Consider the following 72089-nt stretch of genomic DNA (forward strand, 5'->3'; position numbering starts at 1 on the left):
ATATTGAAGTTACCTAAATATTGACAAAATGATCTCAAAAAATGGTTGTATCAATTTACACTTCTGCCAGCAGTGTATGAGAGTTCTAGCTTCTTTGTGCCTCTCCAGCAATAGTGTGACCTGTCTTTTTAATCTCTATTAGGACTGTCACTGAGTTTGGGCACCTTTTCATTTCATAATTGAGCTTTTGGATTTCCACTTCTGTGAATTACTGCTTGACCACTTTCCTAATGGATTATTTGCCTATTTCTCACTGATTAGTAATTCTTATACGTTGGAAACTAATGCTAAGTGGTTGTGCTTGGCTTTTGTTTATGACATCTTATTTTTTTACAGAGATATTTATATTAAATGTAACAACAGTGTATCAACCTTTTCCTTTTAGTTGGTGCTTTATCACATCTTGTTTAAGAAATCTTTCCCTACTCTTTACTCCAACTGGGAATTATATAAGGTATCAATCTGATTTTATCTACTTTCCACTTTGATAACTATTTATTCAGAACATTTTACGACTTAATTCTTTATATGATTGATTTGTACATAACCTCCATCATATGTCAAATATACATACATGTGAATCTGTTTTTGATCTCTCTAGTATATTCCATTGGTCTACTTTTATATCCTTGTACTGTACCACAATCTTAATTACTATGTAGTAAAAGAAAATGTTGATACTGAATAGCTCCAAGTCCTTGTTCTTGGCCTCTTGGTCTCTATATACATAGTAGAATTAGCTTGTATGTTTCCACAAAAATTCTACCTATGATTTCATTCAGAATCGTATTCATTTATTAACTAATTTTGGGAGAATTGACAATGTTAATAATATTTATTTATACAATCCCAAAATATAATATTTATTTAGATCTTCTTTCAACTTCTTCAATAATGTTTTGTGACTTTTTTCCCAGAGAGGTCTTTTGTTAGGCTGATTCATAGGTTACTTGCAGTTTTGTGCTTTTGTGAATTGGAGTATTTTGTAATATTTTCTAGTTGCTTGTTACTGATATAAAGGCATTGATTTTTTTATCAAGAAACTTTACCTAACTCTTATTTTAGTTCTAATAATTTATCTATAGATTATTTCAGATTATCCTTGGAGGAAACCATTGCCTGCAGAAAGGAAATGTTTATATCCTTCCAATATTTATATCACTTACTTATTTTTTATTGCGTTTTCTTATTCATTGGTTCAGACCTCCTGGATAAGGTTGAAAGGGGAAAAAAGATAATAAGCATCCTTTCCTTGCTTTTTATTTTAATGAGACTGTGTCCATAATCCTAACAGTTAACATTATATACACTGTAGAATTTGGCATTTTTGCCTCATCAAGTTAAAGGACTTTCCCTTACACATCTGCTTTGCAGAGTATATTTACCAAAATATATTTACCAAAAGTAAATGTTTAATTTTATTGAATATTTGTATGCATCTATTGAAACATCAATTGATTTTTTCATCTATTCCAATAACAGGCTGTATCTCATAAGTTATAATTTGTGGAGATTTTTCTATATTTTATTGTGAAATATTTCAAATATACAGAAAAAAAATAGAAAACAATATGATAACCATCAGTGTACTCGCTTCCTAATCTTATAAAATCTTAAAGTTATGCTTTATTTGTTTTTAAACTGTTTTAAATTCGCAGCCTCGTCTGATGTTCCTGTACAAACTTTCCAATGTCATTTTCCTCCCTTGTTTCTCACTGCTAAACAATTTGCATACCTGGGAAAAATCCCTATTTAGTTATGTTGTAGTCATTTTAATAAACTGCTGAGACAAATTTTCTAATTATTTTAGAATTCTTGAATCTATCTTTATAAGTAAAATTTGGCTATAATTTATCTTCTTGAACTCTCCTTGTCCATTTTATTTTTTTATGGATTTGTTTTGTTTTGGAAGACAGTTTGAGTAAACTTTTTTGAAATATAACATGCATACAGAAAAGTTGACAAGTGATAAGTGCATAGCTCTTTGAGTGTTCACAAAGAGAACACACCCATGCAACCAGCACTCAAATAAGGAAACAGATTATTAACAGCACCCTAGATGTCTCCTTCAAGCCATTTGAGCACAGAGGCATTAACTACACAATTTCAAAGGCTATAGACTGATTTTACCTGATTTTCAATTTTATAGAAACGGAGTCACTTAGTGCATATTCTTTGTGCCTGGCTTCCTTTACAAATTATAAGGTGTGTGAAATGACCAGTGATATAGTACGTGATGGGAGTTCATTCATTGTCATTGTTGCGGAGAATTCTGTTTTGTGACTATACTACAATATATTTATCCATTTTACTGTTATGGACATTAGATTGTTTCTAGTTTGGGACTATGAACATACTAGTTCATACATTTTCACGGACATACATAAACAGTTTTGTTGGTCATTCAACCTAAGAGACAATTTCTTTTGGTGACTTGAGCTAACATCTGTGCCAATCTTCCTCTATTTTGTATGTGGGACACTACCACAGCACGGCTTGATGAGCAGTGTGTAGGTCCACACCTAGGATCTGAACCCATGAACCCTGGGCCACCAAAGAGGAGCTCACAAACTTAACCACTACACCACCAGGCAGGCCCCTAGGAGAGAATTTCTGAGTCATAGTTATCTATGTTCACATTCAAACTTAGGATACCACCAAATGGTTATTCATAGTGGTTGTACCAATTTCACACTCCCATCAGCAGTGTGTGAGAGTTTCAATTGCCCCACATCCTTGACAGCACTTCATGTTGTCTGTCTTTTTCATTTTAACCAAGCCACTCTGGTGGTAACATATGGCAAACATGAAAATAAAAATAAAAATTGTGGTTTTAATTTGTATTTCCCTACAATTAACAAACTTGAATAATTTGTGTGTTGTCCTCTTGGATATCCTCTTTTTAAGTATCTGTTCAAGTATTTTCCCATTTATCTATTATTGTTTTATTACATTTTGGATATAATAAATACATGTATATTGCCAATATATTCTCCTACTCTACAGCTTGCCATTTGATGTTCATAAGGAAGCCATTGATGAACAGATTTTCTTATTTTGCTGTAAGCCAATTTATCAATTGTTTCCTTTCTGGATAGAATTTTTTGCACCCTATTTAAAAAACTGTTTCCTACATCAAAGTCATGAAGATATTCTCCATGTTCTCTTATAAAAAGCTTTGTTGTTTGACTTTTCATGTATAGATCTTCAATTTATCTAGAATCAATTTTTATGCGTACTATAAGACAGGAAGCCAATATTTATTTTTCTCAGGTGAATATATTTGTATAAATTTGTTTTTGGTCTATCTCCTTTTTGCAGGGGAGAGGAGTCTATCCTAATGGCAACAGTTCACTGCCATAGTTTCTAAAACTTTGTACTTGATTTCTGGTAAGGTAAATCCTCCAGCTTCCTTCTTCAAAACTCCTTTGACTATTTTTGAAACTTTGAATTTCCATATACATTTTAGAGTTAGCTTATCAAATTACACAAGAAAATTTGTTAGGTCTGGGATTGTAACAAAACTATAGATCCATTTGGAGAGGAATGACATCTTTACACTATTGAATTTCCGTGTCAATGAACATGAATATCCCTCCAGTTATGTAGATCATGTTTAATATTTCTAAGTATTGGTTTGGTTTTCAGTATAGAGACTTTTCACGTTTTTTGTTAGATGCATGTGTTGTTTGTGTTTTCACTCTGCTGAATAGCATCATTTTAAAAATTCAGGGGCCAGCTCCGTGGCCGAGTGGTTAAGTTCGCGTGCTCTGCTGCGGTGGCCCAGGGTTTGGATCCTGGGCGCAGACATGGCACCACTCGTCAGGCCACGTTGAAGCGGTGTCCCACATCCAACAACTAGAAGGACCTGCAACTAAGAAATACTATGTATGGCGGGGGGGGGTTGAGGAGATAAAGCAGAAAAAAAAAGAAGATTGGCAACAGTTGTTAGCTCAGGTGCCAATCCTTAAGAAAAAAAATCTAAAAAAAATTGATTTTTTCTCTTTATTGATATTTTATAGAAGTACAATATATTTGTGTACAATGAACTTCTAAATTCACTTATATAATAGATTATTTTATTTTCTACATACAAAATTATATATCAAACAATAATATTTTTGTCTCTTTATAATGATTATATCATTTGCTTGCTTTTTGCTTACACTGGTTAGCCCATGAGTACAATGCAGAATATCAGTGTTCTATTGAGCATCTAAATCTTGTTCCTGATCTCTACGAAAATACTTTTAATAGTTCATCGTTAATATGCTGTTTGCCAAGAATTTTTTTGTGAATTCTCTGTATTAGATTAAAGTTCCCTTCTGTTTCTAGGGAAATATTTCTGTTTTTGAGAGGCTATTTTTTGTCCTGTCATGAATAAATAATAAATATTTCAAATGTTTTTTTCTGTATCCAGTAAGAAAATCATACGATTTTTCTAGTTTGTATGGTTAATGGGTTAAATTGATTTTTCAAGATTAACCTAGTGGTGCATTTCTAGAACAAACCCCACTTTCTTTTAGTAATGTATGCTTTCTATGTGTTTTGTTAATATATGTTAAGAAGTTCTGCATCTGTGTACACAACAGGGATTATTCCGCTAATTTTCCACGTCTACAAAGTCCTTTTAAATTTATGATATTAAAGATATGCTAGCCTCATAAAATGAGTATGGAATTATTTTTTTCAATTACCTGGAATAATTTGTGTAAAATAAGTGTTATTTCTCTTGTAAATATTATAAGAATTCACTGTGGAAATTTTCTGGCCTAGAGTTGTCATTGTGGCAAGTCTTCTAAAAATGGATTCAATTTATTTAATTGGCATAAGACTATTTCTTACTTATTGTGTTATACTTGATAAGCTATGTTTTTAAAAAAGATATATAAATTATGTATTTCATATAAATTGTAAAATATATTGGCAAAAACATTTTAATGATAACCAAAAATTGCCTTCTGAAAAATAGACTTGATGTTTTAGAGCAGTGTTAAGTCAAAGCAAATTTGAGCAGAAAATACAGAGAATTCCCATATATCCCTACACACTCATACTGCTTCCCCAACTATCAACATCCAACGCCAGGGTAGTACATTTGTTACAACTGAGGAAGCTACACTAACATGTCATTATCACCGAAAGTCCACAGTTTACAATAGGGTTCACTCTTGGTGATGTATATTATATTGGTTTGGACAAATATATAATGATATGTCTCCACCACTATAGTATAAAACAGAATAGTTTCACTGCCCTAAAAATCCTCTGTTCTCTTCCTATTCATCCCTTCCTCCTTTCTAACCACTGGCATCCACTGACCTTTTTACTGTCTCCACAGTTTTGCCTTTCCTGGAATGTCATTTACTTGGAATCGTACAGTATGTATCCATTTCAAACTGGCTTCTCTCTCTTAGTAATACACAACTTTCCTCTATGTCCTTAAGTTTCCTCTATGTCCTTTCATGGATTGATAGCCCATTTCCTTTTAGTGCTGAGTAATATTCCATTCTCTGGATGTACTATAGTTTATTTATCCACTCACCTACTGAAGGGCATCTTGATTATTATCAAGTTTTGGCAATTATGCATAAAATTTCTTTAAACATCCTTGTGCAGGTTTTTGTGTGGACATGTTTTCAACTGTGTTGGGTAAATAACAAGGAGCAAAATTGCTGGATTGCATAGTAAGAGTATGTTTACTTTTATACGAAACTGCCAAACTGTCTTCCAAAGTGGCTGTTCCATTTTGCATGCCCCCCAGCAATAAATGAGAGTTTCTGCTGCTCCATATCCTCACTAGCATTTGGTATTGTCAGTGTTTTGAACTTTGGCAGTTTCTAATAGGTGTGTATTGGTGTTTAATTGTTGTTTTAATTTGCAATTCCCTAATGACATATGATACTGAGTATCTTTTCATATGCTTATATTCCATCTGCATATATTCTTTGGTGAGGTGTCTGTCTTTTGGTTCTGGCCTTTTCACTACTTTCTAATCAATTTGTTCATTTTCTTATTTTTGAGTTTCAAGAGATCTTTGTATATTTTGGGTGACAGCCCTTTATTTTATATTTTTTTGAAAATATTTTCTCCCAATAAGTGGCTTGTCTTCTTATTCTCTTGGCAGTGTCTTTTACAGAGGAGAAAGTTTTTCATTTTAATGAAGTCCAGCTTATCAATTATTTATCTCACAGATGATGCCTTTGGTGTTGTATCTAAAAGTCATCACTAAACTCAAGATCATCTAGATTTCCTCCTATGTTATCTTCTAGGAATTTTATAGTTTTGCACTTTACTTGTAGGTCTATGTTCTGTTTTGAGTTAATTTTTGTGAAGTGTGTAAGGTCTGTGCCTAGATTCATCTTTTTTGCATGTGGATGTTCAGTTGTTTCAGCATTTTTTGAAAAGATTATCTTTGAATGAATTGTATTGCCTTTGCTTCTTTGTCAAAGATTAGATGTCTATATTTACGTGGTCTATTTCTAGGGTTTCTTTTCTGTTCGATTACCTATTTGTCTATTCTTTCACCAATACCACACTGTCTTGATTACTCTAGCTATTTTTTTTTAAATATTGGCACCTGAGATAACAACTGTTGCCAATCTTCCTTTTTTTTTCTTCTGCTTTTTTCTCCCCAAATCCCCCCCCCCCCCCAGTATATAGTTGTATATTTTAGTTATGGGTCCCTCTAGTTGTAATACGTGTGACGCTGCCTCAACGTGGCCTGATGAGTAGTGCCATGTCCGTGTCCAGGATCCAAGCCAGAGAAACCCTGGGCCACCATAGTGGAGTGCGCAAACTTAACCACTTGGCCATGGGGCCGGCCCCCTGCTCTAGCTTTATAATAAGTCAGTCCTCTGACGTTTTTCTTCTCCTTAAATATTGTATTGGCTATTTTGCATCATTTGTATCCCCATATAAATTTTACAATCAGTGTGATGACATGTCCCAAAAAACATCCTGCAATTTCAGTTGAGATTGTATAGAATCTATAGATCAAGCCAGTAAGAACTAAACTTTTAACACTATTGAGTCTTCCTATCCATAAACATGGAATAGTTCTCCGTTTATTTAGTTCTTTGATTTCTTTCATCTAAGGTTTGTAGTTTTCCTTATATAGATCTTGTTCATATTTTGCTGGATTTCTACATAAATACTTCATTTTGGGGATGCTGATATAAATAATATTATGTTTGCAATTTCAAATTCCACTTGTTTATGGCTCGTAGATAGAAAAGTGATTGATTTTTGTATATTAACCTTATATCCTGCAACCTTGCTGTAATTACTTATTAGTTCCAGTTTTTGCTCACTTTTTTTTGATTTTTTATGTAGATAACCATGTCATCTGCTAACAAAGACAGTTTTATTTCCTTCTTACACCTTTTATTTATTTTTATCTCTTATTGCCTTATCTAGCACGTCCAGTACAATAATTGTGAAGGAGTGATCACAGGAGACATTCTTGCCTTGTTCCTGAAAGCTTTTAGTTTCTCACTATTAAGTATGATGTTAGCTTTAGGTTTTTTCTCGATGTTCTTTTTGAAGTTGAGGGAGAGTCCCTCTATTCCTAGATTGCTGACAGTTTTTATCACGAATGGGAGTTGGATTTCGTCAAATGTTTTTTCTGCATCTATTGATATGATTATGTGTTTTTTCTTTTTTTAGTGTTAATGTGATGGATTACATTAATTATGTTTGAATGTGGAGCCAGGATTTGCAAACCTGGGATAAATACCAATTGGTCATGGTGTGTAATTCATTTTATACATAATTGGATATGATTTGCTAATATTTTGTTGAGGATTTTTGCATTCATGTCCATGAAGGATATCTGTCTTTAGTTTTCTTTTCTTGTAACGTCTTTGTCTAGTTTTGGTGCTAAGGTAATGTTGGCCTCATAGAATGAATAAGGAAGAATTCCTTCTGCTTCATCCTCTGAAAGAGATTGTAGAAAGTGGGTATAATTTCTTCCTTAAATGTTTAGTAGAATTCACCAGTGAACCCATCTGGGCTTGATGCTTTCGATTTTGGAATGATATTAATTATTGATAAAGCCCTAATTCAGATTGTCTATTTCTTTTTTAGTGAGTTTTGCCAGTTTGTACATTCAAGGAATCAATCCACTTCGCCGAGGTTATAAAATTTGTAAGCATAGAGTTGTTAATAGTGTTCCTTCTATCATTGTCTTAAATGTCATGGAATTTATAGTGATGTCCCCTCATTCATTTCTGATATTAGTAATTTGTGTTCTCTCTCTTTCTTTCTTAGTTAGCCTGGGTAAAAGTTTATCAATTTTATTAATCTTTTCAAAGAACAAATTTTTGGTTTTGTTCATTTTCTCTATTGATTTATTTTTAATTTCACTGATTTCTGATCCACTTCTTTTTTTTTTCCTTTTACTAACTTTGGTTTTGATTTGTTCTTCTTTTTCTAGCTTCCTAAAATGGAAACTTAGAGGATTATTATTCTGACAACAGTGGAAGCAAACTACTGGAGGAGGTGGGGGAGGTTTGTGTGGCTTCCCAAGTTCTGAATTCAAGAGAATTTCTTCTTTTATTTTTTGGTACATTTTCTGTGTGAGGTTTAGTTGTTTCTGGCTCTTTGATCCTATCTTGTTTCAAAAGGACATTTATCTTTAGCTACTTTCTTCTTTCTCTTCATATCCCAGACTCCATGTGGCTTATCCAACATCCTAGGTGCCTGCATTTTAACCAATAAAGGTGACTTTTGGGGCCTCTAGTCCCAATAAATGTACAAGCAACTTTCTTTGCTTTTTTTAGTATCCAGCCCTGTTACCTGTCAGATATCAGATATTTTCTTACTGTCATCTACTCAGAAGTAGCTACTTACCTTCCAATGGGGAACCCTAGCTGCTGTCATCTGTGTTCCACCAAGAGGATTGATTGCTGAGGAAGAACACCGAGCATCATGAACAATATTTTTCACCACTGGTTTAGTAAGTTGCAATATGATCTAAAAAAGTAATTAAAAAAATAATTACCAAAATTTAAACACTCATATGTAAGTGTATCCACTGAATGACTCCAAGTTCACCAGAATCGATGTAACCCATTCTAGACCTGACACAAGGCTTTTCGTAATTGAGGAGAAAAAAATTGAAGGAAAACATTTACAAAATGAGTTTATAATCTACTTCATGTGGCAATCAGAGATCAGAAATCAACATTTTCCCTCATTTGGTATATTTCCTCCTTTTGACTCTTATACAATCCTTTCAATTTCTGCTCAAAGGGATCTAAGAACTCAAACCTGAGTGGTAGAGCTCTTTCTTACCAGCCTAGTAATAAATTCAGTTTTTCGTTAGACTACTCCTTGGTGCATTTTGTTATTTCCTTCTCACAAGATCACAGCAGGCTTCAGCTCCCACATCAACTGTATAGTAAGGAGGTCCCTTTATGACCTTCAGAAGAATTTACACTTTTGCTTGTTAGAGAGCCATTGGTTGTATTTCTGCCACAGAAAAGCCGATGGCTCAAGAAGGATTAGATATTTGAAATACATATCTCTGACATGGGGTTAGTATCCAGAATATATAAAGAACTTCTGTATATAAGTATGAGAAAGAAAGGTTGCCTAGTAGAAGAATGGGCAAAACACATTAACCAGGTACATCATAAAGAGAGTATCCAAATGGTCAATAAACATATGAAAAGGTACCCAACCTCATTTGTCATGAAGAAATTGAAGTTAGTTCAAAAATGCTGGACAATGCAGTGGGAAATAGACTCGACATGAAAAATTACGGAACAAAGACTTGATTTATTACTACCTGCATTACTTAAGCTACCCCTAAATGCTCAGAACAATTTTAGGGCCATTAGACATATCATATCCCTAAAAGTCACACATGCATGCTCTCTTGTGTGTGCACTCTCTCTCTCACTCCCAATCTTTTTCTCTAAATATTGGTTCCATGTAGATACCTAGCCATTAAATTATCAGGGCCCACAAGAGAATGCACAAGAATCATGAATCATGTCAGTCTTATGACAGACAACTATGAATAGTCCAGTTGTAATTATAAAAATTGGAATCCACTTGGGACTGTGTACACAAGTATAAATGTTTTCCCACCTGAAGGTATCATGGAAAGGAGAGACTGTGATACTGTAGTATTTGTGATTGAAAGATTTATTTGTAGATAATTGAACATAGTCCCGTTTGGGGCAATTAAAACTTTTCCTAAAGACTGTGAACTCTGGAAACCATAAATGACATGAAATAATTATTTATCTAAATCAGTGTTTACCTCACTTATCAGCTTGATTAGGTACCTACCTCCGTGATCTGAAAAATGACTTCATGAAGAAGAAAGCGTTCTGATCCTCTGTCTTCCGGGCCTGGGATTTCAAAGGCAAGTCTGTTATTATTGTTGACGGGACTTTCACCTGAATAATTGTTTTTCTTTTCTTTAAAGTGAAAGGATGGTTCACCTCCCTTTATTCTACCAGATATACAGATATATTTCAGCTTGAGATTACAGACCAGAGGCTAACTTCCCGGAGACCTGGGTAGTCTGTATCCTGCCCAAGGGCCAAGTATTCAAGGAATAATATATCATGCTCCCTGCGCTGAAACGTATGTTCCTGACACCTTCCTGAAGGGAAAGGCATAGAAGGTCAATATGAAACCTGGGGTACATATAGAAGTGGAAGTTCCCCTTCTGCCTGTCCGGCCTTAGTGAGGGTAGCAATTGTGCTTTTATGGGCAGATGGTACCTATGTAGCATATGCTTATGGTCTATACCTCCTCTCAGAGGCTATTTCCTGTCACTTGCCTTCCCTGTGCCCTCTACATCAGTATATCTCCTGAGGTGTGGACCTGGGCCTAAAGGACAGGCTTCCCTGATGTGCAGAATGGGTGATGGCATTTTGTTACACTCAGCCCAGGATTTCATGATTAGGTACCTCTCTGGAATGCTTATTGACACTGAGGATTCCTTCTTCCAACTTCAGATTTACAGAATGAGAACTTCGGTGTGTGGCCCACTTTTAGCAGGTGCCTTGAGGGATTTTTCAGCACACTGACATTTCAGAATCTCTTGCTGCAACAGCACTGACACCTGGGAGTGTTGTGTACTCAGTCTTTGGATGTGTTCCTTATCCTCTCAGCCCCTTTCCACAGTGCACAGTTCCTTCAAGGTGGAGTATGAGGACCCCACTAGCCCAGGATGCTGCATCTAGGGAGTCTTTACTTCTGGAGCTTCTTTTCACAAATCTCCTTTATATCTATGCCAAACTTTGAGTCTGGTGCATTATGTTGTAGACAGGTCAGCAAGCAAAAGATTAGTGGATATTTTCCTACCATGTGAACCTGCTTTATTACTGGGTAGATCTTGGCCCCAAATCTATGCTTGGTCTTCAATGTTAGCAATGTATGCTAAATCTTTCTCTTTCTAATCTCTTTCTGCTACTTCGCTATTAGTGTATCGAAACTCAACCAATTTTTGTACGTTGATTTTGTATCCCACACCTTGACTGTATTTCTTTATTGTTTCTAAAAGTTTTTTAGTGGGATCTTTAGTGTTTTCTAGATATAAAACCATGTCATCTGCAAAGGGTTGCAGTTTCACTTCTTCTTTTCCAATTTGGATTCCTTTTATTTCTTTTTCTTGCCTGATTGCTCTGGCTAGAACTTCCAATACTACGTTAAATAAGAGTGGTGACAGTAGGCATCCTTCCCTGGTTCCTGTTCTTAGAGGGATAGGTTTCAGTTTTTCTGCCTTGAGAATGCTATTTGCTGTTGGTTTGTCATATATGGACTTTATAATGTTGAGGTATTTTCCTTCTATACCCATTTTATTTAGAGTTTTTATCATAAATGGATGCTGTAATTTGTTAAATGCTTTCTCTGCATCTATTGAGATGATCATGTGATTTTTATTCTTCATTTTGTTAATATGGTGTATCATGTTGATAGATTTGCGGATGTTGAACCATCCCTGCATCCCTGGAATGAAACCCGCTTAATCATGATGTATGATCTTTTTAATATATTGTTGTATTCGATTTGCTAGTATTTTGTTGAGGATTTTTGCCTCGACGTTCATCAGTGATATTGGCCTATAATTTTCTTTTTTTATGTTGTCCTAGTCTGGTTTCAGCATCAGGATAATGTTGGCTTCATAGAATGAGTTAGGAAGTCTCCCCTCCTCTTCAATTTTTTGGAAGAGTTTAGAAGGATAGGTATTAAGTCTTCTTTGAATGTTTGGTAGACTTCACCAGGGAAGCCATCTGGTCCTGGGCTTTTATTTTTTGGGAGGTTTTTGATTGCTATTTCGATCCCTTTACTGGTGATTGGTCTATTCAACTTCTTCTTGGTCTGGCTTTGGAAGATTGTGTTTCTAAGAATTTATCCATTTCTTCTAGCTTATCCAATTTGTTGGCGTATAGCTTTTCATAGTATTCTCTTATTATCTTTTGTATTTCTGAGGTGTCCATTGTAATGTCTCCTCTTTCATTTCTGAATTTATTTATTTGAGACTTCTCTCTTTTTTTCATGGTTAGTCTAGCTATGGGTTTGTCAATTTTGTTTATCTTTTCAAACAACAAGCTCTTAGTTTCATTAAGTTTTCCTATTTTTTTTAGTCTCTATTTCATTTATGTCTGTTCTGATTTTTATTATTTCCTTCCTTCTGCTGATTTTGGGCTTTCTTTCTTGTTCTTTTTCCAGTACCTTTAGATGCACTTTTAGATTGTCTATTTGGGATTTTTCTTCTTTGTTGAGGTAGGCCTGAATTGCTATAAACTTCCCTCGTAGAACGGCTTTTGCTGTATCCCACAGATTTTGGCATGTCGTGTTTTCATTTTCATTTGTCTCAAGGAATTTTTTGATTTCTTCATTGACCCAATCGTTGTTCAGTAGCATTTTGTTCAATTTCCACATTTTTGTGGCTTTTCTGATTTTCTTCCTGTAGTTGATTTCTAATTTCATACCTTTGTTGTTAGAAAAGATGCATGATATTATTTTGATCTTCTTAAATTTATTGAGAATTGTTTTGTGGCCTAATATGTGATCAATCCTGGAGAAAGTTCCATGGGCATTTGAAAAGAATGTGTATTCTGTGGTTTTTGGATGGAATGTTCTGTATATATCTACTAAGTCCATCTGGTCTAATGTATCCTTTAAGGCGAGTGTTTCCTTATTGATCTTCTGTTTGGATGATCTATCCATTGGTGTAAGTGGAGTGTTAAAGTCCCCTACTATTACTGTGTTACTGTCTATTTCTCCTTTTATGTCTGTCAATAATTGCTTTATAAATTTAGGTGCTCCTATGTTGGGTGCATAGATATTTACAAGTGTTCTATTTTCTTGTTGGATTGGTCCCTTTATCACTATGTAGTGCCCTTCTTTGTCTCTTGCTGCAGTTTTTGTTTTAAAGTCTATTTTCTCTGAAATAAGTATTACTACCCCAGCTTTCTTTTCTTTGCCATTTGCAAGGAATGTCTTTTTCCATCCTTTCACTTTCAGTTTGTGAGTGTATTTAGGTCTGAAGTGTGTCTCTTGTATGCAGCACATACATGGGTCTTGTTTTTTTATCCAGTTGGCCACCATATGGCATTTGATTGGAGCATTTAGCCCATTGACATTTAAAGTAGCTATTGATAAATATGTGTATATTGCCATTTTGTCACTTTTTTTTCTGGATGTTTTAGTAGTTCTTCTCTGTTCCTTTCTTTTTCTCTTGCTCACTTCCCTTGTGGTTTGATGGCTATTTTTAATAATATGTTTGATTTCTTTTGTCTTACTTTTTTTCTTGCTTGTTATAGGTTTCTGATTTGTGATTACCATGAGGCTCCTATTTAATATACTATGCACATAACAGACTATATTGAGTTGATAGACTCTTTAGCTTGACATCTTTCTAAAAGTTCTACTTTTTCACTCCCCTCCTCCCATATTATATGTTTTTCACATCGTATATAGTCTCTTGTTTAGTGTGTTTCTATCCATTACCCTCTTATTATTGAAATAGGTGATTTTAGTACATTTGTCTTTTAACCTTCATATTATTGTCACAAGTAGTTCATCTGCTATCTTTACTATATTTCTACCTTACAAGTGATTTTATTGCTTGGTTTTTTGTTGTTGTTGTTGTTGTTTTTTTTTTTTTTTTTTTACAGTTTTTTTGTCTCTATTTGTGGTCATTGCATTCCCACTTAAATAAATCCTTTCAGCATTTCTTGCAGAACTAGTTTCTTGGTAATAAACTCCTTTAATTTTTGCTTGTCTGGGAAGCTCTTTATCTCTCCTTCCATTCTGAATGACAACCTTGATGGATAGAGTATTCTTGGCTGTAGGTTTTTTCCTTTTAGCACTTTAAATACATCGTGCCATTCTCTTCTCACCTGTAGGGTCTTGGCTGAGATGTCCACTGTTAGCCTGATGGATTTCCCTTTATATGTCACTTGTGGCCTTTCTCTTGCTGCTTTTAGGATTCTCTCTTTATCTTTAATTTTGTACATTTTAATTATAATATATCTTGGTGTGGGCCTCTTTGGGCTTCTCTTGTTTGGAGCTCTCTGTGCTTCCTGAACTTGGATGTCTGTTTCCTTCCTCAGGTTAGGAAAATTTTCATCTATTATTTCTACAAATAAATTTTCTGCCCCTTTGTCTGTCTCTTCTCCTTCTGGGACACCTATAACCCGAATGTTATCACGCTTGATATGGTCCCAGACTTCCCTTAGACTGTTCTCATTCTGTCTAATTCTTTTTTTCTTTTCTGTTCTGCTTGGGTGATTTACTCTAGTCTTTCATCTAGCTCGCTGATCCGTTCTTCTGCTTCCTCTACTCTGCTATTGAGTCCCTCTAGTGAATTTCTCATTTCCAGTATTGTATTCTTCATTTCTTCTTTTTTTTTTTGTATCTACCAGTTCTTTGCTGATGTGCTCACTGTGTTCATCCATTCTTCTCCTCATATCTCTGAGCATCCTCATGATATTTTGTTTGAATTCTTTGTCGAGTAGGTCTCTAGTTTCTGTTTCATTTAGTCCTTTTTCTGGGGTTTTGTACTGTTCACTTGCTTGGAAAGTATTCCTTTGCAACCTCATTATGCCTCTTTCTCTGTGCTTATTTCTACGTATTAGGTCAGTCAGCTATGTCTCCTGATCTTGGAGAAATGGCCTTATGTATGAGATGCCTTATGAAGCCCAGCAGTATGCTTCCCTCTTGTCACCAGTCCAGAAGAACCAGGAGTGACCCCTTTGTGGGCTACTTGTGTCCTTCTGCTGTGGCAGGGTTGCTCCCACTGCAGGTACCCAGGGAGTCTAATTTTTCCTTCCCTGGCCAGCTGTTTGTAAATCTGGTTTGGGGACCCTCAGCACCATTGGCTACAAAGTCTATCAGCACACTCCTATTGCACTTTTCCTCTTAATTGGGTTGGTACCCAGTGTAGTTGTTTGCTAGGCTCAGTGGCTTATAGCTGTGATAGGCCTCAGGCCTACAAGGCTGTTTTCAGTTCTTTTAGGAGCACAGCTAAGTGGGGCTGGCCCTAGGCACAGGAGCACTCAATTGTTTCAGGCTTTGGAAGGTGGGGCTGATCCTTTTTTTTGCTATTTGTGAAGCACAGGTCTTCTGCCACTGATAAGCCTCACCCCCCACAGGACCACATATACTGTCAACACAGTCCTGGTCCATGCACACTTCTCAGCCCCTTGGAGTGCACCTCAATGCCACACAACAGAGGCCCCCACCCCTCCACCAATGTCCCGCACACAGTTCACCTGATCCTCACACAGGCCCTGCCCCACAGAGGCAGACACCCTTGCCTGCCTGTAGAGGATCAAGGCAGTCAGTCAATGCAGGCTGAAAAGTAGCCTGAGGGCTTGCTGCTGGTGGGGCCCATCCCTAGGGCGGGTTGCCTGCCCTGGCAGAAGTGGATTAAATCTGTGCTGTAGTGGGTGTGGCAGACCCCTGGGGTAAAGGCCAAACGATGAACCTGAATGGCCCTCACCAGGGTCCATGTCAGCAAGCCTGGACCAGCTCAGAACAAGGGCCCCCACCAATGTCTCAGTCTCCAGAGAGGTCCCTCCTCTCATCAAGATGCCCCCAGAGCCCACCAGGTGAGTCTCGTTTCACCAGATGACTGTCAGCCTCCTCTCTGTTGATTTTAGGTTGCTGCAATGAGTGAGATTGTGCATGGGCCCTTTAAGACCCAGGTTTTCTTGGCTTTCATCAAATAGCTTTTTTGGCAGTATCAGCTCTCGCAGTTAATAGCTAGCAAAGCCAGACAGTAAGACCCCCGTCTCAGTTGGGCTGAGTCTGAAGTATGCTTATAATAGTATCACCCCTGCTCCGGACCTCACTCCTCCAGGGAGGGCTGCGTACCTTAGGGAGTCTCCCACCTAGGCAGCTGAGAAGATCTGCTGCTCCCAAAGGTGGCTTTTTCCCTCTCCAGAAGGAATTACTTACTGCCTCTTCTGCCTTCGTCAGGACTGTCCCTTCTTGTGGGGGTTCTTTTTATCCAGTTTTCAGTTTTCAATCCGGGGTAATTTTTCCAAAAATTTTTGTAACCTGGTTGTGTTTGTGGGAGGAGACAAGTTCAACGTCTGCTCACACCGTCATCTTGACAAGATCTCACTTTTTTTTTTTTTTTCTGCTGAGGAAGATTTGCCCTGAGCTTGCATCTGTGCTAATCTTCCCCTATTTTGTTTGTGGGTCACCACCACATCATGGCTAACAAGTGGTGTAGTTCTGTGCCCAGGATTCAAACTCACAAATCCAGACTACTGAAGTGGAGTGAAAAAAACTTAACCACTATGCCACAGTGCCAGCCCTTCCTGTAGCTTTTTTAGTTATTCCCACATATTTTCTACATAGATGACCATATTCTCTACAAGCATAAATGGTTTACTTCTCATTTATAATCCAGATAACTTTCATTTCTTTTTCTTGCCTTATTGGTCTGTCTAGAAACTCTGGTAAGGATAGAAGCAGTGAGGGTAGACACCCTTATCTTGTTCCTGATCTTAGGGAGAAAACATTCAGTTTTTTTACTATTAAGTATGATGTCAGATGTGAGGTTTTTGTTTTTGTTTTTCTCTTTAAAAGTTGCAAACAATCCCTCCTATTCCTAGTTAACTGAGAGGCTTTATCACTGGTGGATTTTTGGAATTTGTCAAATGCGTTTTCTGCATCTTTTGAGATAATCACAGAGTTTTCTTTTCTCAGTTTGTTATATTGATGGAGTTTTTGAATGTTAAACCAAATGTACATTCCTGGAATGGACCTTACTTGGTCATTATGTATAATCATTTGTCATATATATTGAACTTGATTCAGCAAAATTTTGTTAAGAATTCTTGTATGTATGTTTTTAAAGAATATTAATCATTAGTTCTTTTCTTGTAATGTTTTTGACTAGTTTTTGTATCAAAGTAATGCTAAACTCATAGAATAAGTAGGAACATTTCTTACTTATTCAATTTCTTGAAGACGTTTGTGTAAATTTGCATTGTTTCATTATTAAATGTTTGGTGGAATTCACCAGTAAGACGCTGTGGGTGATATCAAACCTGAAGTGAGTTCACTCACCCATTGTGCAGTAAGCCAATCTCTCACACTGGATGTAGTGGAAGAAAGTAGGAATTTTATTATTGCACAGCGCTGAGCAAGGAGAGAAGGCAGCTAACACTGAAATCCCAAACTCCTTGAAAAGCTAAAAGGAAGGGATTTTATTTGGGGTTTTATCTAGGGGAGGGGGAGCATATGGCCTTGCTTGCCCGAGCTTTCCCACCAGCCTGTGTTTGGCCTTGAGACTACTTGCAGAGAGGAGGGAGCCCATGACCTTGCTCTTTCCCACCAGCCTGTATCTCCTTGTGGGGAGGAGCTAGCAAATCCAGGTGCTCGTCTTTGGCAGTGTCTGTCTCAATGGAGGATAGTGGATTCTGGAGCCAGGAAGCCTGGGATTAAGCAGGGAATGAGTGCTTTTTTTAACCCCATATTTGCTAGGTTTACTGTAGGGAAACTGATCTCAGGGTTGGTATCATGGGCTTGATTTCTAATTTAATTCCTTTGTGGTTAGAAAACACACTCATTACTTTAAGCTTACTGAGATTTGTTTTATAGCCAAGTAAAGGTTGATATTTCTGAATGTTCCATATTACTGATAAAAATGTGTATTCTGTTCATGCAACACCATGGAGTATTTTATAAATATCAATTTAGACAACTCAGTTCATTGTATTGTTCTATATTCTTACTGGTTTTCTCTCTATGTTCTATCAATAACAGAGGGTAGTCTTAAAGTCTCCAACTGTAATTGGGAATTTATCCATTTCCCCTTTCTGTTCTATCAATTTTTGCTTCACATATTTGAAATTTTATTATTGTGTGCTTACACATTTAGAATTTTGACATCTTCTTTGTAAATTGACCTCTTTATAATTATGAAATTTCCCTCTTTACAACTAGTAATATCCTTATTCTGAAGTCTACTTCATCTGATATTAATATAGTCACTTGAACTTTCTTATCATTAATATTCATACCATATGTGTCTCCTCCCAACTTTTTACTTAAACTTATCTCCATTGTAAAGTGGAATGTAAAGTGGGTTTAGACACTGTATCGTTATCTCTTTTTTTAATCGTTTGCCTGTGTCTGACTTTTAAATGAAATATTTAAACAATTTCCATATAATTTAACCACTGATAATGCTAATTTAACTCTACCATCTTGCTAGTTTGTTTATTCTCTGTTCTGGATTTATCCTTTTCTTTCCTTATCTTTTTCTGATTTCATATTAATTAAGTGTCTTTCTTTTTAGTATTTTTTTAGTGTTTCAAGTTGTCTTCATCATTTACTTATTCCTATACCTTGTTTTTTTTTAGTGGTCGCTCTAGGCTTTACAACATCCATCTTTAAATGATCACATTTTACCTTCAAATTTTACCACTTCACACGTAATGGATGAATCTTAAAGCAGCATAGTTTCCATCGTTTGTGCTATTGTTATTATATGTTTTACTTGTGTACATTTATATAAATATATATACGATAAACCCCACTATACAGTGCTTTTTAAAATTTTTTTTAAATTTTTCTTTTTTTCTCCCCAAAGTCCCCCAGTACATAGTTGTGCATTTTTAGTTGTGGGTCCTTGCAGTTGTGGCATGTGGGATGCCACCCCAGCATGGCCTGATGAGCAGTACTATGTCCGCACTCAGGATTTGAACCGGTGAAACCCTGGGCCACTGAAGCAGAGCATGCAAACTTAACCACTGGGCCACGGGGCCAGCCCCCCTATACAGTGCTATTATTTTGACTTTAAATAGTGAATTTTCCATTTCTGGTACTCCTATCTATTTCTATAGATTCAATTTTCCATTTGTCTTCAGATTCCTTCTGTGTAAACACCTTCCTTTAACATATCTTGTGGTCCAGGTCTACTGTTTACAAAATTCTAGCTTTTGTTTTCCTGAGTACTTCTCTATTTTCCCTTCATTTTTGAAGGACATTTTTGCTGGATAAAGAAATCTAGGTAGACATTTTGAATTTCAGCCTTTTAAATATGTCATTCCATTGTTTTCTGTCTTGTATAGTTTTGATGATAATTATGCATTCATTGTAATCTTTGTTCTGTATTCAATATGTATTTTTTTTTTATCTGGCTGCTTTTAAGATATTTTTCTCCTTCATTGATGTTCATCAATTTTATTATAATGTAGCTTCTGCGAATTTCCTTGTTTATCCTGTCTGGGGTTTGTTCAACTCCTTGGATCTCTTAGTTTATCTTTGCTGTGAAAATCTGAAAATTTTTATCTATCATTTCTTTAAATGTTTTTTCTTTCTGTCTCCTTCCTTCTTAGCTGTCAGTAACATATGAAAGACTCCTTGACAGTGTCCCACAAATCATTGAGACTCTGCTTTTTCTCTTCTTCTTTTTTCTTTTTTCTTCCTTTTGTATAGTTTTTTTTGTTATGATTTCCTATTTGCTGATATATTCTTCTCCACTACGTCATTTGCTTCCAGCAATTTTTAAATTTCAGGTATTACATTTTACTTATCTAGTCACCCATTTATCTCTTCATTATCTTCGTTTTTCCTTTAAATCATTGAGTATTTTGAACTTACATGCAATAGTAGTTTTAAATTTTTGTTACCTAATCTCATCATAGCTGCTATATCTGGTCTTTTTTTTCTACTGGATAACTTTTTCTCTACATTATGAGTTGTATTTTTCTGCTTCTCTGCGTTTCTAATAATTGTTTATGCTGGATTTTGCATTGTTGAGGGCTGAAGTGTATTGTTTTCCTTTAAGGAGTGTTGGGCTTTATTTAGATAGGTATTAAATTCCCTGTGGATCTACTTGACCTTTTTTGAAGATTATTTTTAGGTTTTGTTAGGGTGGGACTATGGTAGCATTTACCCAAAGGTTACTTTACCCCTGTTACTAAGGTGTCACATCTCTCGGGGTCATTACTGAATGTTCCCGGTGTTCAACAAGAACTTTCCACTTTGCCTGGCCATTAGTTGAAACATTGCTCAACACTGTGTGGCCTCCAGGAATTGTTCAGCTTAGAGACACCAATCTAATACCTATCCAACCTAATGGAGTTTCAGCCTATACATGCACAGATTAGTGATAAGAAAACACTGAAGTGTACCCCATGCAGATTTCTAGAGGTTTTTTTCTGTATAACCCTGACATGTCAAGAACTCTGCTCTGCCACCTCAAAATCAGCCTTCCTGAATTCCTAACCCTGTCTCCTCAGGTCAGCGAGACTCTGGTGCTCTGCTTGAGGTTCCCATTCATGTATCATGGGCCAGAATATGCCTCCTAGAAGAAGTGCTCACCTCATTTGTTTTTCCACTGTCAGGGATTACAGTCTAGTGCTCCCAATAGATAAAAATGTCTCTCTTTACTTTCTTTGTTCCTGTTGTCTATTTATTTATGATGAGGTGATAAATCCCATCCAGGTTATTATATCATAGGTCAGAATTGAAAATCTCGAATACAACCCTTTTTTATTTAGCCATTTGCTTGTGTTGTGAAATATATATAGATAAAATTGCAGAAGCATAATTGTAGAGTGAAGATATATTGTAAAGAAAAAATTCATGTCACCACCACCAAAACTGAGAAATTAAACATTGCCATCAAGCTTTGAGTCCTCCTGTAACCCCACGTGAAGACAGTCCTCTTTCATTCCACTATCATACCTTCTATGGTAGACGTGATTTCTGATTAATTTTCAAATTATCTGTAAACAATAGTTTAACTTTGTCTTTTTAAAATTTATATATGTAGAGTTATATACCACTATTTTAATGTCTAGTTTCTATCATTTAAAATGTTTCCAAGACGTATATACTGATATATGTAGCAGTAAATTCATTCTTTGTATTGACGTGTATTATTCCATTGTAAAACATACCCTTTGTAGACAATTGGGGTGTTCAGATTTTAGCTATAATAAACGTTCTGCTTTGAATATTCATACATTATCCTGATACCTGTTTGCATGGGTTTCTACAGAGAGATTTCTGTATTATAAGAAAAATATTCCCCAAATTATTTGAAAGTGATGAACCATTTTCTAAAGTGGTCTATAAATTTCTACTCCTTTGAGCAATGTGAAAGTTCTAGTAATTCATGCTTTTTGGCATTTACTTTAAGAAAAACTTTATTGCAACTTTCCTTTTCAAAATTAAAAATGATTGAGGATATTTTTTTGTTGTTATTTATTGGCTATTTGTGTTTCTTCTTTTGTGAAGCTTGGCCAAGTCATTTGTATGTTTTCATATTAGAAGTCTTGTTTTTTTATGTACATTTTAAGAGTTCTTTACATATTGAATATGAGTCCTTATTAGTAATATGCGCTATAAATAACACCTGTGACTTTCACTTTTTCTTTATACTCTTTTAATGTTATTCTAGACTTTAAAGCAACGAAAATTATCAGTTTCCATTATTGTAACTAGTTTCTATATTTTGGTCAAAAATATTTCCCCCAATTTAACTTTTAAAAGCTGTATTGTTTGCTGTACATATTTGAGTTTATAGTACCCCTGGACTTGATTTTGTATATGCTATGGATAAAAGATTAATTTTATCTTTTCCTTGATGATCCAGTTGTCCAAGCATAATTTATTGAAAAAAATTTCCCCATGACCTTTCATGCCACCTTTGACTTAAATCAATTATCCATATATTCAAGGGGTGTGCTTTTATGCTGTCTTCCATTCAATTTGTTTAAACTAACACGAATACCACATCGTTGTAATTGCTATAAAAATGATAAATAGAGGGGCTGGCCCCATTGCTGAGTGGTTAATGTTCCACACACTCCACTTTGGCAGCCCAGGGTTCACAGGTTTGGATCCCAGCTATGGACCTACTCCACTCATCAGACATGCTGTGGAGGCATTCCACATGCAAAGTAGAGGAAGTTTGGTACAAATGTTAGCTCAGGGTGAATCTGCCTCATAAAAAAATTTTTAAAAAATTTCTCTGTGCTCCACCTATTTGTTCCTCTGCTGCCCTCAACTCCTGGCAACCATTGATCTTTTACTGTCTCCTGAATGTCATCTATTTAGAATCGTATAGTATGTAGCCTTTTCAGATTGGCTTCTTTCACTTAGCGATATGCATTTAATATTCCCGATGTCTTTGTATGACTTGATAGATCATTTTTTTTTTAGTGCTGAATAATATTACACTATCTGGGTGTACCATAGTTTGTTTATCCATTCATCTACTGAAGGACAGCAGTCCTTCCAAGTTTTGGCAATTATGAATAAAGCTTCTATAAAAATCCATGCTCAGGGTTTTGTGTGGACATAAGCTTTCAACTCCTTTGTGTAAATATCAATGAGCAAGACTGCTGGATCGTATGGTAACCATATATTTAGTTTTGTAAGAAACTACCAAACTGTCTTCCAAACCGGCTGTACCGGTTGGCATGTCCACCACAAAAGGATTAGAGTTCCTGTTTTGTCACATCCTCCTCAGTATTTGCTGTTGTCAATGTTCTGGATTTTGGCCATTCTAATAGATTTGTAGCAGTATCTCATTGTTATCTTAATTTTCATTTCCTTGATGATATATGATGTGGAACATCTTTTCATATGCTTGTTTGCCATCTGTATATCTGCTATGGTGAGGCATCTGTTGAGGACTTTGACCCAATTTTTAATTGAGTTGTTTGTTTTCCTATTATTGAGTTTTAAGCGTTCTTTGTTTATTTTGGATAACCGTCATCTATCATATGTGTCTCTTAAAATATTTTCTGCCACTTTGTGGCTTGTCTTCTCATTCTTTTGACAGTGTGTTTCACAAAGAAGAAGATTTTTTTTAATTTTAATGAATTTCAGCTTATCAATTATTTGTGTCACAAATCATTCCTTTGGTGTTGTATCTAAAAAGTCGTCGTGATACCTAAGGTCATTTTGATTATTTCATATGTCATCTTCTAGGAGTTTTATAGTTTTACACTTCACAGTTAGGTCTGTGATCCATTTTGAGTTAATTTGTGAAGGGTGTAAGGTCTGCGTCTAGATTCATTGGTTTACATGTGGATGTCCTGTTGTTCCAGAGCCATATGTTGGAAAACTACCTTGTCTCAATTTTCTGGCCTTTGTTCTTTTGTCAAAGTTCGATGGACTACACATATGTTCCTTTTTTTTTTTCAAATCTCGCTGATTCTTTTTCTGGTCCATTTCTAATTATATCTTCATCACATCTATAATGCTTCTATTGTAACTAAATTATCACCCACATTATCATAGCCTTAATGCACCAGGCTGGTTGTTAAACTAATATTGAACATTTACTACTGAGTGCCAAGCACTGAGAAAACCAGCTCATGATCTCATTCAATCCTCACAAAGAGCTTATGAAGCAGACAGCATTATTATCCGTTATTATTTCACAGGAGATGAGGCTCAGAGAGTTTAAATAAGTTGCTTGTTACCCCAGAGTTAGAAAATGGTAAAGTCAGCGTCAGGATTAGAAACTAGATTTTTATAACTCTAGAGTGAACCCTTTAAAGGAATTGTATTTTATTTTGCTAATCTTTATATTTCTAGCAGATAGATATAAAATGAGTCTTTGTGAGATTAAAGTGATTGTTCTGGACCAAACTCAATGGTTAAATTGTATTTGGAGCTGGAAAGGAGTCTTTTTGTCTTCTAGTCTGTATCTTTGTCAGGATAACAATAAATTAAAACATTTTGAGCAGGACAAGCTTTATTCAGGGGCCTGGCTATGCAGATCAATTTCAAGAATGGTCTGAAGAGCTCCTATTCTTCCACTTCTTAATTCTTTTTTTTAAACCCCATTTGCTTCTTTTTTTTCTTTTTTCTTTTGGTGAGGCAGATTGGCCCTGAACTAACATCTGTTGCCAATCTTCCTCTTTTTTTTCTCTTTTCTCTCCACAGTCCTAGTCCATAGTTGTATACCCTAGTTGTAGGTCATTCTAGTCCTTCTTTGTGGGAGGCAAATACAGCATGGCTTGATGAGTGGTGTGTAGGTCTGTGCCCAGGATCCAAATGGCAAACCTTGGGTAGCTATAGCATATCATTTGAACTTAACTACTTGGCCACTGGGCCAGACCCTCCACTTCTTTATTCTTGTCATAAATTCTACTTACTGAAATTTTTCTCCATAGTGTAAACATTTATCCTTGCAAAAATGACAATAATGCAGGAAATAGAAACAAATCAGCAATTTATAAATTAGTATGAATAGAATTATCACATTGCTTCCTGTGAGCAGATGTTGATCACAAGTAAAGGTAAATCAGTTATATCCAGTAACAGCATATGGAAGGTTAACATCAAAAGGGATATAAATGAACATATGGAGATATTGGGCCTTCAGAAAATATAATTGAAGTTTTTTAAGGTTTATCTATGACTTTTATTAATTAACAAAACTAAATAATATTAATGTTATTGAAATTTACATTTTTGAGTCCTGTAGCATAGAAATAAAATCTAGCTGAGGAGAGAGACATTTCTAGTGGGATGAAGCAGTTATTTTTATCACCTATGCAAAGATTTCTCCTAGTCTCAATCCAATTTCTGTATGTATGTGAACAGGTTATAAATATAAATTGTAAACTTTTTAAAAAATATGTAAATGCTGCTGAACTGAAAGAGTATTGTTGAAAGTACAAATAAATACGTAATTGTATATCATTTCTGCTTAGGTTCACATTTTTATATGCATATATCTGGATAATTGGACTACTTACCAAATAATTGTGACTTGGCTGGTATTAAAATGAAATTGTTACTTTATGAAAAATTTTCTATGAGCAAGATGGTTCTGAAATATACCAGGATGTGTGATGAAAAATAAGATTGGAAGAAGCTACACAAAACTGATAATAAGCGTTTAGGACTCTAAGAGTTGCGACACATGTAAAGATACATTATAATGCTACTTAATTAACATATGAAGAAACTGAGCCCAAATTTGACACATCATTTAGCTGCAGGGACAGATATTATCGGTCTCCTTTTCTTCTTTGACTTTCTTTTGCTTCAATGACACTGCAGAACAGAGGAAAATGACAACTCTTGAGAAACGAAACCTGAAGTGACAGAAGAACACAATCTAAATGACAGAGAATTCAATATAGCTGTCATAAAGAAACCCAATGAGTTATAAGAAAACACAGAAAGACCATTCAATGAATTCAATAATTTTTATTTAATTTTATTTACTTACTTAATTTTGTTAATGAACAGTAGGAATATTTCACCAAAAAGATTGAAAACCTAAAAAAGAAACATTCAAAAATTTGCATAGGAAGAACACAATTAATGAGAGAAAAAGTAATGTAGAAAGCATAAAAAAATAGAGTAGACCTTACAGAAGAGAGAATTAGTGACCTGGAAGACAGAAATCTAGAAATGTTTCAGGTGGAAGAGGAGAGAGAGCTAAGATCTAAAAAAATGAAAAAAATATTCAAGAAATATTCCACAATTAGAAAAAGTAACATAAATACTACAAGTACCCAAGAGGGAGAAGAGAGGGAGAAAGGAGCAGAGATCTTGTTTGACAAAATAATAGCTGAGAATTTCCCAAACTAGGGGAAGAAGGGGACATACAAGGACATGAAGCCAGTATACGTCCTAATTACATCAATGCAAAAAGACTTTCTCTGAAGCATACAATATTAAAACTGGCAAAAGTCAATGACAATGAAAAATTATTAAGGGCAGTGAGGCAGAAGAGAATAACCTACAAAGGAACCACTATCAGGCTTTCAGCAGATTTTTCAGCAGAAACTTTACAGGCTAAGAGAGAATGGAGTGATATATTCAAAATACTGAAAGACAAAATTTATCAGCCAAGAACAATTTATCCAGCAAAATTATTCTTAAGTATTATGGAGAAATAGAGATTTTCCAAGATAAACAAAAGCTGAGGGAATTCATTGCCACTAGATCTGCCTTACAGGAAATGATGAAGGGAGCCCTTCTCCCTGAAACAAAAAGGTAAAGTTTTATACAAAGCTTTGAACAAGGAGATAAATAGACAAAATCAGAAAATTGCAGCTCTCTATTAGAATAAGTTAGCAAACAATTATAACATAAAAGATAAAGGGAACTAAAGCATCAAAAATAATTGTAAACACTTCAATTTGATCACAAACTCACTACACAAAATTGAATCATTTGTGACAACAATAACACAGAAGGTGAAGAGGAGAGGGATTGAACCTTTTTAGGCTAATGGAGGGAAGAGGCTGTCAGAAAATGGACTATCTCTTCTGTAAGATGAGATTCAAATCTGATGGTAACCACCATACAAAACACAGAACAGTGTCACAAATCATAAATAAAGTGAAAATAAAAAAACCACCAAACTTTATAGCACTGAAATACAAGGGAAAAGAAACAATGGAAATATAGAACAACCAAAAAACACGAGATAAAATGGCAGTGTGAAGCCTTCATATGTCAATAATCCCTCTACATATAAATGGATGGACTTCACTAATCAAAAGACACAGAATCGTTGGCTGGATTAAAAACTAGACCCAACAACATGCTGTCTCAAGGAATCACATCTCAGCTCTAAAGACAAACATAGGCTCAGAGTGAAGGGATGCAAGGTGATACTCCAAGCAAATAGCAAGCAAAAGAAAGCAGGTTTAGCAGTACTTATATCAGACAAAACAGTCTTCAAGATAAAAAAATAAAGAAAGACAAAGATGGGTATTATATAATAATAAAAAGACATTCCATCAAGAAGACATAGCACTTATTGATATACATGCACCAAACATAGGGGTACCAAAATATATAAGGCAACTATTACCAGATCTAAAGGGAGAAATTGACAGCAACACAACAATAGTAGGGGACTTCAACAATCTACTTCATCAATGCCCAGATCATCACGACAGAAACTCAACAAGGAAACAGTGGCATTAAATGAAACAAGACTTAAGAGAAATTACAGAACTTTCTACCCAAAAGCATTAGATTACACATACTTCTCAAGTGCACATGGAACATTCTCAAAGATAGACCATATGTAGGGAAAGAAGGCAAGACTAAATAAATTTTAAAAGATTGAAATCATATCAAGCATCTTTTCCAATCATGATGCCATGAAACAAAAAATCAACTACAACAAAAAAGCTGGGAAAGTCACAAATATATGAAGGCTAAACAACATGCTACTGAAGAGCCATTGGATTAATGAAGAAATCAAAGGAGAAAACAAAAAATACCTGAAGATAAATAAAAATGAAAACATAGCATACCAACTCTGATGAGACACAGCAAAAGCAGTACTATGATGGAAATTTATAGCAAGAGGCCTACCTCAACAAATAAGAAAAATCTCAAATAGTAATCTTAAACTACACTTAAAAGAACTATAAAAAGAAGAACAAAGCCCAAAGCCAGTAGAAGGAGGGAAATAATAAAAAAATTAGAGCAGAAATAAATGAAATAGAGACTAAAATAACCAATTGAAAGGATCAATGAAACTAAGAGCTAGATCTTTAAGAAAATAAACAAAACTGAGAAACCTTTAGCTAGACTCACTAAGAAAAAAAGAGAGAAGAGTCAAATAAAATTAGAAAGTAAAGAGGAAAGATTGAAATGGATACTGCAGAAATACAAATAATTTTAAGAGAATATTATGAAAAGCTATACAAACAAATTGGATGACCTAGAAGAAATGGATAAATTCTTAGAATCATACAATTTCCCAAAACTGACACAAATAGAAATAGAGAATCAGAACAGATCAACCAAAGGAAAGAGATTGAAACAGTTATCAAAAACCTCCCAAAGAACAAAAGTTCAGGACCAGATGAGTTGTTAGGTTAATTCTACCAAACATTCAAAGAAGATTTTACATCTGTCCTTCTTGAACTATTTGGAATTTTTGAAGAAGATGAGATACATCCTAACTCATTCTACGAGGCTGACATTACCCTGATACCAGATCCAGACAAGGACAATATAAAAAATGAAAAGTTTTTTCAGGCCAGTATCACTGATGAAAGTAGATGTAAAATCCTTACCAAAAGATTAGCAAATTGAATACAGCAATACATTAAAAGGATCATACACCATGATCAGTGGGATTTATACCAGGGATGCAGGGATGGTTCAAAATCCACAGATCAATCAATGTGATAGCCTACATTACAAAATGAGGAATAATAATCACAAGATCATCTCAATAGATACAGTGAAAGCATTTGACAAGATCCAACATCCATGTATGATAAAAACTTTCATTAAAATGGGTAAAGAAGGAAAGTACTTCAAAATAATAAAGACCATATATTACAAACCCACAGCAACCATCATACTTAATGGTGAAAAACTGAAAGCCATTCCTCTGAGGACAGAAACAAGACAAGGATGCCCACTCTTACCACGCTTATTCAACATAATACTGGAAGTTTTGGCCAGAGCAATTAGGCAAGAAAAAGAAATAAAAGAGATCAAAACTGGAAAGGGAGAAGTAAAACTCTCAATGTTTGTGGTTGATACAATTCTATATGTAGTAATCCCTATAGAATCAACCAGAAAACTACTAGAAATAATCAACAACTACAGTAAAGTTGCAAGGTACAAAATCAGCATAAGAAATCAGTTGCATTTCTATACACTAATAACCAACTAGCAGAAAGAGAAGTCAAGAATACAATCCCTACAATCCCATTTACAATTGCAACAAAAAGAATATAATGTATAAGAATAAATTTAACCAAGGGAGGGAAAGACCTATACACTGAAAACTATAAGATATTATTGAAAGAAATCAAAGAAGACATGAATAAATGGAAAGATATTCCATGCCCATAGATAGGAAGAATAAACATAGTTAAAATGTCCATATTACCTAAAGCAATCTAGAGTTCCAATGCAGTCCCAATCAGAATCCCAATGGAATTCTTCATAGAAATAGAGCAAAGCATCCTAAAATTTATACAGTATAACAAAAGACCCTGAGGAGCCAATGCAATTCTCAGAAAAATAGAACCAATCTGGACATATCATTCTCCCTGATTTCAAATTATACTTCAAAACTCTAGTAATCAAAACTGTGTGGTACTGGCAGAAAAACAGATACACAGATCAGTGGAACAGAATTTAGAGCTCAGGAATAAAACCACATATCTATGAATAGCTAATTTTCAACCAAGGAGCCAAGAATGTACAATGGAGAGAGGAAAGTCTCTTCAATAAATGGTGTTGGGGAAACTGGACAGCTGCAAGCAAAAGAATGAAAGTAGACTCTTATCTTACACCACACACACAATTAACTCAAAATGGGTTGAAGACTTGAAGGTAAGACCTGAATCCACAAAACTCCTAGAAGAAAAGATAGGAAGTACACTCTTTGACATTGGTCTTAGCAGTATCTTTTTGAACACTATGTCTAGTCATGCAAGGGAAAACAAAAGAAAAAATAAACAAATGAGACTACATCAGACTAAAAAGCTTCTGCAAGGCAAAGGAAGCCATGAAAAAAACGAAAAGACAGCACACCAACTGGGAGAAAATATTTGCAAATCATATATCTGACAAGGGGTTAATTTCAAAAATATATAAAGAACTGATACAACTCAACAACAAAAAAACCCAAACAACTTATTCAAAAAATTGGCAGACCCTATGAACGGACATTTTTCCAAAGAAGATATACAGATGGCCAATGGGCACATGAAAAGAAGTTCAATATCACTAATTATTAGGAAAATGCAAATCAAAACTACAATGAGGTGGGGCCAACCCCATGGCCCAGTGGTTGGGTTTGCACTCTCCACTTCAGTGGCCCAGGGTTTTGCCAGTTCGAATCCTGGGGGTGGACCTGGCACTGCTCATCAAGCCATGCTGGGGCAGCATCCCACATGGCAAACCAGAAGCACCTACAGGTAGAATATACAACTATGTACTGGGTAACTTGGGGACAAAAAGAGGAAAAAAAACTAAAATGAAATATCACCTCACACGCATCAGAATGGCTATAATTAACAAGACAAAAAGTAACAAGTGCTGGAGAGGATGTGGAGAAAAGGGAACCCTAATACACTGCTGGTGTGAATGCAAACTGGTGAAGCCACTATGGAAGACAGTATAGAGCTTTCTCAAAAAATTAAAAATAGCAATAGCATATGATCCAGCTATCCCACTACTGGGTATTTATCCAAAGAACATGAAATCAACAATTCAAAGAGATTTATGCATCCCTATGTTCATCACAGCATTATTCACAATAGCCAAGATGTGGAAGCAACCCAAGTGCCCATCAACTCATGAATGGATAAAGAAGATGTGGTATATATATACAATGAAATACTACTCAGCCATAAAAAAGACAAAATCATGCCATTTTCAACAACATGGTTGGACATTATGCTAAGTGAAATAAGCCAGATAGAGAAAGACAGACACTGTATGATTTCACTCATATGTGGAAGATAAACAAATAGATGGATAAAGAGAACAGACTAATGGTTACCAGAGGGGTAGGGGGTGGAGGGGAGGGCAAAAGTTATAAAGGGGCACATATGTATGGTGTTGGATAAAAACTAGACCATTCGTGGTGAACATGATGCAGTCTATACAGAAACTGTTATATAACATACACCTGAAATTACACAATGTTATGAGCCAATATGGCCTCAGTAAAATATTCTTTAAAAAATGTAAAAACAAAAACAAAAGGTTTGTATGTGATTGTTCATAGAAGTGTTACTCATAATATTCAAAACTAGAAACATCACAAATGTCCATCATCTAGTGAAAGGATAAACAAAATATGGTACATTCATACTATGGAATATTACTAGGTAATAAAAAGTACAAACTATTTTTACATGTACAGAATGTATGAACCTCAACAACATTATCTAACTGAAAGAAGCCAGATCCAAAAGGCTACATATTGTATTATCCCATTTATATGCAATGCCTAGAAAAAGAGAAATTTATAGAGACAAAAAACAAGTTGTCAGTTGGTTTCCTGGGGAGGAGTGTAAGAATGGGAACTGATGGCAAATTGGCCCCAAGGAAATTTTTGGGGTGATGAAAATGTTTTGAATTTTCACAATGTTTGAATAACTCAATGAATTTACTAAAAATCATTAAATTGTGGAATTACAACTGTTGAATTTTATGATATGTAAATTATACCTCAATAAAGCTGTTGAAAAATAATTGAGTGGACAAGGAATAAATGGATAGTATATTTCTCAAATCCAGAAGAGAGGAAATACCAGCAGACTAGACCTTTCAGCCTGCTTCACTGGTATACTGATACAGTAAAGAAAAGTGTGCCAAATTATTGTAGCAGGAGAACACTTGGTGATAATCATCCAGTTCACTCTGCTTTAACTTTACACTCCACTAACAAACAGCCTCCTGAGAGAATATTTTGCTTTGAATGAAAAATTTTACTGTTGGGAAAAGAATTTTCTGACCCACTAACACAGGCATTCTAGTGAATATGATGTATTATTTCTCCTTGTAAATTTTTTTTCCCTCCCTAAAGCTCCAGTACATAGTTGTATATCCTAGTTGTAAGTCCTTCTAGTTCTTCTATGTGGGATGCCTCCACAGCATGGCTTGATGAGTGGTGTTTAGGTCTGCACTCGGGATCCAAACCAGAGAATCCTGGGCTGCCAAAGTGGAGCATGCAAACTTAACCACTATGCTACTGGGCCAACCCGTCTCCTTGTAAATTTATACATTGATATTCATATAAATATCATCTGTAAATCATATATTCATAAATTCAACTATAAATCATATATGTTAGTCCTTTGAAAGTGAATGTCTTGTGAAACTGATTTAATCTGGTTAAGTGACATGTGAATTTCTGCAACAGGTACTTATTGAATGAATTAATAGTATGGAAAATTTAGGGATAACACTTAATATAAAGAATGATACAATTCGGGCTATGTTACCCGTTACATTAGTAACATGAGATTTTGCCAAAAACGGCAGTTCTGGAAAGTGGAAATGAGATGCTGCATTTGGAGGCTCATATGACTTGTATCTTTTCCTAATGTGTGTGTATGTTTTAGTGAGTCATAAGGATAGCAATGAGATATATAAAGACCTTGAAGAAATAGTTCTTGGAATTACTTAGATGCAAAGTGAAATATTCAATTTATAAGAAAGGCAATTGAAAAAGGGAAGATTGGGGCCCATTACTAATTATAAATTATTTCAGTCCTGGGCTGATTTTCACTAATTCAGTATTGCTTTTCATAGCCATCCAGAAGGAAAAAATTGAGATGACAAGCTGAAACTAAATAATCAAAGCCATTGAAATATATATATTACTATATACAATATATATTTATATAATGTATATAATATACAATTTTATATAATTTATAAAATATATGATTCTTAATATAATTTATATAATGTATAATATTTTTACATAATATATATGCAGTATACTATATACTATATACTATATATATTCTTATGTATACACACGTGTTCGGAATTCATACACTAAGCTAATACATGACACAATCATTTTTGACTGGATGAAAATGACAATGATTTCAAGATCATCAAAATGTTTCTAATGATATCAATAGTCTTTTAGAGATGTGTAGGCACTAAGAATAAAGTTAGAATCCTAGCCTATGGTTCAGGAAATAGAAAGATCCATACAATAGAACATTATGTATCAATAAAAAGGAACAATATACTGACACATGCAGCCACAAACATAAATCTCAAAAACTTTATGCTGGATGAAAGAAGCCAGATTAAAAAGAAAGCACACTTTCTGATTCTACTTGTAAGAAAGATCCTAAAAAGGCAAATACATAGAGACAGAAAGTAGATAAATAATTGCCTAGAAGTGGGCATAGGAATGGAAATGCTTGTAAATGGGAATGAGGCTTCTTTTCAGTATGAAGGAAATGTTCTAAAATTGTAGTGATGGTTGTAAAACTCTACTAACATGTGTTTTTTTTCTTATGTTCTCATTCAATTGTACCCTTAAAACGGGTGGTCTTTATGTCACGTAATTTATATCTCAATAAAGTTGTTTAAAATATGGACATCACTGCTAGTCAAAACTTTCCCAGACTTTATGACGATCTGATTTAATATCTTCATTTTTAAAACAAAAGAGGAGAAAAATGAGTTGAAATATGTGACTAAGCATGTTTACTTTTTTTTTTTTTTTTTGCCAAGGAAGATTAACCCTGAGCTAACATCTGTTGTCAATCCTCATCATTTTTGGCTTGAGAAAGATTAGCCCTGAGCTAACATCCATGTCAAACGTCCTCTACCTTATATGTGGGTCGTCATCACAGTGTGGCTGACAAGCGGTGCAGGTCTGCGCAAGGATCTGAACACCCAAACCCAGGCCGCTGAAGCAGTCCACACTAAATCCAGTCATGATGCCACGGAGCAGCCCCACATATTTACGTTTTAAATTAAGACTAAAGATATTTATTCCATTTTGTTAGAATTGAATATGCTTTAAATGCCGATAGACTGAAATTCAAATCTGAGCTCTATGCCTGACTTTTGGATTAAACTTTGGTAATTATTTGAAATTTTTGAGCCGTATTTTCATCATTAAAAGGAAAATAATATCTAACTCAGAGGATTGATGCAAGGAAGAAATAAAAGGGCTTTGAATAGTCTGGCTAAAAAAAAAAAAAACAAAAGGAGATTCTCAGTAAGCATTAATTACAATTCCAAAACCATGGAGACAAAAGTCTTTTCTGAATTCCTTGGCATGAAGAAGGACAGCGATTATTAGAATGTTATAAAATTATCCAAACCTCATAACAGTTGTCATTTTATGTTTTTTGTATTATCTCAAAGTGATTCTAGCCATAACATTTTTGTTTTTGTTTTTGTGAGGAACATTGACTCTGAGCTAACATCTATTGCCAATCTTCCTCTTTTTGCTTGAGGAAGATTGTCACTGAACTAACATCTGTGCCAATCTTCCTCTATTCTATGTGGGATGGCACTACAACATGGCTTGTTGAGCAGTGCTAAGTCAACACCTGGGTTCCAAACCCCCGAACCATGGGCCGTGTAGCCGCCCCTGATACAGGAAGGGTTAAAAATCACTGGAAAAAGCTTGCCAACAAGCTGTGACCCGGAGGTGAGAAGGCCAGTTAGCCAATGACGGGTAAGACCTCCAGGGGGAGGGAACCTAAGACAGGCATCGGCCGCCCGGGGGCACAGATGGAGAAACGATATCGATATCGGTAGCAGGAGGGGCCATTGCCTAAGAGACCTTGCCTGCTCCGAGATATACGAGCACAGCAATAACCTGGTAATATCAAAACAGATGCCTAGGGAGGGCTCCTTGAGAAATCACTAAGAATTCTTGGCATTCGCTAATTATTTCATCCAGAACACCTGTGTATGTTTAACAGCTGTAAGCTATGTATATATTGAAACGCTGGTTATAATAAACTCAGGGTGGCCATCAGCCCTCTCCACATCTATCCTGATGTGTACATTGATTGTGACACCGACAGGCCGCAGAAGCGGAGCATGCAATCTTAACCACTCCGCCACCAGGCAGGCCCCAAGCCATAACATTTTAATAGGTCCACATGCTTGTTTCTTTGGGCAGCCAGTGAAAATAATGTGCCCACAGTGCCCAAATTCTACTGTTTTTACTCTGACCCATTCTCTGCAGAGCAGTCAACAAGCTAAATTCTTAAAATATATATTGAACCAAGTTACAGTAGTTAAAGTATGCTAAGATAAACATCAGTAGCAGTCTTAAGGAAAACTAAAGAGAAGAGTTTCTAGAAAAAGATAAGATACGAATTCAGGGAATAGAAGAAATAATCATTGGGAGAATTATAAAGCTAATTATGGAAAAAAAAGTTGCAAATGTGTTTTGTTTTGCTTTGTTTTACCGCCAGAGGGATTACTGCCTCTTTCTCTTAAGTGGTTACTTTCCTAAACCGTACCCCTTTTTGCAAACACAGATCTTCCAAGCGTGGGATCACTGGGCAATTTCAAATATCTGAACCCAATAGATGGCTTTCCACCAGAGGAAAAGCATACGCAAGAGTTATTGTTAATCAAAGAGTTTTAAAAAACTAAAAATAACTCAATGATGCTATATCATTGCATTTTAGTCTAAGAAATAATGAGATAGAGGCTGTGGGGAGAAAGAAGGAAGGAGGATAAGAGAGGAAAGTCTCCAGTCTAATTGCTCCCTCTGTTCTACAGACTTTCAAGTTGGTTCCCACTAGGGAAGAGAGTCCCAAAGGAACACCAAAGACGTTTATTCTCTCTTGAGGGAATGAATGCTCCTCCTTCACTCAGGGTCCAGAGGCACTGTCGGATCTAGACTGTCAGGCCTGAGAGACTGAGTCTGAGAAAGGAATTCTCAGCTTTTCTGGCCTCAGAGCCTGGCCCTCATGTTTCACAGGATCTAAAAGGAAAGGAAACAGGGAAGGGTGGATATGGGGCCTGGTTTCCAGTCCAAGTGAACTATTTCCCTTCAGTCTGGTCTGTAAGTGCCTTCTGTCTAAAGTGCTTTTTCTCCTCATCTTCTGATAGGTTATATGCACTAGAGGAAGGTGGGAAAATGTAGGAATTAGCTCTAATTAAGTTTGGGCTAATATTGACTTAGCCATGGTGGTTTCTTAAGATATTCCCTGATTGATGAAGCTTAACCTTAAAAACCGTAATGGAGGTTGTATATATTCAATCATAATGCAAACACAATTGCTATTGAAACACTAAATTTTATATTGAGAGATGGTTGTTTTTAATATTGGTAATTATCTACTGCCTTTTCCTACATTAAATATTATCTTTTCCATCCAGTTTTACTGTATTCCCACTAGACATTTCTCAGTTTATAGTTGTTTTGGCTGATGATGTAGAAAGCAGTTTCACAAATCATTCACACCAGTAGATGATCCCAGAACTACTGCAAATCAACCTAAGAGAAATACTGTCTGGAACAAAGGCTCATTAAAAATTAGAATAGTAGTATCTTGAATTAATTTTTAACACGGGTGGATAGAAGCAGGCATTACGCTAGGGAATTAATATGCGTTAAAGCATTAATCCTCACAAGAATCATAAAGTATTAACATACTATGTATAAAGATACAGAAGAGATTTAGAGATATTTTTCAAAGTTATCCAAAATCACAGAGTAGGGAGTAGATTTGACATTTAAACTCAGATATGTCCAACTGTAAGGTTTATTCTTTGCCCTCTTTCTATTCTGCCCCTCTGTTATCTCTATTTTCCTTCTGAGAAAACAAATAAAAAATACTAAATGACTTACTCAACATCACACATTAATTACTGACAGAATTGGCCTGACTCCTATTTGGAAGTTCTTTATATAATATAGATATTTATATCAGTTTCCAATAGGTTCTATGAATGCATTAGCTCTTTGGGAAAACTCATCTCAGTGAAGCCATTCCTTGATCTTCCAGGTCTAACTAGACATGAAGATGAGGAATCACACTCCTGTAACTGAGTTCCTCCTCATGGGAATCCCTCACACAAAAGGGTTGGAAAATGTGCTCTTTGTCTTCTTTCTGGCCTTCTACTTGCTCACTCTTCTGGGGAACTTGCTCATTCTTCTCGCCATCCTCACTTCCTCCAACCTCCACACCCCCATGTACTTCTTCTTGGGAAACTTGTCAGTGTTTGACATATTTTTCCCTTCAGTGAGTTCCCCCAAAATGATGCTCTACCTGATGGGGCAAAGCCGGACCATCTCTTACCAGGGCTGTGCATCCCAGATCTTTTACCACTTCCTGGGTTGCACGGAGTGTTTCCTGTACACCGTGATGGCCTACGACCGTTTTTCAGCCATCTGTCACCCCTTGCGATACACAGTCATCATGAACCACAGGGTGTGCACCATCATGACTCTAGGCACCTGGATGGGGAGCTGTCTGCATGCATCTGTCCTCACATTCCTCATCTTTAAGTTACCCTACTGTGGCCCCAGTGAGGTGGATAATTTCTTTTGTGATATCCCAATGGTGCTATCCCTGGCCTGTGCAGATACCTCTCTAGCTCAGACGGTGAGTTTCACCAATGTAGGTGTTGTGTCACTCATCTGTTTTCTTCTTATCCTCACTTCTTATACTCGCATCATTATCTCTATATTGAAAATCAGCTCCTCAGAAGGCAGGCACAGAGCCTTCTCAACCTGCAGTGCCCATCTGACTTCCATCCTGCTCTTCTATGGACCTGTGTTCCTCACGTATCTGCAACCTGCCTCCAGCTCTTGGCTGGATTCTGTGGTTCCGGTGTTGAATAATATTGTTACTCCTTCCCTAAATCCTTTGATATATACCTTGAGAAACAAGGATGTGAAGTTGGCTCTGAGAAAAGCACTGATGCAAGGAGTACATACTTGTGGGGCCTAAGCTTATATGTCATTATCTGTCCTTACATATTTGTCTTGTATTTACCTGGGGCAACTAGTCTCTCATAGTTGGTGTGATTGCTAAGTGGGATTTGGGACAAGTAAGTGAAGTTGAGTAGATTCTTGTGTGCTTTATGCGTATATATTTACATGACTTTCCATTCAACAAAATCTTCTGCAGTGATTATTATTTTATGCAGGCACTATTCTATGCACTTTGTAAATACTGACATATGTAATTATCATAATTATCATATAGGGTAGATAATATTATTGTCCGAATTTACTGAGGAAGATATTAAGGCACTGAGAGGTTAAGACAGTTTCCCAGTGTTACAGAGTTAGAAAGTTGCTGAGCTATGATGTGAACAGAAGGATCTTATCCTTTTGCTAATACAGACTCTGTATTGTAAAAATTATAGCATAAACGCTTTTCATAGGAACTTCTATTCAATTTACATGAAATAGTCTCCAATTTGCCAAAAAACTGTAGTCCATTAAATTTTCTCCATTGATTTCTATATTTTTGTAGTCTGTATTTTGATGAATGACATGTATTTGAGTCTGACATAAAGGAATGTTTACATTTTAGAAACCAGGTGATATCCATATACCTATTAACCTCTATTAACATTGAACCTCTAATCCCAGGTGTGTATATTCATTCTTTATGACAATGGTTTGAATTTTGTATTACGAATGGCAAATTCCCTTTCACTAAGTCAAAGACCGAATTCCTATTCCAGAATTCCTAGATCTTGAAAAATAATAACGCTATTTTTCCTCATGTAAATAAATATATTTGAAGAAAACAAGGAAACTGAAAAACATAAATTGAATTAAAATTACTCATTAATCTTACCACCCAACGATAACTACTATTAACATTTTGGCATTTCTCCTATCTCTCTCATTAGTGACTAAATTGGAACTAAGGTTTTTGATGTTTCTGACTTCCTGTTTAGAATTATTTCACCTATATCATCTATATTTATATCTATATCATCTACTTATCAATGTATGTATAGAGATTTATGCAGTTGTAGTCATATTTTAATATATTATCTTGTCTTAATAGTATATCAAGCATTTTCAATTGCCACTTTTTCTATTTATTTACTTATTTTTTTCATTTTTTTGAGGAAGATTATCCCTGACCTAGCATCTGCTGCCAGTCCTCCTCTTTTTGCTGAGGAAGAATGACCAGAGCTAACATCTGTGCCCATCTTCCTCTACTTTATGTGTGGGACGCCTGCCACAGCGTGGCTTGAAAAGTGGTGCCATGTCTGCACCTGGGATCCGAACCAGTGAACCCTGGGCCGCCTAAGCAGTACGTGTGAACTTAACCACTGTGCCACCAGGCTGGCCCCTGCCACTTTTTTTAAACAGCTTTACTGAGACATAACTCATATACCAAATAATTCACCCATTTAAAGTGTACCATTCAATGGTTTTTATCCACAGATATGTGCAACTATCACCACAGCCAATTTTAGAAACTTTTCATCACCGCAAAAAGAAATACTGCACCTGTTAGATATCATCGCCCTATGCAGTTCCTCTCTTAAGTTCCCGTGATATAGACATAGCGAGATAATCATATAAGAATTGGAGTCCAGAAATTGTGACTTCAGATTCTAGCCTCATCATTCTGAGTATCAGTTTTATCATCTGTAATGTGGGCATAATAATTCATAGCTTTTTGGTTGTTGTAAGAATTGAATGAGATAGTTTGTATAAAGCATCTTACACAATATCAGAACCACGGTAGACTTTCAAAAAAAGACAACTTTTTGTCATTCCCATTCTTATAGTGCAACTCAATTAGCTACTGTTCTGGAAAGTTCTCCTTATTACAGCCTAACTGCATTGATTTCTCTTTGTGCTATCACTGTGTCTGGTATGTAATTAATGTTGGCCTTAAAATAGTGTTTTGAAATTTGCTAATGTAATTGTCTCCAGTCCACATTCACACAAACACTATACTGCAAACACCTGTGGACAGAAACTATATCTCAGGCTCCTACCACAGTACTTGCTGCAAAGAAGGAACAAAAAAATATTTTTCAACTAATTACATCTTTACATAATAGTCTGACCTTGTTTTGTTTTCTCACTTCACGTTTTTTCAGGTCTAATATTCAGTATTAATGTTATCCTTAATAGATTGAGTTGCTTAATGAGCATAATTAAACAGCACACAAATTCACACATTTCTTTCAGTTAACAGACCAAGTCTTAGATCTTACGTGCAATAGTGTGAATAACCAAAACTCTGTCTGACCACATTCTCCCAACTCCAGGGTTGTGATTCTAGGGCTAGTCTCATCGGTTCCCACGTACACATTCAGCTCTGTGTCATAGTTACCATCCGAGGTTTCAGTGAGTGGCTTTTCCAAGTTCCTTGCCCTAACTCAAATATTCTGAGTGGTGGGGCTACGTGCTAAAAAAATAGCTAAATGCCAGAGAGTCTACTTTGATTTGGAAGTAGAGTGGAAGGGAATCATGCAATGTTCTGCAGGAAGAAGAAGGAAATGTGGGTCAGAGATCATGGCATAAGAAATGAGCTGTGGATCCCTATCATATAGGACAGAGAGATGAGTGGTTATCATGAAATAAGGGAAAAGATAAGGGGCAGAAGGAAAGGGGGTATGAACAACTCAATCCAGGTATCTAACTTTCTGACTTAATCTTTCCAGGGTAAACAAAATCAGATTTTGGGACCCTGTGTCTCCTTCTCTTTCTTGATCCACTAGCTTTGGTAGAAGGAGTATCTTGCTTAAAGATGAAGAAAAAAATGAAATGAAGGTAGGCAGAAAGAGTAGAAACTGGAGTTGATTTCATTTAGTCATAGAAAGAAGATTAAACCAGTTCCTGAGATTCTAAAACCTGCAGCATGTGTCAAAATTATTGAAAGAATCCGGTGTAAAAAAAAAAAAAAAGCTAAAAAGACAAGAACTTGGGAACAGCAGGTCAAGGGCAAACTTAAACACAACTAACTTCTAGGATTTTTTCTTTCAAGTCAGCTGCACCACAGTGCATTGAAAGTGGGTGCAGCCTTTCTAAAAGGTCAAGTTTTAAGAGCTAGGTAAAGATTAGAAAAAGTCAATTTAAACTTATTGTCTTTTCATATGGACAAAGAGATGGCTCTTGCACCTTCAAAATTCCCCAATACACTTTTTTTTTTTTTTTTTTGGCTGAGGAAGATTCGCCCTGAACTAATATCTGTGCCAGTATTCCTCTATTTTGTATGTGGGTCGCTGCCACAGCATGGCTGCCAACAAATGGGGTAGATCTGGGCCCAGGAGCTGAACTCAGGTGTCCAAAGCACCGTGCACTGAACTTAACCACTAGGTCATGGGGCCAGCCCCCCCAAAACACTTTTTATGTTTAGAAATTTCTTAAAGACTAGACAGAGATTTTGTTTCAAAATTAGATTGCAAGACACAAACTTCTGGGATTAATAACCAGCTATAATAAACACAATGATACTCTTGCTGCAGAAAATGTGATGTTTTTACTTTATCTTTAATCCAATATTTAACAGCTGTGGGCCTTGTAACATCCTGATCCTCACTTTTAGAGTGGCATGACTGGAAGATGCCATTGGTCAGCTACCAATGGTGATTCACAATTTATCTCCATAAATTTTATATTTAGAGGATACCTTCCAAATTCTGAAATAATCTGGATGTCGCTAGTACATTTTAGTCTTCCCAGGCACTTTTTGGTGTCTGATTTTTTATAGACACTTTATGGGAATTTAGTAGAAGCTAATTCAGAGACTGCTATCCAGATATCATTTAAAATCACAAAACCATGCTGACAATTAATATTAATACAAAGAAGAACAGTACATTGGACATATGTTGTGAAATAATTATCACAATAGGTTCAGCTGATATCCATCTTCTCATATAGATACAATAAAAAGGAAAGAAAGGAGCAAGGAAAAAAAGAAAAAAAATTCTCCTTATGATGACAACTCTTTGGATTTATTCTTTTAAAAATTTTCCTGTATATCACAAAACAGAGCTACCTGTAGTCATCATGTTGTAAGTTACATCCATACTATTTATTTATCTCATAACTGCAAGTTTTTACCTTTTTACCACTTTCCTCCAATTCCCCCTTCTCCGATCCTCTACATCTGATAACCAGAAATCTGATCTCATTTTCATTAGTTTGTTTTTTGTTTTCTTTTTTAAGACTTTTTTTTAGATCCTCGTTAGATTTTTGATTACAATAATAATATCCTTTTGCAGCAGTGTGTACGCCCACGCGTGTGTGTGCGTGTGTGTGTCTGCGCGTATTACTGTTTCTATGGAAGAATGTGTTAAGAGTAGAGAGCTTTCATAGCGGTTTCAGATGAGGAAGTAGGAAGGGGCAGAAATGTCTTTTCCCCATGTGGTAAAGTGCAAAAATCAGAAAAATACCAGGGTTCTAACAGTGGTTCTACTAGTTATAATCTCTCTGGCCCCAAACAACACATTTTGCCTCTATGAACTTAGTTTCCAACATTTGTCAAATGAAGAGGTTGTAGTACATTTTTAGTGATCCTTTTATGTCTAAAGACTGTGTGCCAGCATCACAACTCTTTTTTAGAAAAAGTTGGTCATGGTTTGGGGCGAAAGAAACGTCCAGAGGTCTCGCAATTTCTGATTTTGGAGGGGCGATGGCTTCCTCTTGCAGTAACAGTCTTGATTTTGAATTCTGCCTGTGAGGTTGGCCTCTGAACCGAGGCAAAATGTCCCATATTGGCCGGCAGATGGCGCTATTGAGCACTGACAAGCTAGATTCATGTCTGCACTGACTGGCAAAATAAAGATCCTGGAACTGATTTGATAGGATAAACAACGTTGAAATGATGATTAGAACTGTGTGAGGGAGATCTGCGAAGCTCATGGTTTTCTGATGACACTGTCGTGTATGAATCTCTTTAAATTATTGTCATTTTTACATTTGGTGCCACTGTATGCAATGTGTGTGCTGTAGGAGTAATTTAGCCAAGAAGACAGAAAATCTTGAGGTAAATATGTCTCCAAAGGTCACAGGATAGCACAATGTGTTTACAGAATACAAAAGAGCTAATCTGATGCTAATGAGGTATCTCTGTTAGCCTATTTCCTCATTATTCCTCCTCTTTGCTACTAGAGATGGGAATTAGACATTTTCTTTATCCTAGAAAGGGGCTTAATCTCCTCATCAAGAAGACCCAGGAATTAATCTTAGCTTAGAAATTGTGTGGTTAAACACGATACTGAGTTTTAATTTCAACAAAAGGAAACAATAGAGAGTACTTCTGACTCAATAAACCTGACTGAGAGTTTTTGTGATGTGGAAGGAAAGAGAGAAGCACCTGTTCTTTTGTCTTATTTAGTTCCCGAGGTGAAAACCAAATTACTTCTACCTTTCCCACTTCTTTTTCTTTTTCTGTTTTTCTGTTTCCAATAATCTATCATTCTTTTTTTTTTTTTTTTTTTTGGTTTTACTTTTCCTAAAACATGTCTGATAGGGGCCAGCCCAGTGGCTTAGTGGTTAAGTTCGCACGTTCTGCTTCTGTGGCCCAGGGTTTACCTGTTTGGATCCCGGGTGTGGACCTACACACTGCTTGGCAAGCCATGCCGTGGCAGGTGTCCCACATATAAAATTGAGGAAGATGGGCATGCATGTTATCTCAGGGACAGTCTTCCTCAGCAAAAAGAGGAGGATTGGTGGCAGATGTTAGCTCAGGGCTAATCATCCTCAAAAGAACCCAAAAAACAAAAAAATTCTGATATACATGATTTTCTGTCTTCTCCAAACCCAAAATACTGAGTAGACTTGGAATTGATAGAAGTAAGAAACAACTTAACAACTTTTCCCCCATTTTATTCTTTGGTTGCAAGTAAAAATAGGCTGCTTTATTTCTCATAATTTGTAAAAATTTTTTCTGACCTTGTCATTTCCCATATTCAATGTTTTAAGGTTCGCTTTGTGCTAACTTCTTAAATTCTAGAGGTTAGCCTTGAAAATTTTGCCTCTTCTATTAGCAATCACTAGCAAAAGGAATCTCAGAAAAAGTGAAAACGGAAAATTCTTCCTAACGGGAAAGACCCCTATAACTGTAGCAATAGTACCATTCTGTATTGTCAAATCTCTTTTGATAAAACGGTAAATGAAAACATTCACAAAACTCTGAGTCTTGAGAAAATGTATAGTGCTATACTTTTCCTTTTGATTTTTATAAAATTGCCTTTGTAAATGTCCCTTTAACAATGGAAACTCTTAGGACATTGACCTGGACTGGAGAAATTGCTCCATATCCTCTAAAATGTAACTGTTAATCCTAAAATGTATGGTTTTCAATTTGGTTGCTTAGTTGATAATTTGTTGCACTCGTTTTTGTATTTAAACATAAATTTGTATTTTTCTGAAATATAAATGCTCTAAATACTTATTATTAGGCAGAATTGCTTTCCTCTTTTCCCTGTATTCGTAAAGGGCTAATACAAGCCTATTAGCCGCATGTGTTTCTCATTTAAAGGAAGGGTTTGAAAGTGTCTCCTTTCAGTTATCACAAGTCCTAATAGGTGGCTATCAGGCCCTGCATCCTTCTCCTTTTGCTCTTGTAAGAATATGCGTAACTGTGTAGGCAAAGAAGCAGGGGTGAAACTCTGCCTTCCTCCCTGCATCTTCCTCTTAAATAAGATGATATCCCTATGGGAAAGGATATCTATAATTTTTTTTCAGCCTGTCCTTCCAAATATCTCTATTTTAACTGCTTGGTATTAAATTTGAATTACTTTCTTTGCATTTTAGAAAGCTCACTCCCAAATTTTATAACCCAAAGAATTTTTTTTTAAAGATTTTATTTTTCCTTTTATTTTTCCCCGAAGCACCTCGGTACATAGTTGCATATTTTTTTTCAGTTGTGGGTCCTTCCAGTTGTGGCATGTGGGACACCACCTCAGCATGGCTTGATGAGCAGTGCCATGTCGGCGCCAGGATCCAAACCTGCGAAACTCTGGGCAGCTGAAGCAGAGCGCGTGAACCTAACTACTTGGCCATGGGGCCGGCCCCAGAAATTTTTTTAAAAGTAATAACGTTAGAGGTTTTCTTTTCAAGATAATGCAAAAGTACTCTGGGAAAAGATGTGGGAGTACTGCTATGTTACATAGCCTTTCTACGTCAGGGAATAACTTGAGATTATGTATGTATGTATGGATACCCATATGAAATTAGTGTCTGAATTGACAGGATAGATAAACATGATAGTTCATGATAGTGAACAGTGAAGAAAAATTTTTTCTATTAGTGGGTTAAGTGCCTTCTGAGTCTGTAAAATGGGTTTTTTGGTAGCCATTTCAATTAAGATGGCTATCTATATTTATTGATGTGAAAAAAATATATAGGGAATCGGAAAATTATAGTATAGAATAATAATTATACTGTTGTTTCACTTGTGTAACATTGTGTATGTATGGGCATATATATGTGCGTTTGGTGGAAAGATGTCCATTAAATTGTTGTAAGTGGTTATTTCTGGGTAGTGGGATTTTTAGTGGGATTAAGAAATGTTCTTTTCTTTGTATTTTCTTTATTTCTTGCATCATTAGAACCTCACTGTAAAAACATTACATAGTTTGGAAAAGAAAGAAAATGGTAATCCTCTTGAATGAATCTTCTAGGAAGAGTTCTCACCTAACATGACTGGACTCTCCCAGCCTCCTGGACGAAGCTAGATTAACTGGAAGGAAGCTGAGTGAGCTCTCAACATGCTCCCAGAAGTAAAAATGACAAAATAAAAAGTAAGGTTCCAAGGGATGATATAAGATAGGAATCAGAGGATGGGGGAATAATAGCAAACCTAGCTCTTGAATTTCAGAAAACCAGGAAATAACTTCTAAGAAAAAGTGCTAAAAAGTATCAATGTTTCTGTTTCCTGAGTTTTATTATTTTTGTGCTACTTGCTGGGTAATTTCCACAGTTAAATCTTTTGGTTCAGTAATTTATTCTCTTTAGTCTGCTACTCAGTCATATACCATATATGGAATTTTTGAATTCAATAATATTATTTTTATAAGATTTTTATTGGTTTCTTTTCAAAATTTTTCTTGCCCTTGTTTCAGAACTTTTTGTTCTTATTTCATAATAATATCTCTTTAATTGCCTCTTTTATACTTATATTGTAAATTCTTTTGTATGTCCTAGTAGTTTTATTTCTTAACCTGTAAGTTCTCCTGATTTTTGAGTCTCTTTAATGTCTTTTCAGAATGTTGGTTTCCTTGAATATTTGATGATAACTTCTGTGAAACAGTTCTCAGTTATGAGTCCCTCCAGGATGGTGATAATTTTGTAGCATTAATCCTGCCTTTATGAGGTGTGGCTCTGGCCTGGAGCCTGGTTGGATTGTATAGCTCTGGCCCCAGCCTAGTTTGGACAGGGCAGCTTAGTTTCCCAGCATCAAAGGGGTGCTATTGGTGTGCTGACTATTTTCTGTTTCTCGTTTATAGAGCAATCTTTTTCCTTGTTTTCAACTGTAGTTATATATTTATTGAAATTTTCTATAATTTCCATTTTTTTCAGAGAAAGAGATTAAAGTTTCAGTATGTGTTTATTCTTTCTCCTAGACTCAGAAGCCTGAGATTTTATTTTTTTCTACATTATGTCTTCATAAGGCTTTGATACTTTTGCTTTTCCGATACCCTGTAATGACAAGTGGTAAAACCTTTGGAATTAAAAGGGAGTAGTGAATATGACCCACTGGGGTGTAAATACAAGAAGGAATTTATGTCTTTTCACATCCTCTGCCTAAAGAGGATAAAACCTAGATGGGAAAAAGTGAAAAAAAGAGTTAGGCATAAAAGTATACAGTAGGCTGATTCCATAGGGATTTTAAATAATGAAAAAAGAATGTATAGCAAGCAGTGTCAGGATCAAGGAATCGACACAAGATAGTGCTAATGAACTGGAGGCCTGTGTGGGTCACTGAGAGCAGACCACTGGAAAATATCATGATTATATGCTCTATCACACAACTGTGAGATAATCTGTTGTGTGTCTTAAAGAGATAACAAGACACTGACCCACATTTCAGTTCATCATTCACTATTTGACAAGATATCTCACTTTCCATCGTATTATCATTTATCTCTGAGGACTTTAGTGGCCTTAAATTCACTTATGACTAGGTAAATTTTCACTTGTGATCATCCCTCTGGTGTATTTATTCCTATACAGATTTTGCTACAATAATTAAGTGTTCTTTGGTGATTTGCCACTGTGGATCCGATAACTATCATTAGCCCTGTCTGATTTTTCACTCTTCCTGCAGTGGAGGCAATCTAGTCTCCACTGAAAAACTCTACTGAGAATCTTTTGACTGAGTGATAAGAAGAGAAAAAAGGAAAAATTAAGGGCATATAAGGTCTTATTTGGAAGTTCTTTCCCTGTGTTGTAGCTCTGGGTGCCTTAGGCATCAGCCCTCCTTCTCTTGTTGAGTCATCTTCCTCAGTATATACTGGAAGGAGGAGGCTTCATCTAATATTTCTTCTCAGTTATCTCCCTGGAGGCTGAGTGTCCTTTCTGCTGCTGCTGAGCTCTGCTAAGGCTTCTGATCATTCCAACACCTGTAACACCTGGACAGTCCCCAAGAGAGACTGTTTCTCTTTCAACATGGGTATCCATGGAGGAGAAGATGTGCATGAGCTGCCACCAGCAGAGCTCTAAGGACTTCACAGTTTGTAAAACTCACAGGACACCATTAATTCAACACCAAGCTTATCTAGTTTAAACATTGATGCAGGAGAGAAAGCACAGCATGCACGGCATACGCATTCCTAGTGAGAATTTGTAAAATAGTCCATGCACAGCTTCCAGGCCTCACCACTGCATCGGCCACACTTGTTTGTAACAGTTGAGGCAAGATGTGTGAGGATTCCTTCTCACAGGGAAGCTGGCATCCTTTGTTAATCATGAGGATCTTTCATCAGCGTGTGGCTTGCTCTCAGTTTTCCCGCAGCTCCATCACATTGGCTATATTATACAATAGAGAATCTCAATAACTACATTCTCAATAACTAGATTCTGGTTGCTCTGAGAAGCATTCAACACAACTAGAAAACCTTAGAAACATGCCTCATTTAAGATTAGTTTGGTATATTCTTTATGTAAATATCCATTTTCATCTCTAGGCCTGGAGGGCAGTTTGACAGTCCAGATCTTAAGCCTCCTCCTTCCAATGGGACAAGCCATACTTCTTCTCCCTATTTATTTTCCTTCATTCTTTACAATATCCCCCACAAAGTTGTGAAGCTATATCAGACATTTTAATGGGTGGGCTAAAGGGATTTATAACATATAAAATATACACTTCAATATTAGCTTATTCATAGTACAAGGGAAATTCATCCAAGAAGTTAAACCCTTTGCAGAGATCACCTCCTTTTGATTGTTCCCAGTTTTTAATCTTGCTTCATTCCCTTCAGGTCAATATCTTTCTGAAAATTCTTCTTCTAACTCTGTTGTATAACCAGTAATCAAATTTCTAAAAGCCTAATTGCTACCCACAGGAATGAATCTTGCCCCAACATTCATCACCCTACCTCCAGCAGTACTGTCTCCCACCAGTTTGTTTCAAACATTCCTCTTTGCTTGTCTTAATGCCTATAAGCTAAGTGTTGAATCAGAACCTTACAAATCTTCCACTTAAAAACCTTAATTTTCAGACTCTGTGTAGCCTATTTTAATGGGAAGAAAGAAAGAGGTATTTTATTTTATTATTGTTTTGTTGTTGTGAGGAAGATTGGCCCTGAGCTAACATCTGTTGCCAATTGTCCTCATTTTGCTTGAGGAAGATTGTCACTAAGCTAACATCTGTGCCAATCTTCCTCTATTTTATGTGCGACGTTGCCACAGCATCGCTTAATGAGTGGTACTAGGTCCATGCCTGGGATCTAAAGCTGCAAACCCCAGGCTGCCAAAGCAGAGTGCACGAACTTAACAACAATGCCACTGGGCCGGCCCCAAAAGATATAGTTTAAACTGTGATAATTTGCAAAATTGTCTGTTTCACAAAAGAAATAGTATTTTGCATCATTAGGCATAACACTAGCAATTTTTTCCTGCATCCTCTCTTTCAATTCTGCCTCATTATTATTCATAAAAATAAGCAACAAGCTTACCAGTGAGTCACAATTTTCAATTGTCTTATAGTGGCTGCTTTGAAACTACATGATTAACTCCTCAGGCATCAGTAGCTAAATTATTTTAGTAATACAGTCAGTGTGCATAAAAAAAAATTTTTCTTTAAGCAACATTCCTTCTATTTGCTCTTTTTTAATAGGAAACAGCTGGATGGAAAATAATATAATTTTCACCTACATGAGCATAAAGAGACACTAATCTTTTATGCCAGCTGAGATGTTTTTCTCTGTATAGAGTTAGCTGTATATAAAAAAGAATCTGCTTATCCGTTTTTGCTTCATGTATAGGATTTGGACAATATTTAATTTTTAATAATGTCTCTTCTGAAAAATATTTGGAAACCAATGTTCTAAGATAAAGGTAATATTCATTTTAGTGAATGTTTTGTGGTAATGTTGTCTCCCTTCCCATGCTTTCTCCATAGAAATGAGAAAAGAATAAAAACTTGTTTAGTTTGGGGGGAAATCAAATGATAAATAACAATTGAATATCTACTATTCACATTATAAACTATTTTTACCTTTAAAGCCTGAGTACTAGCAAATATCTACACTAAGACAAGATTTAGGAATGAAATTAAAGACATAGTACTAGTTACAGCACAGTTCCTTGAAAGCTGCTAAGAAAAGACTAAAGATTTCTCTAGAAGTTCTGAGTCTTCTCATTTATTTTCATGAATAAAGTTTCTCCTTTAAATATTGTATTTGGAACTCATTTCACACTTTTGTTTATCAGGCTGGAGATCAGGGAATTCAACAACAGGGTCACCCAAATTCAGCAACTAAATCACAGAATAAAGGAGGGCTCTGGTTCTGGGCTTCTGTCCTTGGCCACAAAGAATTGCAGTCTTGTGGGCAATGCAGGTTGAGAAAGCTCCATGTATGCCCTCTACTGAGAGAACTTTTGGAATGGCAATTCTATTGCAAATAGAAGAATAATGGAAAAAGAAGAGAGAAAAAAAGACCAATATTAGGAAAACCTACACTCTGGGCTTGGTGTGTGTTTGCATAGGCCACAGGTTAACTTCAGGAACGTTCCAGAAATGATAGCCCACTTCTTTGGTGCTGGATTAGGGTAAGTGTAGGTGAAGAGTCAGGAGATTGACATGTATCCAGTCTTCTATCCTGTAATAAGCAGAGTTTACAGCTCTTGCCTCATGGTGATCATATATTGCAGTGGATAAGCAATGGCAGCAAGCTGGTGGCACTATGTCAATGTGTACAGGAAAATCTCAGTACATGAGAAAAGAAGACATGGGCAGCAGAACCTTGCAAATAGATGGCCTGTCTCTGCCTGAAACTCATCATTGAAGACAAACTCATGTCAAACAGAGATATTCTAGAGAAAAATCAACAGATAGGTATCAATGAAAGAAAATTTTGCTTATTATAAAGATCCTTCTAAATGAATAGCTTTTAGATACAAGAGGTAGAAAGATTATTCAAAGTGTTTTTAAGTTATGTTTTCTATTGGCATTCTGTTCTTCTTTACGGTGTCTATCTCTAAATTGAGGTTTCTAATTTCAGGTAATCCTCATTGGTACTTTTCCCAAGGGGAAACTCTTTGAATAGAGTCTTAGATTCACTTTTTTTCCATATATTTTAATTTTATAAATCTTCATAAAACCAGCAAATAGTATTATTCGCAATTCTCCCTCCATTTACTATCCTGGACCAGCACAGTCCATCCCCATTAACTTCTGCCACCACTCTCAGCATTGCTCTAATCTCTGTGCTTATCTGATTTCATTAAAACTATAGACCTTTCTCTGAGAATAGTAAGAAGATACTCACATAAAGACAAGACACCCATTTTTTTTTTTAAAGATTTTATTTTTTTCCTTTTTCTCCCCAAAGCCCCCCGGTACATAGTTGTATATTCTTCGTTGTGAGTCCTTCTAGTTGTGGCATGTGGGACGCTGCCTCAGCGTGGCTTGATGAGCAGTGCCATGTCCACGCCCAGGATTCGAACCAACAAAACACTGGGTCGCCTGCAATGGAATGCGCGAACTTAACCACTCGGCCACGGGGCCAGCCCCCAAGACACCCATTTTATCCAACCTCTAGATTCATCTCATTACATGGGAGCATCAAAGATGATGGAGGAGACAAAAACACTATCTCAAATAAAACGTGATGGCAAAAAAGTGTCATTATTAGGATCCATAAAGCATAAAAGCCTCTCACAAAACATCTCATTCAGATTTTGATAGACATCCCAGTTTCTACTTACTTTTGCTTAGAAAGAAACCTCTCTCTCCAAGTATAAGAGAATTAAAATAAACTTGGTGTTTATCTTCCTTTGAAGATTTTTTCTCTATATAGCCATAGTTCTTGTTATGGGGAGATTGATTAAGTAGTTCTTATTGTAGACTTTGATAACAGCAAAATATTTAATTCTGAGATAAAAATTGATATGATTTCCTTGTAAAATAAATTTTGATTGGAGACCATGACTGTTGTAGTCAGAACAATTTAGTTGGTGTGTGTCATAATATGAGATTTATGATTATTTTACTTGATTATTTCTTGTTTCTCTGAGGCTAATTTTAAGTTAATTCATATTTCTGAAAGCACACAAATTAATTCCTTGAATACCATAGTTAATCAATAAATGTTTGTTAATTGACACTGTTTATGTGTGTTTATTAATGATATATTTCATTATTCACTGAACTTTTATTGAATATCCCTTATGTGAAGGCATTGCACTAGGTGCTTAAGACTTACAATTGCATCAAGGAACCTTTACAATCTAGGTGAGAAAGAGAAAAAATAATTACAAATTACTATTTTAGCTCTATGAGCCAGGATTATGATGGGTGCTTAATGAATATTATCTACTCCTGCCAATATCTACATGAAGGAAGTGTTATTATTTAGGACTGAACGGGAAGAAACTAAGGCCCAGGAAGTTTAAGAGGCCCAATATCACACAACAAGTAAGTAGTGTTTCTTGGAATTTTACTCACGTCTGTATTTCTCACTGTCTCTAAAGCATGCTGCTGGAGGAAGTCCAACAGTAAAAGTGCATACAACTAGAGAAACACAGAGGAGAAGTCAGCTTCTCCAGGTTGACATTGTGGAAAAGATACTATTTGAGAGGAGTCTAGACTGAAGCGTTTAGTAGTGGTTTATCAAACATTGCTGGACTCACAGCACAGTGTGTTTGAGAAAACCACAGCTCAGCTTCAAACATGAGCACGTGCATAGAAAGGTCTGCAGGAGTCAGGCTCTGAAGGGCCTCGTGTGATATGCTATACAGTTTGTACTTCATACCACAGACTGTGGAGATCAGACAGTGTTCTAAACAGCAATATAAATCAGTGTGGACAGGAGCCTGGACTCAGGCTCGAGTAGTGCTTGAGATTCCCTTTAGGAGGCCATCATAATGTGATCAATATGTGGAAAGAGGTGGTGGCCATTAGGAAGGAGACTGGATAATAAATAAATGAAAAATAATTAAGAAATAGAGTAGTAGAACTTAATAGGCTGCCTGTTGAGTGAGAGTGTGAAAATGTAAAGTTGTGCTCTTTGTTTCTGAATTGGGCATTTGAGTATGTTGTAATGTCATTGATCAAAAGATGGAACGGAGGAGGGGAGTTGCTAATTTCTCTTGTGTAGTATCTTACTTGATTTTTTTTTTCTGAGGAAGACTGGCCCTGAGCTAACATCCATGCCCATCTTCCTCTACTTTTTATACGTAGGACACCTGCCACAGCATGGCTTGACAAGCGATGCATAGGTCCGCACCTGGGATCCAGGCTGGCGAACCCCTGCCCACCAAAGTGGAACGTGTGAAATTAACCACTACTCCACCGGGCTGGCCCCTGTAGTATCTTACTTGAAAAGGCTCTGATCACTGATAGAGAATTACTCTTTTTCTCTTGTGTTCAGTATAAAGCTTAGCTTGTCATGGGCTTGGATAGTATTTATGATGCTTCTTCATACATAATAGGCTGAGGTTAGGAAGAATTTTGAACTAAGTTATTGAACTGTGTGTTATAAACCCATCCATTCTTCTATAAGAAACTAGGGCTGTGCGAAGTATTATAGCAACCTGAGGATAGACTAATGTAGTAACGTATATTGAGGGATTCTAATCAATTACCTTTCTGCTCGCTCACTCATTTTTGAGTACTAAAAACTGATGAAAAACATAAAGATCCAATTGAGGATCAAAATAAAATGTTAGTTTTATTACTAATGAAGGTGGATTAAGAATGCAAGAGAATGCCCTATCTTTCTCCCTCTAAAACCTTGGAACCAGCAGCATCTTGATCTGCCCTCCCCCTTCTGCTCTGGGGAAGCAGGACCCTGACTTCAGCCAGCTGGTTGCCAGGCAACCCAGGCAGAGCTTCCTGGACCATCCAGCAGACTATCCCGCTGCTCTCTCTTCAGAACAGAACATAAATTAATTTAATATCAAGGACACACTCTACTCTCAGCCAACAATGCATTCTCTATTTCTCATTGCAAATTACGCCCAGCCATGTTTTTCAATATACTTCTACAGAAGAAGCTGTAAAATGAGCGCTCATAACAGTGTTAAAATATGCCAGATAATGTAGCATCAACAAAATTAAATGCCTGTGAATATCAATTCTGAATATGAATTTCAGAAACAAATTAAAATATAAATATGAAATGCCTTTTTGTTGAACATTAAAGTCTAAATATTTAAGAGTCCCAAATTCTTCCCTTCACAATTTCGTATTCATCATATTCTAAGACTGAGGTGCCTTATTTGGCGTCACGGTTCCTTCTGTGGCTATTTCTGGTCTCTCTCTTGATGGAATTGCATGAGGCTCCTTTAGTACTTCTGAATTTTTATTGCTCTAACACGAAGTCTCTTAATTAATTTCCACTTTCTGAAGTGGAAATAGATGATGATTTTCACAAAACCAGCTCAATAGCTAAAATAGTCAAAATAAAAACAAATCTTAGCCGTATAACAACATCCCAAGCAAAATAATATTCTTAGGACCCAGTACATGTTATAATTTCAGCCCAACTGCTATTTCAATCAAAAACTATGAGAGAGACCTAGTGGTTCTGGAGGGTAGGGACATAGGCAGAGAAATGTGAGAGAAAGGAGAAAATCTTGATGTCACCTCAATCAGGATGCCAGTCAGTCTGTGCATGTTGCTTGGAGTCCATAAACTGTGAATTTGGATTTAAAATTAAATTGTGAGAAACATGCTATTTAGAAGGTTATTATAATATTAGGCTGTCATATCCTGGGAAAGGGTTCACATGTAAATACTTCTTCCCCTCCTCGGTAAAGGAATTTCAAATATTCTTGATTTTAGCAATATTCAGAAATTTACAGGGTGACGTGATAGTCTCCTGGTTTTACTTAAGGCTCCCTTCATGTGATGTAAGTTTCTTAAATTTAGGGTCCATCTTCATTTTATTCACTTCTTGACCATTTACAGATCCTAACTATTGTACATAATAAGTAATCAATAAATACGTGTTGACTAATAATTCATAATCCAATATATGATTAACCTATCAATTTTTGTTTCTTTTGAGTCTTGTTTTCTGTCACAGCAATTATGAGTGCAGTACAGTTATGCATTGCTTAGTAATGGAGTTATGTTTTGAGAAATGTGTCATCAGGTTATTTCCTTATTGTGCAAACACCGTAGAGTGCACTTACACAAACCTATATGGTATAGCCTACTATACACCTAGGCTATATCATATTAATCATGGGACTACTGTCATATATGTGGTCTGTCATTGACCTAAACATCATTATGAGGTGCATGACCTTATACTCAGTATAGTCATTCTAACTCACCTTATAATCAGGGTGCTCCACATATATAACTCTGTAAGCAATGTTTATAGCCTTTCTTTCTCCTCAGCCAAAATCTCCTTCACTGTACATAGGTGATTTGCTCTATGTTTGATTATACAACACTGGATCCCACACTACTCAGTGTCCATCTCCTACCAATGTTCCAAAACTATTAAGAGTTTGCCATTTCACTGTTTTTTGCCTACTTAAGTGAGTTTTAGACAAAGTCATTTCATACCATATGGTCACACAGGTAAGGGAAACTATGAAGATTTGATATTAACATATTAATGGGCAAAGCCACCATGTTTTGGAAGTCTTCTGGGCCCAGGCCATTTGACTTCAGGGCTTCTGACTAGTACAGAGTACAGGACAATTTCGTTTTGTATAAAATGTGAAATTCCAAAACAGTGTCTGGTGATGTAAGAGTATAGATTGAGAGTAAATGCTAAGCTACATGGACAATGGAATTTTTGATGTGATCTCCTGAGAATTCTTGGAAATGGATTCCTTTTCTAATTCTGCAGCATCTAGTTCAAGAATGTACTCACAGAAGACTTCACAGACCGCAGTCTCTGAAAACAATGGTTGAGGACTTTGTGATGGTCTGAGTTTACTGTGTCTGTCCTCTATCTTTAACATATTGTGTATTCCTATAACACTGAGATTAATGAGGTCTATCTGTCCCAGGTTGAGGCAGTCAGCAGCACGTATATACAGGAATGGTCTGGCTTTATGTTCTACTATCCTTTAGTCTGTATCTGAAGGTAATCACAATGTTTCCAGAGGTAACCTTACTCATTCCAATATTATCATTAACAGCCTTGTGTTCAATGGTGAAATTTAGGTCCAAGAATATTGTATCTTCTGTCTTGAGAAATGTTGCTGATACCTCTGTAATATATCTTGATCGTGACACTTGTCTTCTATATCCTTAAAATAAATAAATCCTGTTATTTGATTGACTGGTGGGCTTGCCTAGTGTTTCATGTCTATATTTGCAACCAGCAGTCACTAAGCAAGTGAATGAGAAATTGTTTTTATTTGCTGGATAATTTACCAAGGATTTCATCCCAAGAAAAAAAAAATTCAGTGTCATTATCATGCACCATTTGCATTCTTTCCTCTCTCCATAATCCCACTTCCCCAATCTGATAAATTGATCCACAGTTATGTGGAATCACAGAATTAGAATGTCAAAGTTGGAAGAGAACTTAGATGTCATCTAGTCCAGTGAAAGAATCTTCTTTTGATATCTTTTACATCTCCTCTCCTAAGGAGGGATGTTCCTCCCCAGTGAGATAAGATCCTAGTATCATCAACTCACCCCATGATTCAAGCTGAGCCTCTATCACATTCTCAACAAGACAGATGTCATATGCTTAATTCAGTTTCTTAGAATGTCATTTTATTATAAATCAATAGAGGATAAAAGAAAACTCTTCTTTACATTAGAAAATCAATTAATAAGAATAGTAGGAATGATTAAATTGGAAAATCATTATTTGCCAACTATCATAATAATGATTGATTCAGGCAAGAATCATCTATGGATGCTAAAACTAGTATGTAAAATTTCGAGGAGTAACAGGATATTTGCATAGTTGCAAAGTACTTCTCCCTCTTCAAAAAAGACCACTATTAATTACAAAATTAAAATAACAACTTTGCACTTGGTAATCTGGAAGACATCACCTTACAAAATGATCAAAATTAACCTCACTAGTAAAGGGACAAATCCACAGCAATTGCCTTCTGATTTAATATATTGGGAATAACACAACCTCATTTCTGAGTTTTTCCTGCCCAAAATGTATAATATGAATCTAATGAGGAGGAAACATCAGACAAACTAAAACTGATGGATGTTCTACAAAATCCCAGGCTTAAACTCTTCAAAAACATTAATGTCCTGGAATACAAAGCATGCCTCAAGAACTATTCTAGATGGAAAGAAACCAAAGAGAAATAACTACACAATACATGATCTCGTGTTTTGCTTGTTTGTTTGCTATAATGAACATTATTGGAATAATTGGTAAAATCTAAACAATGTCTGTAGATTAGGTAAGATTATTGTCAATGTTAATTTCCTGGTTTTGATAACTATATTACAGTTATATAAAGGGGTGTTCTTGTTTTTAGAAAAACACAATGTAGGTAAGTTTTATAGAAAAAAGGAACATTATGTCTGCAACTCATCATGTCTTTAACTTACTCTGGTTCAGAACAAAAAATGAGTACACAAAACGTGTATGTGTGTGTATGCATGTGTGTGTAGAGGAAGAGAGTGAGAGGAAATAAAACAAATATAATGATGACATTTTGGAAATCTGAGTAAATAGTCTACAAGGATTCTTTGTACTACTTTTTCAACTTTTTTGAAAGATTGAAATTACGTCTAAATTTAAAAAGTCAATTGGATGAAGTTTCTAGGAGCACTTTATCAGAATATAAAAGGTAGAAATTATTTCTTTCGTATAATTGAAAGCTTTTACATGCTTTATGTTCAGAGAGATCAAAGTTCAAATTCAATAAAGATGCCCTGTTACAATAAAATGATTAATTATATTTTATTTAGTACGTTTACTGTTATGATCAGTTGTCTGGAAATTAAGCAATGTTATATAGCATCAAGATCATCTATAAATTTCTCAATTGGCATTTATAAGTTTGTGAAGCAGAAAAAGAACTGATTCGCAAATCAGAAGATCTGGATTTTACTTTTGATTGTCCCATTAACTAAAGAAATTTCTGAATCCAGGTTCTGAGCCTGTAAACCTGGCCCTTGTGTCAAAGGTGAAGGAAGAGAAGACAGAACTAGCTGGAATTACATTTTAATATATGTTAGATGAGAACTGTTGGGGTAAAATTCAGTGACTTTCTAAATCATACTTTACAAGTGTTTATGATTTTTTAGTCTTTCCATCTGTTTCTTTCTCTTTTTTTTTCTTTTTGCTGAGGAAGATTCACCCTGAGCTAACATCTTTTGCCAATCTTCCTCTGTTTTTGAAGTGAGTTGCCAGAGCATGGCCACTGACAGACCAGTGGTGTAGGTCCACACTGGGACCCAAATCCATGTGGCTAAAGCAGCAGAGCGCACAGAACTTAACCACTATGCGACCAGGGCTGGCCTTCCATCTGTTTTTTGTAGTTACAAGTGGAAAAATGCTTAAAACAAAAAAGTGTGTGTGTGTGTGTGTGTGTGTTTAAAGAACAGAAGAGTGGAGCTTGTAAAACATATGCCTGTTTCAGATTTGCCTGCCAAAGGGGGAGCTCAGGGAAGAAAAAGTAAGTGTTTATGTTTAGGAGGATGGAAAGCAATTAGTATGAACACCGGATCGGAATACAGGTGTCAGCTTCACAATGGCTTAAGGAATAAAAGTGATGGGGCCGGCCTGGTGGCTTAGCAGTTAAGTTCGCACGCTCTGCTTCAGTGGCCTGGGGTTTTGCCAGTTCGGATCCGGGTCCAGACCTATGCACTGCTTATCAAGCCATGTTCTCTTAACTCTTTTGAAGACTTAAGGAACAAAGAAATGTTTTGGGGAGGATGATGGTGCTGGGAGAGTGTCCAACCAGCATAGGAATCAGTTCAATGTCTGCTTAGTGACTCTATTAATTATATTTCATTATAAAACATAAGGAAATAGGAAAACAGACATATATTTCAAAACGTAGTGAGGTTAAGTGGTAGATTGATTCATAGCACATTTAATTTCAGGTTGCCTTGGCAACTGCAAATGAGAATTTGTCCTAAGAAATGGAGAATCAATTCTCTGTCCAGCAAAACTTTAGATTTTCTCATTTATTCTCCAGAGCCAAGGATCTCTTGGGAAATGCATTCCTCAGGGCTGATTTTACATCCTTATTCCTCAGGCTATAGCCCAGTGGGTTCAACATGGGGGTTACAAGATTATTGAATATCTGAATTGTAGCACCAAGCAAGGCACTCGGATTGGGCTGTAGATAGATGATGATCACTGGCCCATAAGCACAAAAAATTGCAGTGATGTGTGCACTGCAGGTGGAGAATGCTCGTTGCCTGCCCTCTGCTGAGCGAATTTTTGATATGGAGATCCCAATTCTAGCATAAGAAACAAGGATGAGAAAAAAGCAAATGAGAGACAAAAGACCAACATTTGTAAAACCCACCCTCTGAGCTAGAGATGTATCACCACAGACTAGAGGTAAGATTGCAGGTATGTCACAGAAGTAATAGCCCACCTCATTAGAGCCACAGTAGGACAATTGGCAGGTGAGGGAGGTTAGGGTAATGGCATGGACACAGCCACCTATCCAGGTCCCTGTGGCCAAGATGAAGCAGACCTTGTGCTTCATTATGACCATGTATCTCAAAGGATAACATATGGCAACAAAGCGGTCATAAGCCATGACTGTGTACAGAAAACCCTCAGTACAGCCCAGGAAATGGTAGAAGAAGAGCTGGGACACACAGCCCTGTAAAGAGATACCTTGACTCTGCCCTGAAAGGTATAATAGCATCTTGGGAACAGTTGTTGAAGAGAAACCCAGGTCAAACACGGAGAGATTTCCCAAGAAAAAATACATAGGAGTGTGAAGCTGAGAGGACAAGATGATAACTGTAAGGATGAGCACATTTCCCAAGAGAGTACACAAATACAATAATAAAAACAGGGAAAAAAGCACCGTCTCTAGGCCCTCTGTCTCAGGGATTCCCAGCAGGATGAATTCAGTCACCATTGTGTGATTTCTCATTTTTATGGAAGAATCAACTCTTGGGTGTCTGTGAAAATAAATTTGAGGTTAAATTTAGTACACAAATTACTTGTGTTTAAATCAGTGAAATAAAGAAGGAGGAAATGATCTAGATTTTTAGAGAGTGGTGCTTCCTCTTAGAACTGTCTTGATTTGCCTGCTTCTCTCCATACTGGATGTCTCTCTGCAGTGCAGTTTCTATTTACAGATGCTCCTTATTACAATATCACCAAGAGGCCTTACATGACGAACCTCCTAGCTTCCATTCATCATATACACTGCTAAATTGCATTAATTCTGAGTGTACTTTGTGATTCTAAAAGGATAAAAATAAAGACTTGATATCTTCATAGCAAATGAGGTCCCATACAACTTTTTAAAAAATATTCACCTAAGATAACAATAACTCTCCAAAATTATTTAAGATCATAAAAACCATACTTAGAAAAGATACAGAATCTTTCCCACAGTGTCTTCCTAGGTATGAGGGTCAGCAGTGAGAAACTAGCTGAAATAAGGGCCTTAGATAACTCTTAACAAACAGAAAATTACATCAACAGGGTTGGTGTGCTCTGGATTTTAGTACATGTGAGTAACTGGTAGTCGCCATTTTCCTGAATTTGTACAATGAGTAACTGCTAGCCCCAAGTTCAGTCTCCAAAATCGGGAATTGTCTATCTAGATCCAAGTTAAGCAACTGCCCAGTTTTATGACAAGAGAAGGCACAAGGTTAGGAGTAGTAGAGGCCCCTTTCCAATTTCCATATTTTGAAAAACTTTGGTATTTTTCTACTTGTTTTAGCTTTTCCAACACAGTGAAATCTTTAAGTTATAGATAATCCTATTGCTTAAGACACTATCTCTCTCTCTCTCTTTTTTTTTTTTTTTTTTTTTGGTAATTATGAGGGGAGGAAGTGAGAGCCAAAATAAAGCAAAATGAAGGACAAAATTTGGGCCCTTACTTGGCAAAAAGGGAAGATAACCGGCTGGCGATGTTGACTGTTATTTTCCTTTCCTTCTCCAGCAGAAGGAAGGAGTCCTCCTCTGCCTAAATCCCCATCTCTCCATCAGCTTGAAGCTTGCAGGTAGATACCTTGAATTCTTCTCCTTTTCAATCACTTTCAAACAGAGTGTCATAAATCTAAATGTGCTTCAGCTCTCTTACAGTAATTTCCTTTCCAACTCCAAGAAGTGCAATAATTTCCAAACACAGGAGATTTTAAATAACCTTGGTTTCCCTTTGGGTATTAATCCCCCAAGTCAGGCCTCTTACTGAGCCAGGGAGTGATTAACTACTGGGTATAATTGCACCTTAGAAATGAGAGGGAGAAGGAAACTGATTAAAGATTAAAACTTTTGTGATTTCCTTTATAAAATATACCTCAGTGGAATAATAATTGCTTTGGCACACATATCATATATGTTTACATGTATAGTTTTATATTTAATGCTTTTCATATTTATGTGTTGTTTTATAAATAAATTATGTTATTTTACTACATTGAACCAATACAATTGACTTATTGCAAGCACCAGTAACTGGAGTAGTTGAGAGAATTAAATAAATGTATGAAAAAGCAGCTCATTGAATGGTGGGAACTAGGGCAAGTCCAGGTGTCTCAGCAGTAAGAATTTATGGAACAGCCTCAGGGGCACTGCCATCACATGATTCAGCCTCAGTTGCCTATGACTCTGTGCACTCTAGTTCAAGATTTAAATCTGATTTCCTTGGCTGGGTCACATGCCTACCCTTGTGTCAAGGGTGTACAGTGGAATGGAGATGGGAAGTTCTCCAAAGGTGAAAGGCCCATTCCCAAGAGAAAGGGGGAAGAAATATGCAGAGAAGCCAAAAAGAATTTTAAGCTATCACTTGAAGCATCTGTCCTAGACTACTTGGTATCTGTTCAAGCTTCTAAGTTAAATGCCTTGCATACTCAAAAAAAATTCTGGGGGAGTGGGGATTACCAAATCCCTCATTGCATGCAATCATTCATTTGCTTATTTATGCATACATGGATTCATTTATTCCAACATATCATGACTACCAATAATAACATGCAGTACATTAATTATTTGCCAGGAGAGCCAGAAAGGTCAGGAGGGGGTTGATAGTCATAATCCCTCTGCTCAAACGACTCAGAGTATATCTTGGAGGAAAAGAGTGCATTACAGTCTTATTTAAACCTCAAAAAACTTTGATGAAGTCTTCTATGGATGAGGAAAATTAGGATCAAAGAACTTAAATAACTTGCCACAATTCATGAGGTTTACTCTGAAAGAAAATGGGATTTGGCCTCTTCTTTAGGACTTACTTTTTTTTTCTTGAGGAAGATTAGCCCTGAGCTAACATCCACTGCCAAGCCTCCTCTTTTTTGTTGTTGAGGAAGATTGGCCCTGAGATAACATCCTTGCCCATTTTCCTGTACTTTATATGTGGGACACCTGCCACAGCACAGCTTGATGAGTGTTGCATAAGGTAGGTCCACACCCAGAATCTGAATCTGTAAACTGTGAGCAGCTGAAGCGGAACATGCGAACTTAACTGCTGCGTCACCGGGCTGACCCCTCTTCTTTAGGACTTTTGGACATAAAGTTTCGAATCATCAAGCTTCAGTGTTTAAGGAGTTACACTATTCCAAATACGTCTGGAATTTTGATTTAAAAAGTAGACAATGTTTTTGTTGCACAGTTAACTAATGATAAAAGAATATAAAAGTTAATAGCTCTATCATCCCATTTATTCTTGATTATTTTTAATGTTTTGAAGCATGCTGACTGACTTGAAAAATAGTCTGTACAGATAAAAAAGATGATAAATACTCTTTTGACCACTCAGTAAAATACCATTAGATTTACCTTGTTTTGGTAAAACTTTATTCAGGTAAAAAATGTCATGGATTATCTTAGATGTTCAACCCAAACATTTTAGAATCAAGGTGGCATGTGCTAAACTAATATCATGGTCACAGTGAAAACACAAATCTTCTACATTCGCAAAGGGTCAGGTGTTTCCAGTGATGAAACTTCTTACCAAACAAAGAGTGATCAGATCATAATAGGACACATTAGTAAAATAACTCAGCAAGTTTTCTTATTTTTACTTGTAATTTCCTCCAGAAAATGTATAGATATTCCAGACTTATCATAAGCAACAAAAGTATAATTACAAGTTGTATTTTATCTGTATTTTTCAGCAAAATTTCAACTTGTTTTTTTGTATAAAAATAAATTATTTTAAGCCACTAAGCTTTGTAGTTGTATTTTATGCAGCGATAGATAACTGAAATACTAATTCTTGGCCTTGAAGTTGAACCTGTAAAAGCAGCTTTAATTTATCCTTTTGTTTTTAACAGATTTATCGAAGTACAGTTGACAAATAAAAATTGCATATAGTTAAGAAGTACAACATGAAGTTTTGATATTTGTATACAGTGTGAAATGATCACCACAGTCAGGCCAATTAACACACACATCACCTCACAGAGTGAACTTTTTTTATGTGTGTTGTGAAAACTCTTAAAACTTACCCTCTTTCCAAATTTCAGGTATTCAATACAGTATTGTATTGTTAACTAGAGTGGCCACACTATATGTTAGATCTCTAAAACTTCTTCATCTTGCATAACTAAAACTTTGTAGCTAAGTTGTTTGTGTAAAATGTAGATTCTAGGTGTGTCTTGAATATATAATATATTTGTATTTAGTAAAATATAATTATTTAAATTATATTGTAATTTATTTTACTTTTTTTTTTACATTTTACTCAGCAAACCCATATTTTTAGGATTTTTTATTTTCTTCAACAGATGAAAGTCACATTAAAGAAGTGATCATAAAAAAGGCATTCCACTCTTTTGGAAATTCAGCTTTCCCTCCTGTGACTGGGCATATAAATCAGGTGGCTCCTGTACTACAGGTCCTGCTGTGTCCAGTTCGGCCAGGAAAGAGAAAGATTCTTCCCTGGACTCATTTTAAGCCGCATTTTCCACTAAGTTTAGCAGAGAACCCTGTAATGGGGGATATTAAAAACTTGCTGATCTTTTAGTCCTTGGTTTGCTAGTGAATCCCGTTTTCGTTCTTTATTAGGTAGAACCCAAGAATGCACTAAAAGTCTTAGGCACCAACCCCATATCGACAGTCGTTCCAATAGGGCATGAATGAAATTCCAATAAAGAGTAACAGGATTGCTAGCAAACACTTGAGGTGGTGATAATGAATTTATAGTGTTGCCAAACTGCCCGGCTTGTGATTTTTCTCTAAGAAAGCCTAGCAGTATGGGTGCAGAAAGCAGGCAGGTGGGTTTCCTGAAGACTGGGCAGTGAGACATAATGGAGGAAAAGAGTTGAGTAATTTGGAACTAGTTACAATAATGGTCAAAAAATCTAAACTAGATAAGAAGCTAAGTAAGACAAGAAAAGGTTGAGAAAAGGAGAGAAAGTGATGTGAATGAATTAGAAGTTTCAATGAGCTCATTTATTCATTCTTCAAAAATTTATTAGCAGCTTCTGTGATGTGCCCAAACTGCTATGTTCTGATGAAGAGAAATTAGCCATAGTCTCTGCCCGCGAAGAGCTTACAGTCTAGTAGGAGAAACACATTAATCAAATAATCATATACATGCTATAATTATTTAATGTAGTAAATGCTAAGAAGAAAAGTTCAATGGACTGAAAGTTGTAATGAGAGCATATTTGTATCCTAATTCGTTCACTCATGTTCCTTTCATGTCAGCAAATATGTACTCACATCACGATTTGTGTGGCTGGATGGTCTTCCTGGAAGGTCCAGGGTGACTTCCCTGAGAAAATGTTATCCCAGCTGAGATCTGAAGAGTGAGCAAGAGCGCAGTGAGGGCAAGGCAGAAAACATGCTAGGCAGGGGCAAAAGCACGTGCAAAGGCTTTGCAAAGGAGCACAGCACATTTGATGAACTCCAGGAAAGAGAGGAAAAGAATTGAGAGATAAAGCTTGAGATGCCGAAAAGCAAACACTTACTTAGGGCCCAGTTGGTCACTTTTAAGGTTATGATCTCTATATCAGGAGTTTTAAGAAACTTTAAGAGGGTTTAAAGACAATTGTAGTTGAGTGTATTGTGGGAGAGATGGATATGAAGAGATAATTCTAGCTATAGTGGGGAGAGTGGTTGGAGGGAGTTAGAATACATTGAGGGGGGCAAATAAGGAAAGATCACTGGACTCTAGAATTTTGAGATGCTTGGTCAAGAAAAAAGGAGAAAATATAATCACTAGGTCAGAGAAATGCTACTGGGAATGTATGTGGAATAATTCCCTACTGATGACATCAGAACAGAACTTTATATTTTGCTTTTTAAGTTTCTATACCTGAATGTACACTGAGACCCAGCTTTGATTCTAATAATCACGTAAGGCACTCAAACAGATTTCTTCTGAGACTACCTAGAAGATGAGGAGCAACAAATGATAGTAGCAAAATGAGGATGAGAATAATAGAACACAAATCTGTGGAGTTAGAACATTTTATTAAAAATTAGTTTAGGCATAATATATAAACAACATAATACATATTACCCCATTGGGTTTAAAAATTACTGTCCAGTTTTTCCTCCCAAGTAATTGTTGTGGACTTTTTTTCCCCCTTAAAACTTCCTGGTTCAGATAATCAGCCTCACTTGATCCTATACTGAAATGCCCATTTTTTCCTCTTGAAATAGCTTTTTACAAAAATAGATGTTACAATCTCATTGCAAAATCATAAAAGCAACACAAAAAATATATTGTGAAAGTAAAAACCACCTAAAATTGGATTATCCATTTTTGACATTTGGATTAGCACTCTTTCCATCATCCGTTTGTACATGTGTACATGTATATGAAGATAAAAAAAAATGTGGTAGAAGTATTCACAATCCGTTTACTGCTTCCACCTGCTATGAAATCTCTTTCTTTGACTGCCATACTCTCTCCGCTTTTATTTTGTAAAATTGACGTATTGGGTAAGGAGAGTACTAGAGAAGTTAGGAAGGAAAGATAAAAATGGAGAAGGCAGAGAGTGACGTATGGAAAATTAAAAAAATATATATGAGTTACAGTTGGCTAAAAGAAGGGATTTTTGTGGGCTTGAAGACAGAAATAAGAAATAATGTGGGCTTGCTCTCATGTGTCAGAGATATAAAAAGGAATAAAAGCTGGGGTAAGAATTTTGGGTATGTGTGTTTAAAAGGTCAAATATTTATTTTCAAAGTTTCAGCAAAATTGCTATATTGACTATAGCTGCACGAGGATCTGAGAAGGTATCCTAATTCTATTCACATACAAATTGTGTGACTTAGGGAAATTTACCACACATCCCTAAACCTTGCTCCCCTTCTGTAGAATGATCTCATCGTTTCTATGTAGATCAATTAGATAATATATGTAAAGCAATTGCAAAGTAGTTGGAAGGAGAAAGGACTGGATAAATGGTAACTCTAGGCAGATCCCCTGAAGGCTAACAGGCTACCTTTCTCAAAGTCTTCTCTGCCACACCTACTGAGGTATTTAACAATTAAACAGTGACTTCAGAGGATTCAACAACAGACATGGTTATAAGAAAAAGGAGAGAACTAGCAAACTCAAAAACCACAGGCTGTGTGAAAACTGGATAAGCAGCCTTATTTTTAAATTGTGATAAAATACACAAAGCATAAAATTTACTATGTTAACCATTTTTAAGTGGACAGTTCAACAGTGTTAAGAATATTCAAACTGTTGTGCAAACAATATCCAGAACTTTATCTTGCAAAACTTCAACTCTGTATCCATTAAACAATTACTTATTCTCCCCTCCCCAAGGCCCTGCAACCACCATCTTACCTTCTTTTTCTATGAATTTGAGTACTCTAAAAACCTCATATAACTGAAACAATACAGAATTTGTCTTTTTGTGACTGGTTTATTTCACTTACCATATCGTCCTCAACGTTCTTCCACGTTGTAGCATGTGTCAGGATTTCCTTCCTTTTTCAGTCTGAATAATGTTCTATGTATGTATATACCACATTTTGTTTATCCATTCATCATCAATGGAATCTTGGATTACTTCCACCTACTGGCTATTATGAATAATGCTACTCTAAAAATACTGTGAACATGAATACCTCTTCAAGACCCTGCTTCCAATTCTTTTGTATATATACCAAGAAGTGGAATTGCTGAGTCATATGGTAATTCTGTTTCTAAATTTTTTGAGGATGCATCATACTATTTGCCATAGTGGTTGTGCCATTTTAGGTTCCCATCTACAGTGCACAAGTGTTCCGATTTCTCCAAATCCTAGCCAATACTTATTATTTTTTAAAGGTAACAGCTATCCTAATGAATGTGAGATATCTCCGTGTGAATTTGACTTGCATTCACTAGTTATTAGTGATATTGAGCATCTTTTCATAGGCTTGTTGGCCATTTGTATGTCTTCTTTGGAGAAACATCTAAGTACTTTGCCCATTCTTCAATCAAGTTATGTTCTCATTGCTGTTGATAGAGTAAGGTTTTAACAAGGTGTGAGTACATGTGTTTAAAATTAAATAATATGACAGTATTTTAGGTGCTTTGCCAAATATTTAGATATAGGAAAGATTTAAACTGTTTTAAACATTGTTTTTCAATGCCAGACAGCCGTTATAACACTGATTTAGAGGTGGCCAAAAAAGTGGTTGGAGTTCATTCAGATTTCAATTTTCCTTAAATGTGGATATATGTTTAAATTCGTGCATGTTGTTCTGTATCCTAGTTATTTCACTCATGTTCCTCTTTTTATGTGAATAAATATGCAGTTGTATTCTAATTTGAAAGGCTAGGTAGTATCCATTCATTCATTCAAAAAACTTACATGAGATGCTTACTATGTGACTGGGCTATGTCCTGCAGACACAACAGTGAATAAGGCAAACGTGGTCTCTCCTCTTATGGAATTTTCTGTCATATAGAAAAGAAATCTATTGAACGTGTTTAAGTATTAGTGTGATGAACACCTGTTCATAAACACTGACCAGATATTATAGCATGTGGGTTCTTCTGCCAATATCCAGCATTAGTAAGACAGCAAATTTATGCTAGAATGTCTTGAATCCAGCATAGTGCCTAGCAGAGGGATTCCCAAGGTATGGAAATAAGTTTGTGTGTGATCTTAGATATTACTAGTCAGGTTGAGAGAGGTCATATAACCCCTATATTGCACCTCAAACCATTTATCTATGCTTAAATGGGTTTCATTCTGTACTTTTTGTATCATGCCTTTTGAAGAGGAAGGAATTTGTGTTATTAGGATTTTCACTTTTTTGTTGTGTTTTAATGGTTTCAAATAAGATGGAAACTTTTCAGAGTAAAAATGGAATACAAAAACTGCAAATCACTGAAAACTATAAACCATTGTCGAAAGAAATTGAAGAAGACACAAAGAAATGGAAAGATATTCCATGTTCTTAGATTGAAAGAATTAACTTAGTTAAAATATCCATACTTCCTAGCAATCTACAGATTCAATACAATTCCTATCAAAGTTCCAATGATATTTTTCACAGATATAGAACAAAGAATCCTAAAATTTATATGGGACAACAAAAGATCCCAAATAGCCAAAGGAATCCTGAGAAAAAAAGGACAAAGTTCGAAGTATCACACGCTCTGATTTCAAAATATACTACAAAGCTACAGTAATCAAAACAGCATGGTACTGGCACAAAAATAGACACACAGATCAATGAAACAGTATCAAGAACCCAGAATTAATCCCACACATCTATGGACAGCTAATCCTCAATAAAGGAGTCAAAAATTTACAATGGAGAAAGGAAAGTCTCTTCAATAAATCATGTTGGGAAAACTGGAGAGCTACATGCAAAAGAATGAAAGCAGACCATTATCTTATACCACACACAAAAATTCACTCAAAATGGATTAAAGACTTGAATGTAAGACTTGAAACCATAAAACTTCTAGAAGAAAACACAGGCAGTACACTCATCAGCTCAAACAGCACATTTTCAAATACCATGCATGACTAGGCAAGGGAAACAAAAGAAATAATAAACAATAGGACTACATCAAGTAAAAACATTATACACAGCAAAGGAAACAATCAACAAACAAAAAGACAACCTAACAATTGGGAGAAGATATTTGCCATCCATATATCAGGTAAGGGGTTAATATCCAAAATATATAAAGAACTCATACATCTCAACAACAAAAAAAACAAAGAACTCAATTAAAAAATGGGCAAAAGACATTTTTCCAAAGAAGATATATACAGATGGCCAACAGGTGCATGAAAAGATGTTCAACATCATTAATTATTAGGGAAATGCAAGTCAAAACTACAAGGAGCTATAGCCGGACACCCATCAAAATGACTGTAATCAACAAGACAAAAAATAACAAGTGTTGGAGAGGACGTGGGGTAAAGGGAACTCTCATACTCTCCTGGTGGGAGTTCAAATTGATACAGCAACTATGAAAAATAGTATGGAGACTCTTGTAAAAATTAAGACTAGAAATACCATATTATCCAGCTATTCCACTTCTGGGTATTTATTCAAAGAACACAAAAACATGAATGCATAAAGATATATGCACCCCTATGTTCATTGCAAGATGCTTCACAATAGCCAAGACTTGGAGACAACCTAAGTGCCTATCAAGGGATGAATGGACAAAGATGTTGTACATTTGTACAATGGAATACTACTCATCTGTAAAAATGATAAAATGTTGCCATTTGCAACATATGAATGGAATATGAGGGTATTGTATTAAGTGAAATAAGTCAGATGGAGAAAGTCAAATACTGCATGATCTCACTCATAAGTAGAAGACTAAAACAACCACCACAACAAACAAACATGTAGATAGAAAAATTAGATTGGTGGTTACCAGAAGATAAGTAGGGAGGGAGGAGGGCAAAAGGGGTGACAGGGCACATAGTGATGGACGGTAACCAGTCTTTGGGTGGTGAACATGATGTATTCTACAGAGAAATCGAAATATAATGATGTACACTTAAAATTCATATAATGTTATAAATCGATGTTATCTCAATTCAAAAAAAAAGAAAAAACTACAAATCACTAAAATGTCATAGAAACTAAGGGCTAGTGTGTCTGTGGGATCTCCAGAAAATAGTGTCCTATCTTTCTCTCTGCATTCTGGAGAAAATTGAGAAAAATTATCAACTCCAGTAGTGTTGGAGGACAAGTTGGAAAATGTAACTTGGTGAGAGACCAGATGAACATGAGCATCGAACCCCATAATTAGGCCATTTTCTCGTCAAACAACATTGGGCAGGAAGATTTTCCCAATCTTTTCCCACTAAAGAGTAGTTTGAGGTATTGACAACATGGTGCAGTAGGAAGACCATAACAGTAGGAGTTAAGAGGTCTTGGGTGTAGGCCTGGCTTTGCTGTACCTAGATGTGTTACAAAGTGAAGGAGACTTACTGCCATATCTCAGTGCCGCAATCTACAGATGGGTACATGGGTAGTAGCACAGAATAAAAGAAGATAATAGTAAAGTCAATATATAAACATGACCTATTTCAGTGCATATTTTACAAATAATTTATCAACCACTTTCTATGTATCACAAGCTCTGGAGAGAAATAATGAGGATGAGTTAACTGCCAAGCTGGTGCTTTAGGGCAGTCATACGGGAGACGGATCAAGAGTAGGGGATTTGGAGTTAACTGGATCTGAACTCGAGGTCTGGTTTGCCACTTAATATGCAAACCTGGGTCTATTATTTGAAGTCTCTGGTCCTCAAAGCTCTTTTTAACAAAATGGACTCCACTTTATGGGGAGTGAAATAAAGATTAAATAAGATAATATCTGTAAAATGTTCATCACAGTGCCTAGAGAACAGATCATGTTCTATAAATAGTAGTTAATACTGTTCTTAGCAACAGGGAGAAAGTGAAATGTTTATAGATGGAAAATGGGCATGATTACACTCTAAATGGAGCCAAAAAAATGAAATGAAGGTGATTTGGAATAGAGATGTCTAGTAAAGGGTGCTTCTTGCACTGCCATGGATCCTCAACAAGGCAAAATTGGCTGCCCATTATAGGGATAAGAAATCTGTATCCAACTTCTTTCTTTTCTCCTTGGATTCTGTTTCTAGGATTATGGCACTGAGGATAATATTAGCTATAGAGTTACATATGGTGTCCCATGGGTTACAGAGATACAAAATCTTATAAGGCAAACAAAACATGATGCTTTAGACAAAGTGTTTTCTATTATCTGCTTATCTATTTAAGAAGAGGAAATAGGAGGATGATATTGAGACATTATATTTCTAAATTCCATTACAAAACACATAATTTATTCCAGAGCAGTAAATATTACATTGTAGAGTACCCTTTTTAGGGATCTTTTCACTTCTTTATTCCTTAAGGAATAGATTAACCAGTTCAGCATGGGTGAGACTACATTATTTAATATTTGCACCACGGCACCAAGCAAAGGGTTGGGTGTGGGCTGCAGGTAGATGATGATTACAGGTCCGTAGGCACAGAGGATTGCAGTGAGGTGGGCACTGCAGGTAGAGAAAGCCTTCTGCCTGCCCTTTGCTGAACGAATTCTCAAAATGGCAATCCCAATGCGTGTGTAGGAGACACAAACACTGAACCAAAGCATTAAAGCCAGAAAACCAACGTTAGCGGAACCCACTTTCTGGGCCAGGGAGGTGTCGGCACAAGCCAGGGGTAAGACAGCAGGAATGTCACAGAAGAAGTAGTCTACCCGATTGGGGCCACAATAGGTTAACTGAAAGGTAAAGGAGGTCAGGATGGTGGCCTGAAGACAACCCACCAACCAGGCTGCCATGACCAAACCAACACAGACTCCAGGTCTCATGATGAGCATATACCTCAGTGGGTGACAGATGGCAACAAAGCGATCATAAGCCATCACAGAATAGAGGCAGCCTTCAGTAGATCCCAGAAAATGATGAAAGAAGAGCTGTGCAGCACATCCCTTATAAGAAATGGCTTGGCTCTGGCCAGAGAGATAGAATAGCATCTTGGGACAGGTTACAGATGGGAACAATACATCAAAAATAGATAAAAGTCCCAAGAAGAAATACATGGGAGTGTGAAGGGCAGAGGATGAAACAATTGCTGTAAAGATGAGTAAATTGCCAATCATGGTGAAGAGGTAAATGAATGAGAAAATGACGAAGAGCACCGTCTCCAATCCCTCTGCCTGAGGTATTCCCAGTAGAATAAATTCATTCAGCTCTGTGTGATTCCTCATGTTTCTGGAAGGGAAGTCTGATCAGAGATGAAAGACATGAAAGCATGAATATGGAGGCTGATTTGTGACAGACTCAACACCAGTGCATTCATCGCCACCAATATTTGTTTAGACATAAAGATGGTGTTCAAATTAAGGAGTAGAAATTCTGCCAAAGACATTCATCAGCTGCTAAATCTATGCCTTCATATCTCAAGATACCATGT

General features: G+C 36.1%; 3 protein-coding genes across 3 annotated transcripts; 1 reads left to right on the forward strand and 2 right to left on the reverse strand.

The window, feature by feature from the left end:
* Positions 1-36950: 36950 nt before the first annotated feature.
* LOC103550143 (putative olfactory receptor 10D4) lies at positions 36951-37886 on the forward strand. Its single transcript, XM_008518870.2, has one exon. It carries the CDS (start codon positions 36951-36953, stop codon positions 37884-37886), a length of 936 nt encoding a protein of 311 aa, XP_008517092.2.
* Positions 37887-58681: 20795 nt separating this feature from the next.
* Positions 58682-59620, reverse strand: LOC103550141 (putative olfactory receptor 10D4). The gene has a single exon (XM_008518869.2). The coding sequence runs from the start codon at positions 59615-59617 to the stop codon at positions 58682-58684; it is 936 nt and encodes a 311-aa protein (XP_008517091.2). The 5' UTR covers positions 59618-59620.
* An 11330-nt stretch (positions 59621-70950) lies between these two features.
* LOC103550140 (olfactory receptor 10N1-like) lies at positions 70951-71883 on the reverse strand. The gene has a single exon (XM_008518868.2). The coding sequence runs from the start codon at positions 71881-71883 to the stop codon at positions 70951-70953; it is 933 nt and encodes a 310-aa protein (XP_008517090.2).
* Positions 71884-72089: the final 206 nt, after the last annotated feature.

Source organism: Equus przewalskii, chromosome 6 (genome assembly GCF_037783145.1).
Source record: "Equus przewalskii isolate Varuska chromosome 6, EquPr2, whole genome shotgun sequence".
In the NCBI taxonomy this organism is placed as follows: domain Eukaryota; kingdom Metazoa; phylum Chordata; class Mammalia; order Perissodactyla; family Equidae; genus Equus; species Equus przewalskii.

Excerpts from the sequence above, each read along its gene's own strand:
- LOC103550143 (XM_008518870.2), top strand. The coding sequence starts at position 36,951 with ATGAAGATGAGGAATCACACTCCTGTAACTGAGTTCCTCCTCATGGGA.
- LOC103550141 (XM_008518869.2), bottom strand. The coding sequence starts at position 59,617 with ATGAGAAATCACACAATGGTGACTGAATTCATCCTGCTGGGAATCCCT.
- LOC103550140 (XM_008518868.2), bottom strand. The coding sequence starts at position 71,883 with ATGAGGAATCACACAGAGCTGAATGAATTTATTCTACTGGGAATACCT.